The sequence below is a fragment of the Eucyclogobius newberryi genome, unplaced genomic scaffold, assembly GCF_026437365.1.
Source record: "Eucyclogobius newberryi isolate DKJ021-1_F unplaced genomic scaffold, fEucNew1.0.hap1 SCAF_15, whole genome shotgun sequence".
NCBI classification, from domain to species: Eukaryota; Metazoa; Chordata; class Actinopteri; order Gobiiformes; family Gobiidae; genus Eucyclogobius; species Eucyclogobius newberryi.
In genome coordinates this window covers 5,443,863-5,511,472 of record NW_027315779.1, presented here as the reverse complement: position 1 = coordinate 5,511,472, position 67,610 = coordinate 5,443,863, and the positions used below count along the sequence as shown (strand labels likewise).

The following is a 67,610-nucleotide window of genomic DNA, read 5'->3' as shown; positions in this document are numbered from 1 at the left end:
TGTGACAAATGAGAACACCTCAGGCTGAGGCTTCATCCAGACGTCTGCTCTACCACTGAAACCTGGAAAGCACCATTAACTTTTTTTGGCTCTTTTTCTCTCAAATCAACATCTGATGTTAAAACTATGTATATGCATTGCATTTGGGTGGATGTATTTTTAAGGCAACAGCTAAGACCCTACAGTACTATGATATTCTGGCACATTATTTAGTGACATTAGAGTCTTTGGCAACCGCGGCTTTAAGTGCAGCCAGGGAATGGGCTAGAGGATGAGGTCTAGCTCGTGTACAATTTTCTATCTATTTGGCATATTTTTTGTTAAATTGTAACATGAAATCATCATGCATTGCTCAATTCAAATAGAAATATTTGATGACCAAATGAAGAAGGAGACTACTACATGTGAGTGAAAAGCAGAAAACCATCCAAACAATAAGAGAGGTCAAAGTAAAGTGCTGCAGTGTTAGCAGTGTTCTTGACGTCAGGACATTTCAGTGTCAGTGTCAGCAAGTGTCGCCTTCATGCAGCGCTGTGTGTAGGATAAACACTTACTGAGTGTTTCTCTGAGCTGCAGTAATAGCAGCAGATATACTAGGCTGATCCTAGAGCTCTAATAAGCGGCACAGCTAATAGCTCATACAGAGGTCAAGTCATTGCAATGATAATGATGCTATTGTCCTGTTAGACATGCTACTTAAGACTACCCAATATCCACCTGTAGTTAGCAGCAATTTCGATGAAATAACAAAAAATTTAATTTATCTATTTGCAATACATAGTTCTTTCTATTTGCATGTTGCAAAGTGTCCATGGATGTGTTAAGTCAACGGATAAAGCTAAATTGCCTATAGAGAATAATTGTGTTTAGAAAGTTACAAATGATTGTTAAAAAAAATGACAAAGCTTTATCATCACCCACAAGCATAAAGATAACAATTAATGAGTCACATGAACGCAAACATGTTAAAATAACAATATTCATAGACTCAAAGTTTTTTTTTAAGTATTATGTTTTTTGGTGTATGAAATCAATCATCTTATTAGTATTTCTGAAGAGCTTCAAAGCTAATTTTATTGTCAAGTATGTAGATTTAACACACATCTTGCCTCATTCATTAAGGGTCTTGGAAAGAGCTTAAGACAAACATGTTGGCTATTGACAATCCATTATTTCATATACAATGCATTTTATTCTGCCTTGCAACCATCAAAGGCAAGTGTCAAAAACAGCCCACTACTGACTATAAATAGTATTTCCTCAATTAAGCACAATTTGTGCAGACTCCATGGTTAGTATGTTATAAGCAGATAAACTAAAACGAGTTTGCATGGCACTGGCAGGTCCAGTGGCCGGTGACCCGAGTGTGTCATTTGCTGTCATGTTGAATATGTAGACTGTGTGTATACATTAAATCATGAGGACAGCGGGGTGCAAGGAGAAAAATGTGCTGCTAATGCACTGTGGCTTGGTATATATTTAAAGACATGCTGTGCACAAAACAATGGTTCAAATCAGCGTGACGGACAGCACTGGGTCTCTTGCTATGCTCTGCATTTTTCAGCATCTGTTTGAACAGACTCTCTGCTGCTTTGACAAAAGACTAACAACACTTCACTTATGTTATACATGTGCATTTTTACATAAAACCTGCACTATACTAACACTTGTGACAGCTGGAGAAGGGAGGGAGAGACATTACTGGACTAAACTCACAATGCAGCTCCAACCATCTCTGCCTGCATGTGTGCTGGCACCTAACCACTAGGCTTAAGGAATAGGTTGCATTCATATTCTTTCTAGAATTTGATGATGTCATATAATTTCAGATAGAGGGCAACAGCCTAAAATCCTAACCCTAATCCCTGTAGCTACCGTTAAAACATATTTCACTTTTGTTGATTTATGCAGAGAGATAGGCCCAGTAATCAAAGGTATAGTGCAGGGCTATTCAACTTTAGGCCCAAGGGCCAAATCAGGCCCTCCAAGCAATTTAATCTGGCCCACGACCCATTTTTCAACATTAGTTTAAACCTGGTTTGGTCTTGGTTTAGTCCTTGTTTAATTCTGCTTAATACCTTTTTTTGAGTATGGGTTAGTCCTGGCTCAGACCTGGTGTCTGTGCTCAGGTCCCTGCACTAGCTTCCTGTTGCTCAGAGAATACACTCTCCATGGCCTAGCACCAAAGTACATTCCTGAAATGCAGTGACATGTGAGCCACCTGAGAACCAGATTCTGAGGACCTCAGAATTGGCCTCCTGCTGATGCCAGGGTCAGGACTTTACATGGGAATCAGCATTTCAGTTTTGTGCCATTAAAATTGGGAAAAGTTTTCCTGAATATGTGAGACTGGCATCTACTCTGATAATGTTCAAATCTCGGCTAAAAATATATTTCTTTAGTTGTGTATATGACAATTTTATTTTCACTCTTCTCTATTATGGTGTTTTCTCTGTTTTGTGATTTAATGCATTTTCTCCTGTTGTGTGAAGCACTTTGATTTGCCTTTTGTACAAACTGTGCTCTATAAATAAACTTGCCTTGCCTAATTACAGATATATTACCAAAAACCAGGGCAACAAATCTGCAATCTGACAGTTTAACAGCAAACTCTACCATCTACCAGAATTCTGACCTTACAAGATGTGTATCAGAGCATGTGGCACCAGGACCCCTGGGTCGAAGGTCAATGATTGACTTGACTTTGTTGGCTTGTCATCTGACCTTCCGTCGTGTGTCTTGGATACCAAAGCCAAACGAGAGGCTGAACTGTGGCAGAGGAGGAAGGCGAAGGAGGAAGATTCAACTCACTCCTCCAGAAGAGCTCTTCCGAGATCCTGGGGAGGCTGGGGACATCGAGTCACAATGGACACGTTCATCACCTCCAATGTCACTCCGAACCTGGTGGTGGCTGCTGTAAGTAAGGGGTGCCATCAGGTTTTGTTGGGATGGGACCAGAGAAGCAACTCACAGGTATCACCAGGCCAAGCACTTGGGCAGTCGCAAAGGCAAAAACTCTGGGCTGGGAAGAGTTTTATCAGGGACAGTACACATAAAACATAGACCTGCAGGAAAGATGCTTGTGCCAGGTTATAGCAAAGTTGCTCATTTACACCTTATAGCAACAACTCAGGAGGGGGAAATACTGCATCAACAACATGATTAACTGTTCGGGTAGAGAACTGTTTATCTTGACCGGGGATGTCGCAAAACAATGGGAGGAATACTTTGAGGATCTCATCAATCTCACGTCACGTCCATCATCCAAGCTGAAATCACCAAGACTGTTACCATGCTCCTTTGTGGCAAGGTTCCAGGGGTAGATGAGATCCATCCTGAGTATCTTAAGTCTCTACTGTTTACAGATGATGTTGTCTTGATGGCTTCATCAAACCAGGACCTGCCACTGGGACGGTTTGCAGAGTGTGAAGTGGCTGGGTTCAAAATCAGCATCTCCAAATCCGAGACTGTGGTTCTTGTCCGGGAAAAGGTGGCTTGCCGTCTCCAGGTGGGTGGAGAGTCCTGGCCCAAGTGGAGGAATTTTGTTCACGATTGAGGACTTGCTGCATCATGAGATTGACAGGCGGATCGGTGCAGCATCTGCCGTGATGTGGTTGCTGTATTGTAAAGACGGAGCTGAGTGGAAAGGCAAAGTTCTTGATTAGCGGTGTTCATGGTCAACCGATAAACAAATAAATTATGATCAAATACTTAACCAAGTGTTTTTTTTTTTAATCTATAGTTGTGTAGCAGAGCAGGTGTTGAATTTAACATTAGCTGAAATAAAATGAAATTACACCGCTGGGGTATCCGGAAAATACATTAAAAAGGACACACAGCTAATTTACAATGAATGTTATAAGAGATTGCTCGTTAAAACAGCATTTACAGATGCTTTTATTCACTTGTGTTGTGCACAGTTCATAGACCGGTCGCTGTTGAACTGCTCTGTGTTTATTCTCGTTATGTACTTTTGGCTATCTTGTCTCATCCAGTAAAAAAAACAACAACAAAAAAGTTGGTTTGCTGACTATTGACCGCAAAGTGCTTTAACTAACGGTTTAATTTTTTTTTAAAGTAATACGTGCATTCTCTCAATTTTCTAGTTAATCTTCCTACTCTCAGCGATGACGATATGAGATTTGGGTGATGATGGACAAGATTGCAAATATAAGCGATTGAAATGAGTTTCTTTAAAAGGAATTCGGCCGATGAGCTCAGTCACACGGAGGTGTGGAGTAGAGCCGCTGCTCCTCCATGTGGAGAGGGAATTTGTCATGTTATGTTATAATGTCATGTGAATGCAACCTTACATGGGCATAGAGTATGTTCAACAATGAAAATAATTGCTGAAAAATTACCATCACGTACTCTCTTGAAACTAGCTGTTTTGGGACGGTATAATGTCTGTATCTTCGTGTTTTTTTTACTCTTTTTTAAAGTAGCCTGCGTTAGCCGCTTTAGCTCGTTCCAAACTTCTTTGTTTCACTTTTCAGAAGAGGCGCTCACAGCTGGAGTTTATCAAAAACTATGCAGAAGTCCATTGCATTACAGCTTCAACTTTGCACAGCAGGTACTATTTATTACACATCATTTACTTAACTTCACTTTATTAAACGTACAATAAAGTGCAAATGCAGAATAGCAATTATACAGTATGAATAGACACAAATGTCTTTATCACATGCAATAATGTCACATTCAGGTGCATATAACTGATGTAAATAGTGTTTATTTTACCATTATTATTATTAGTATTATTTTGTCTTACGCTAGCTGTTTTTATTTTATCTTTAATTTTCCCCTCCATTCCTTATTGAGAAATGAGAGGTTCTGTCTATAGGAGATTTTGTTGATAAGAGTTCTTCTATTAAGAGTGTTTTTTAAACTCTCCTTCTGTCGTCTACGACACTACTACTACTCTCTGAGCAAGGAGGCGAAGCGCGCGCTCTGAGCGAGGAGGCGAAGCGCGCGCTCTGAGCGAGGAGGCGAAAGCGCGCGCTCTGAGCGAGGAGGCGAAAGCGCGCGCTCTGAGCGAGGAGGCGGAGCGCGCGCTCTGAGCGAGGAGGCGGAGCGCGCGCTCTGAGCGAGGAGGCGAAGCGCGCGCTCTGAGCGAGGAGGCGAAGCGCGCGCTCTGAGCGAGGAGGCGAAGCGCGCGCTTTGAGCGAGGAGGCGAAGTGCGCTCTTAGCGCGGAGGTGAAGCGTGCGGAGGCGAAGCGCGCTCTCTGAGCGAGGAGGCGAAGCGCGCGCTCTGAGCGAGGAGGCGAAAGCGCGCGCTCTGAGCGAGGAGGCGAAAGCGCGCGCTCTGAGCGAGTAGGCGAAGCGCGCGCTCTGAGCGAGGAGGCGAAGCGCGCGCTCTGAGCGAGGAGGCGAAGCGCGCGCTCTGAGCGAGGAGGCGAAGCACGCGCTCTGAGCGAGGAGGCGAAGCGCGCGCTTTGAGCGAGGAGGCGAAGCACGCGCTCTGAGCGAGGAGGCGACGCGCGCTCTGAGCGAGGAGGCGAAGCACGCGCTCTGAGCGAGGAGGCGACGCGCGCTCTGAGCGAGGAGGCGAAGCGCGCTCTGGGCTCAGCTACTACGCAATTCAGCTGTTCTGCCTCCGGTTGACAATCTCCATGTCCTGGTCCCACCTGGACTGAACATTGACAGGCAGACCCATCTATCCTATTGCACTACATAACTTTATACCTTTATATTTTATTATGTATATTACATGCCGTTTAGTGCTCAGTGTTCAACGTTTTGTTGTTTGTGTTGCACTGAATCACCTGTGAATTCTGTTTATCGACAAATGGCAATAAACCCTATTCTGATTCTGATTCTTTGATGCTATTCAGGGCCTTTTGTAATCCAAGTATTTCCATTTTAATATAGTAACTTCTAATTCTGATTCAAGTCCAGTTCACATCAATAACAACACTCCTTGAGTCTTCAGTGACAGCTGTAGGGGGAAGGTGGTGTCAGTGTGACAGGGGGAGGGCTTATCTCAATGAGATGCAAATGAGTCCCCCTGTGACTCTGGGCTCTCAGGTGAGAATCTTTAGAGGCAGTTTTCTCAGTAAGAGGAATTCAGAGTTGTATACATTCAAATGACCACAATTTACTCAAATATGATGAAATGTGCATGAGTGAGACATCGTTGGAAAGCTTTGAATTCACACTTTCAGAATCTGTGAATAACTCAAAATGTCTCCGGGGTGACTTGTAACTGGTTTATCCACGGTCAGTCACATATACATTTTGGTCATTGGTTATAACTTTTGATTGGATTTTAAATAGAATAGTTAAATGTCTTTCTACGCCAAGATGGACATTTCCAGTGATCAACCTTTTGTGAGCGCTATTGGCCCATTTTCTCACTCCACTCCTCAAACGCCCCTTGACCTTCCTCGTCAGTCTTGTCTGTCTCGCCTGTCACTGCACGTAAATGACTGGATCCAGCCTAGTGCCTCTGTGAGGGTTTGAGCTGATCTTAGCAGAAGAAAGATAAAGAAAAAGGGAGCAAACGGAAGATTCATTAATGTGCTTTAGTCCAAACGTCCTTGGCTTTTTGCTGAAGGAGGACTCACTATCTTTCTAGTTTCAGAGACTAAACACCAGAAGAGGGTTAATTGAATTCTTTGGAAAAATGAAATAAAACACATATACCCAGAGAGAGAAACACACACATTGCAACAAAAAACAATCAAGATTTGACTGACTTTGAGATCTTGCAGTGGTAGGAGTGAGAAAAAAAATATTAAATATATGAAAATATAAAAAGACAATAATTTTTTTACAATAAATTTTTTTAAGCCAATACCAATATCCAATATTTGTATTGCAGCTAAATGATGTCAGCCAATACAAGTATTACGATTTTAAAATCCATAGCAAGACTGATTTATGTTAAGTTATTGTAAATTTCACTTACTCTTTACTTTTGTAAAAAAATACTACCAAATTGTATTTATCTGGGATATAAAATCATAGTTTAATGTTTGCATACACATGTTTAGCCTAACCACGCTTCCAGTTCCCTTGTTATTCATTAGTCTGTTTGAAAAGGCAAATCAGATACACTGACGACCAACTTGAAAAGACACATAGATGTCTCAGATCAGATCAATCAGACACACACACGCACGCACAAACACACACACACACACTCACGTGCACACACACACACACTTACGAGCACAGACACACACACACACACACACACACTTACGTGCACACACACACACACACACACACTTACGAGCACAGACACACACACACACACACACTTACGTGCACACACACACACACACACACACACTCACGTGCACACACACACACACTTACGAGCACAGACACACACACACACACACTTACGTGCACACACACACACACACACACACACACACACACACACTAGGACAGTGATATCATTACTAAATATTGGCTAAATTTCCAATATCAGATCCTAATTCAGTGATCCCTCGTTTATCGCGGGGGTTACGTACCAAGAAGAACCCGCGGGAGTCAAAACCCGCGAAGTAGAAACCTTCATTTTTTTACAGTTATTATACAATGAAACACTCCATAAAACATTGAAGCCCACGCGCGCTCTCACCGGCCTCTCACGCGCAAACTTCAATTTGGCAAGCGGTTTTACGTACGTGTACATATTAATCCATAACGTTATTGACACAGGTAGAGAAGACGCGGAGAGACTGTTTAGCCAATCAGAATGCAGAACACAATGCATGACACAAATCCGCGAAGCAGCGAGACCGCGTTATGGCGAGGGATCACTATATATTATCTTATGATAATTTATTTATATTTTAGATTCATCTTGAGGGTCTCATCCTTTTTTCTAGGCTCGGGTCATCCTATAATGATCCCATTGTCTGAGACATTCCTTAAATTTGCAGAACAATATTATTTAATTTCATTGATTATAATCTGAATCTCCTGCTTTTCTGATCTTGTTCTGTCCTTCTGTCCCCTTCTCATTTTAACCATTGCCACAGTTCTAAATAGTAAATATAGGCCTGATGTAGTCATATTGTACAGTCAAACGTGAATGAAACAATCTGAAAAGTCTGCCATTATTGATCACTAATTTGCGGAAAATCTGATGTGTTTTAACTTTTTAAGTTGAAAATGTAGACATTTGTATTTGTACAATGATCCCTGAACGGAATGAGACAAAATAAAAATTCTTAAAGACATAAAAATCTCCTCTGTTTTGGAGAGGTCAGGCTGTGTATCTCTGCCTTGGTCCACAAACTAACAAGCACTGCAGCTCTGATGCTTCTGCTCAGCTATGCAGTACACACAAAGCGCGGAGCAGAGACGGAAACTCACACAGAAGCAACTCGGAGAGTTCACTTAAAATTAGGGGTTTAATGGCAGTTTGCACATGAATAAATAGATCTGATAACACAGGGAAGACAGGAAAATTGTGCAGCAAAATGGAGGTCAGACTTTATGTTGTGACAAGCAGCTGCTGTGAAAAGTGGAGGGGACAAAATCACAGATTTTCAAAAGTGAAGGATATGTTTCCCCCCTCAATCAATGGGTCCACACCGGCCCCTCCCTCACCTGTGCCTGCCCTCTCACACCGGCCCCTCCCTCACCTGTGCCCGCCCTCACATATCGGCCCCTCCCTCAACTGTGCCTGCCCTCACACACCGGGCCCTCCCTCAACTGTGCCTGCCCTCTCACACCGGCCCCTCCCTCACCTGTGCCCGCCCTCACACACCGGCCCCTCCCTCAACTGTGCCTGCCCTCTCACACCGGCCCCTCCCTCACCTGTGCCCGCCCTCACACACCGGCCCCTCCCTCAACTGTGCCTGCCCTCACACACCGGCCCCTCCCTCACCTGTGCCCGCCCTCACACACCGGCCCCTCCCTCAACTGTGCCTGCCCTCTCACACCGGCCCCTCCCTCACCTGTGCCCGCCCTCACACACCGGCCCCTCCCTCAACTGTGCCTGCCCTCTCACACCGGCCCCTCCCTCACCTGTGCCCGCCCTCACACACCGGCCCCTCCCTCAACTGTGCCTGCCCTCACACACCGGCCCCTCCCTCACCTGTGCCTGCCCTCACACACCGGCCCCTCCCTCAACTGTGCCTGCCCTCTCACACCGGCCCCTCCCTCACCTGTGCCCGCCCTCACACACCGGCCCCTCCCTCAACTGTGCCTGCCCTCTCACACCGGCCCCTCCCTCACCTGTGCCCGCCCTCACACACCGGCCCCTCCCTCACCCCTTACCACATCCTGTGATAAATATCACAAAATAATAGTTTGCCTTCTCTAATATATCAATCCAGTTAGATTATAACAATTTAACACTCATGTGTCAGCCTTTATTATCTAATACTTAAGTTTTGTGATTGACAGGCATTTGTATAGATCTTTGTCTCACACTGTCACTGACAGTTTATTGAACCCATACATTAGACTTTGTCAGCAATAATAAAATGACAGTGAAATCAAATAGTTATATTCCGATTTTTAGGTGAAGGTTTTGTGGCCAATGAGAAAGTGACAAGGCTTGTCGGGCGACTACAGCTGAGACACGGACTCAAGTGTACAAAACAAATAAATTGACCGTACACATCTAATTATAGTCCTTTTTCTTTTACAAACAGCTCATAATTCTGGTCATGGGAACTGGTGTATTCCTCTTACCCACAATCCTGTTATGGCAAGCTCCTGGGTCAGAGTTGGAGTGTGTTAATCAGAACAGAGCAGTCCCTGGTTTCCTCTGGTGAAGTCGATGGACCCCTGACCGGAGCACAGACCTGGTCTTCAGCACTGAGCTTTCCTGGATCCATACTCTAATTAAGAGCTGACGGGTGTGTGTATGTGAGAGAGAAGACATACGAAACAAAACATGACCTTACTTTGATCTACAAGACAACCTAATTCCCTGTATTAGAACCAATGAGCAGCAAGGGCGCATAAACTGCGGTCAAAATCAATGGATTGAAGTTAAAACTGGTGGATTACTGAAGACCCACAAACCACAATATGTTTGACTGTTACAACTGTACTGCTAAGGGATTGTGTTATACCTTTATTTTTTATCTTATAGTCTATTTTTATTATTATCCTATAGCAGATTCTAACTGTTTTACCTTTTGACTTATATAGATTGTTTTAACATTGTTCATTGTTTTTATGTTGCACCAAATCACCAAAGCAAGTTCCTATGTTTGTGAATTCTGTTCATTCACAATGGCAGTAATCATTTTCTGATTCTGATTTACTGTAATTATAAGTTGGGGGAAACACTCCACAGAGAAAAAATATATTTTAAATCCCACCTAGATTTTCTTTGGTAAATATAAGGAGAGGTAAAGCTGGAGTCTGGGTGGATGGACTGTTTGACACTAGTTTGGGCATTTGTTGGGTTTTAACAATTCCTCTTTATATGCTGAAGCTAATTTCACAAAAAAAATGTAATAAGTAAGAAAAGCAAAAATCAGGTCAAATCCATGTAAAAGGACTATTAATGTTGTATTATTATTGGTTTGAAGTAGTAACAATCCCTAATTTATGCCATAATAGTTGGGTTGCCCCTGATATTATTTAACAATGACCGTCTCCTGATATGCCTTTAATTAATTCACCATTCAGACATTCATCAGACAAAGTCCTCAATTTCAGCAGAGTTGGCTCAGTTTACATTTACTTTTCTTTCAACATCTACTCTCTTTTTGAGAACTCTACAGAATTGTGAGCGAGGACAAAGGTTTTACATCGTGACAGTATTAAATGTCAATGAAACCACATGAGGGCAGTAGTTAGCTATTAAGATTATAATGTAATGAATGAAAAATGCATTCAAGTCAGATAAATATGAAAATCCTTATGAATAAGTAGTTGGATTCTTCTGTTGAAGGCACGTTTATTTGTAGCACACATTTTATACACAAGGCAATTCAAAGTGCTTCACACAACAGGAACAAAAATGCATTCAATCAATACAAAAAATCTATGTTTTGTTTGAGACTTTACAAATCTACCTGACCAAGGGATTACACATACAATATTACATTATTATACACTTATATATATTATAAATACTATATATTATACTATTATATTTATATACTACATGCTTATGCTGCAAATGTGATTTATTTACTTCGTAACATTTGTATGGTCTATTTTCAAAATTCCAAAATGTTGTGCATTATTTAATGTTTGGTTTATCCAATTACATTGATTTTAAATTATTAGATGATGATAAGATGTAGACGTAGTTTCCCCAAATAATTCTTACCACAACTTTGTACTTCTACTTGATACTATTTTGAAGTAACTGTACTCTAACTTGAGTGATATTTTTGGCAACTCAATTCACTTCTGCTTTATAGTTACAGCTTTAGATATCAGCTCGTACAGAGTAAGCGCCGTCCTCTTCTGTCACTCCATCACTCAACACTACACTGAATGTAAAGTCGTCCACTGCCATGTTGAGCCTTCAGTTCAAGACCTTTCATTAGTCTCTTGCTGGTGTTAATGAGGCGATGATGGGCAGGGTTCAGCCTGTGTACAGTGAGGATGTGATGGACAGTTTCCCATTGGAATGGCTGTGTGAAAAGTGCAGCCTCAGCAGTCTGAATATTTCATAGTGTCCTTCATAGAGCAGAGAGTACCTGCACCTGATCTGACAGCCTGTCCATCACACACTGCAGTAACTGCCCCAGCAATGGGCTTGATATGCAACTCAGTCACACAATCTTTTAGTGTAAATAGGACTGATAAATGGAGGCATTTAAGTTTTAAAAAGAAAATACTTGCTTAACCCAGAAATGCCGGACTCTAGTATCACTTTGGACCACTTTCATCTGCTGCACGCGGACAGAACAAGGGAGAGCGGTAAAGAGTGTATCACGAACTTCATAAACACTGTACCCTCCCGGATGGTGCAGCCATCCATCCATTTTCTACCGCTTGTTCCCTTTCGGGGTCGCGGGTGACTGGAGCCTATCCCAGTGACCATGGTGCAGTGTTTTCCAAATAACAAGCCGTGGACTAACCATGAATTTAGAGTTCTGCTGAGGGAGAAGAAGAGAGCTTTCAGGTCAGGGAACAAGGAAGAGCTGAGGACTGTGCAGAAGAAGCTGAGGAGGAAGATCAGGCAGGCTGAAGCCGGCTACAAGAGTAAGATGGAGAGCAACTGCAGCAGCAGAACATCCAGGGAGTGTGAAGGAGCCTGAAAACCATCTCAGGCTTCAAAGTACCCCCTGTCCAGACGGAGTGGGTAAACGATCTTAGCTCTCACTTCCTGACATTTGATCAATCTCACACCCCTTCCCTTGCACAGCTGCATGCTCTCACTTCCACAGGTGGACAATGGCCACACCCGTTTCTCTTCACACCTCTGCTTTGGCCGCTCAGCTCACCACTCCACCTGGACTCACCCATCCCCCCAGCACACAGTCCCCCTGCCAACCACTTGCTGTCACAGCAGCACAGGTGAGGAGAGAGCTGAACAAGATTAAAATAAGAAAGACAGCAGGACCAGACGGCAGCTCAATTGCTGCTTAAGCCCTATGCAGATGAACTGTGTGGAGTTTTGGAGCATGTCTTCAACATGAGCCTAAAGCTGAGGGTGGTACCACAGGTCTGGAAGACCTCCTGTGTGACCTCAGTGCAGGCGGTGCGGGACAGAAGTGTCCTGGCTAAACTCACGTCTATGCTGGACCATGAGTGTCGCCCCCTGCAGGACACTCTGTCCACTCTGGAGAGCAGCTTCAGTGAGAGACTGATCCACCCTCGCTGTGTGAAGGAGACGTTTCACAGGTCTTTCCTTCTGCTGCTGTCAGACTTTACAACAAACACTGTTAGCCCTGAACGGGTGTCAGTCAGCTTCATAATCATGTGCAATACTGTGGCATAATGTCAATAATCCCTAGTGCAATATTTTCCAGCAGCAGAAAAGCAACTTCTATTGATAAAAACATGCCTTTGTTATTAGAAAACCCATGAAAGAAAGCTATAAATGACAACGTTCCATACAGCAATAATGTTACACATGTAGTTCAGGGTAACTAATGCCACTTAGAAGCTGTTTCATGAAACACCAACAATTGTTTGTGTTTTTATTTCCTCTTAATGTAGTAATGTTTACTCTGCACTATAAGTGACAGTATCATTGAGATTTTTGATTTGCTCTTTTCATTTTATAAAGTGTTAAATGTAAATTTGGCCCATATGTATTTTCTCACAAATTGAATCTGCCTCTAAGACATTGTATTATCATTAGCAAAAGTGGAAATAAAGTGTGTTTACTTAATTAATTCAATTTTGGACATTTAAAAAAAAAAAAAAAACACAAACTATGGGGCTAAGAAGGTTTTGTGTATATAAGCTATTGACCACATGAGTTCTTTTGGTCTCTAACTCAGGGGTTTCTTAAATTTGTAAAGTCTACTCTTACTCATGCATAAAGGATTCTTATATATCTGACTTGCATGCATGTTTTGAATCATTACTTAAGTCTGAATTGCTTACTCCTGCCCTCATGTGGTTGTTTATCTCAAATACAATACATAAAATCAGCAATTATGAACTTGGTGTTTAAACTCTTTTTTTTATAGTTGAATCAAAGTTAATTTTATCATCTCAAGTGACACCCTTAAAGTTAAGTATAATTGTATGTGAGTGATCATTAATTGTCTTTACACTGGAAGACTCGGGTTATAATCTTTGTCTATTACAGAGCCAAATGAGTAATTAATAAAAGGCGGTGAAAATTAAGATTTTGAGGGCGCAGTCATAAATCAGATTTGAATTAGCATTTGCACATCAAGTTAGTCCTATGGAGTTATACGTTTACACATGTATAAAATGTATCTTGAAGTTTACCTTAAAACATAATAAATAAAGATGCACTTCCTAACTTTTTCCATGCATGGTTTTGGTATAAAATTCCAGTTTTTCCAAATTTCCATGGAAATAAATAGGGGACACCTCCAGGACAAGTTAATGTACAAATCTGTGGCAAGGCTCATGGTGGCCAGCACTCTCGCCTCACAGCAAGAAGATCATGGGTTTGACTACCGAGCCAATCCGGGCCTCTCCGTGCAGAGTTTTTCATGTTTCTCTGTCCCAGCTATGAAACATGTGTCTGCACTTGTGTCCTTAATAAAGATGACATGAAATGAATGACATAATAGATTCAATAGCCTATATTTGACAGAAAAGTGCTTATAATAAAGAATCTGTTTCATCAATGACCACATTCTGGCCGCCGCCACTTGCCTTGTTTCGATTATGGCCTTTGGAGGAAAAATAATTGCCCAACGCTGTCATAAACCATTTACTGTAGTTGAGGTTCATCTAAGGCTAATCTTTCAATAACCTTTAAAAACTACATTCACTTTTGAGTCCAGGCCAGTGTCATAAATTCCTCCCAATGCCCTACACAAGGACATTTTGTTTTTGAATCATTTGATTTTCAACATGATTTTTAAGAGCAGAAACAAGTTTGAGTAAAATCTCCTTGAGTGTTTCCTCTTCATTTCGTCGATTGAAAAAGAGAGTTCCTCCCTGGACACTTCTAGGTCTCCATCTGCATGTTTCCTTTAATGACTGAAGGTGTGAAGGGGTCGCTGGAGACTGAGGCTTAATGACCTAATATGAAAACAAACAAACTTGACACAGAAACACTAGCTCTAATTAATCTGCATGAAAACAAGTTTAAGTTTTAAGTTGAAACTATACCATGAAACAACAGTAGACCCTATTCTCTAACTTCTCAGTGTCTTTATACAAATGCAATGCAATCGTACAAAATATATTATATATAATACAGATTTACCTACTATATAATAGCCTTATTGACAATGTGTAATGTGATCAATTTTAGTCAACACTTTGTCTTTCTTTTCAAAGGCAAGACTCTGCTAGTAAATAGGTCTTAGAGATGTATGTTTATAATGACTGATATATGAAAAATGTATAAGTTACCTAGAACCTAAAAATGTAAGATCCGGGCCTCTCCATGTACCAATTTTCAAACCAACAATGAATAAAAAAAAGTCTATTTTATAGATAACAACAACAACAACAACAACAACAACAACAACAACAACAACAACAACAACAACTGTAATTTATGTTCTGTTAACACTCAAGGTAATTCCTTACTGTTCATGAAAAGTCACATTTTGTCCTGTTTATGTCCTGTTTTTTCACTACTTGCACAAATAAGTACCTAGTTTACTAATTGTACTATAGATTAGTATTTTCTCATTTTATTCTTTACTTATCCTGACTTCTCTATGGTTCTGCCTAGCCATGTTTTTTTTTCCTTATTATTTTTATTTTCCCTCTTTCTTTGTATAGGTAGTTTCATGTATGTTTTTGTTGTTTTCAGTTTAGAAATGGTAGAAAAAAATATTAGAATCAGATATTAGATTTTTTTTTTACAACTCTATCTACAACCAACAAACGGCTCAAACTTTTCAAAGATCAGCGCTTCTGTATTCCCATCCCACGGCTCTATATCCTTGTGGGAGCAGGTCACTGGGCGGCGATTATGATGTGCAAACATGAAGTGAAATGGTCCAACTGCACAAACGCTGATGGCTCGTTAGCCTCGCTGCGCTCCCTCGTCCCATTAGCTCCAGTCTAAGTCCTGATAATGGAGGCAGATGAGATTAATTAAGCTCAAGTCTCAACTCTTTGTTTATTACGAGACCAAGGTCATTACCCAGAACCGGCGCCTGATGACATCACAAATAGGCCTCATTAGCGGGGCCCACGGGAGTCCGCCTTTCTGTCTGGGGGGTCACCTTGCGCTCCGTAACACTATTTACTCCTAATGTCATTGTTTTTGAAGCTTCAATTGCCCCCATGCTCCGCGTATGAAGGTTTGAGAGAGGCCCGGGAGACCAATCTGACTGCAGTCGAGTGTAATGAAGAAGCAGAGAGTCGGAGAAAACAAACTATTGCAGCACTGATGTAGAAACGTAATGTAATGTAATATTCTGTTATGGTTACATTATTGACTGAGACTGAGTAGAAATCTAATGAAAGATTTGAATAAAATAAAAAGTAGTGATGCCAAAGTTAGGGGAAGCGTGACATTCACTTGAACTTGTACAACCAAAACACGTACAAATCTAGACAACACACATTTTCATGACTAATTTACTAATTTAATACAATTTCATATATTAGATCAGGTAACTATTTTCCGATGTTTCGGGTTGGTGTATAAGGCTGAACAATTTTGGAAAATTGAAATATAATAATATCTTCAAAATCAAATCAAGTGCTTCACAACATTTGAATGCCTCATATGCACAATTTGAAAATGCAATAATTACAACATGTATTACAATTGTTTTATTTGATGTACAATTCTGTTCAGAGTCATTGACATTTGTGAGAAACTGAAATTTAAACTACCAAATTAATACATTTCAGAACACTAACTAACTACAGGTTTTACAGAATAAAACTAATTTGTAGTTTGCAGAGGAAATTATTTTTGCAGCCATTAATTGCATTGCAGTCATTAAAATAGGACTTACAATTGTATTGTGATATACCATGTAGTCCTACTTGTACTAGTAGAAAACACTGTTAATGGACAAAACCTAGATGGGGATTTCATGTAAACTACACATAAAGGCCTAACCTGGCCCTAACCTCCACCCAACAAGGTGTTTATAGATGGAAGCGCGACATCAGAGAGAGGCTGGCCAAGCAGAGGGCCTGTATTTTATCATATTCAGACGGTAACTCTAAAGATATGAATGATATATAAGCCTAAAATGAGACACTGATGCCCTTTCAATATACTTTCATTTAACATTCACTAAACAATTCAAAACATACAGCAATCAGTAATGAATACATGAAAAAATGGGGCCTCTGTGCCTCTCACACGTGTTTGCTGAAGGTTTCTATCGAGTCACGGCTTTGGCCTCTTGCTCTGTCCCTCCTCTGACCCTCCTGTCCCTCTTCTGTCCCTCCAGTCTCTCCTCTGTCCCTCCTCTGACCTTCCTGTCTCTCCTCTGTCCATCTTGACCCTCCTAACCCTCCTGTCCCTCCTATGTCCCTCTTCTGACCCTCCTGTCTCTCCTCTGTCCCTCTTCTGACCCTCCTGTCTCTCCTCTGTCCCTCTTCTGACCCTCCTCTGACCCTCCTCTCACCCTCCTGTCCCTCCTCTGTCCCTCCACTATCCCTCTTCTGACCCTCCTGTCTCTCCTCTGTCCCTCCTCTGACCCCCTTCTGACCCTCCTGCCCCTCCTTTATCCCTCCTCTGTCTCTCCTCTGTCCCTGTTCTGACCCTCCTGTCCCTCCTCTGTCCCTCTTCTGACACTCCTGTCCCTCCTCTGACCCCCCTGTCCCTCTTCTGACCCTCCTGTCTCTCCTCTGACCCTCCTGTCCCTCCTCTGTTCCTCTTCTGACCCTCCACTATCCCTCTTCTGACTCTCCTGTATCTCCTCTGTCCCTCCTCTGACCCCCCTCTGACCCTCCTGCCCCTCCTTTATTCCTCCTGTCTCTCCTCTGTCCCCCTTCTGACCCTCCTGTCCCTCCTCTGTCCCTCTTCTGACCCTCCTGTCTCTCCTCGGTCCCTCCTCTGACCGTCCTGTCCCTCTTCTGACCCTCCTGTCCCTCCTCTGTCCCTCTTCTGACCCTCATGTCCCTCTTCTGACCCTCCTGTCCTTCCTCTGACCCTCCTCTGTCCCTCTTCTGACCCTCCTCTGTCGCTCTTCTGACCCTCCTGTCTCTCCTCTGTCCCTCTTCTGACCCTCCTCTGTCCCTCCTCTGTCCCTCTTCTGACCCTCCTCTGACCCTCCTGTCCCTCTTCTGTCCCTCCTCTGTCTCTCCTCTGTCCCTCCTCTGACCCTTCTCTGTGCCGTTCTCTGTCTCTCCTTAATTTGTTACAATGGGCCAAATGTACCTGTTTGGGACATTTAAATCTGAAAAATGGACAGAGCCAGGTTTGAGTTTCTTCATTCATTTAGTTGACATATTATTAAAACAAGATTTACAGAGTGGATTTTGGATCTTATTTAGTTTTTTTGTCGATCTGACCAAAAATTTGCTTACAATTTTAAATTTCACCTAATGTTTTAGATATAAGACTTGAATAAATCAGGCTTGGAATTGGAATCAACAAATCCTTCGGCCCTCTCCTTGAACCGACACTTTAACGTGGTGGAGGGGTTTGAGTGCCCGAATGATCCCGGGAGCTATGTTGTCGGGGGCTTCAAGCCCCTGGTAGGGTCTCCCAAGGCAAACAGGTCCTAGGTGACGGGTCAGACAAAGATCGGTTCAGAAGCCTCTTATGATGACTAAAAGAACAAGGCAGTTTACATCGCGTGGATCGGCGTCACCGGGGCCCCAAGCCTGGGATGGGTGCTCCATGGCGAGCGCCTGGTGGCCGGGTCTTACACCACGGGGCCCGGCCGGGCACAGCCCGAAAGAGCAACGTGGGGCCGCCCTCCCGTGGGCCCACCACCCGCAGGAGGATCCATAAGGGGCCGGTGCAGAGAGATCTGGGCGGCAGTCGACGGCAGGGGCCTCGGCGACCAGATCTCCAGACACAGAGACTAACTCTGGAGACATGGAATGTCACCTCGCTGGGGGGGAAAGAGCCTGAGCTTGTGCGGGAGGTTGAGCGATACGACTAGATATAGTTGGCCTCACCTCCACGCACAGTTTGGGCTCTGGAACCCATCTCCTCGAGAGGGGCTGGACGCTCCACTTCTCTGGTGTTGCCAGCGGGGAGAGGCGGAGGGCTGGTGTGGGCTTGCTTATAGCCCCTCAGCTCAGCCGCCACGTGTTGGAGTTTACCCCAGTAAACGAGAGGGTCGCGTCCCTCCGCCTTCGGGTGGGGGACAGGTCTCTCACTGTTGTGGCGGCCTACGGGCCGAACAGCAGTGCAGAGTACCCGGCCTTCTTGGAGTCCTTGGGAGGGATACTGGACAGTGCACCGACCGGGGACTCCGTTGTTCTACTGGGGGACTTCAACGCCCACGTGGGCAATGACGGTGACACCTGGAGAGGGGTGATCGGGAAGAACGGCTTCCCCGATCTGAACCCGAGCGGTGTTCAGTTATTGGACTTCTGTGCTAGCCACGGATTGTCCATAACGAACACCATGTTCTAGCACAAGGGTGTCCATCAGTGCACATGGCACCAGGACACCCTAGGCCGGAGGTCAATGATCGACTTTGTTGTCGTGTCATCTGACCTCCGGCCGCGTGTCTTGGACACTCGGGTGAAGAGAGGGGCAAAGTTGGATCCGCTGGCGGAGGAGGAAGCCGGACAGACTTGGCAGACCCAAGCGCATTGTGAGGGTCTGTTGGGAACGTCTAGTGGAGCCCTCTGTCAGTAGGGTATTCAACTCGCACCTCCGGGAGAGCTTCTCCCTTGTCCCGGGGGAGGTTGGGAACATTGAGTCCGAGTGGACCATGTTCTCCGCCTCCATTGTTGATGCGGCTGCTCGGAGCTGTGGTCGCAAGGTCTCCGGTGCCTCTCGTGGCAGCAACCCCCGAACCCGGTGGTGGACACCGGAAGTAAGGGATGCCGTCAGACTCAAGAAGGAGGCCTATCAGGCCACTCTGGCTTGTAGGTCTCCGGAGGTCATCGACGGGTATCGGCAGGCCAAGCGAGCCGCAGCTCGTGCTGTCGCAGAGGCAAAAACCCGGGCCTGGGAGGAGTTCGGGGAGGCCAAGGAGGAGGACTATCGGTCGGCACCAAAGAAATTCTGGCAAACCGTCCGGCGCCTCAGGAAGGGGAAGCAGTGTCTCACCAACACCGTTTACGGTGCGGGTGGAGGCCTGCTGACCTCGACTGGGGATGTCGTCGGATGGTGGAAGGAATACTTTGAGGATCTCCTTAATCCCTCAGTCACGTCTTCCGAAGAGGAAGTAAAGACAGGGGACTCGGAGGCTGGCTCGTCCATCACCCAAGCTGAAGTCACTCAGGTTGTTCGCAAACTCCTTGGTGGCAGGGCTCCGGGGGTGGATGAGATCCGCCCTGAGTACCAAAAGTATCTGGATGTTGTAGGACTGTCTTGGTTGACACGTCTCTGCAACATCGCGTGGCGGTCGGGGACCGTGCCTCTGGACTGGTGGTCCCTCTGTTCAAGAAGGGGGGCCGGAGGGTGTGTTCCAACTACAGAGGGATCACACTCCTCAGCCTCCCGGGTAAGGTCTATTCCAAGGTACTGGAGAGGAGAATCCGACCGATAGTCGAACCTCGGATTCAGGAGGAGCAGAGTGGTTTTCGTCCCGGTCGTGGAACACTGGACCAGCTCTATACTCTCCATCGGGTGCTCGAGGGTTCATGGGAGTTTGCCCAACCAGTCCACATGTGCTTTGTGGATCTGGAGAAGGCTTTCGACCGTGTCCCTCGGGGTGTCCTTTGGGGGGTGCTCCGGGAGTACGGGGTCCGGAGCCCTTTGCTCAGGGCTGTCCGGTCCCTGTATGACCGGAGCAGGAGCCGTGTTCGCATTGCCGGCAGTAAGTCAGACCTGTTCCCAGTGCATGTTGGACTCCGCCAGGGCTGCCCTTTGTCACGGTTCTGTTCATAGTTTTTATGGACCGAATTTCTAGGCGCAGTCAGGGGTCGGAGGGTGTCCGGTTTGGGGACCACAGGATTCCATCTCTGCTGTTTGTAGACGATGTTGTCCTGATGACTCCATCAAACCCGGACCTGCAACATGCACTGGGACGGTTTGCAGCCGAGTGTGAAGCGACTGGGATGAGAATCAGCACCTCCAAATCTGAGGCCATGGTTCTCGACCGGAAAAAGGTGGCTTGCCCTCTTCAGGTGGGTGGGGAGTCCTTGCCCCAAGTGGAGGAGTTCAAGTATCTCGGGGTCTTGTTCAAGAGTGAGGGAAGGATGGAGCGTGAGATCGACAGGCAGATCGGTGCAGCGGCTGCAGTGATGCAGTCACTGCATCGGACTGTTGTGGTGAAGAGGGAGCTGAGCCGAAAGGCAAAGCTCTCTATTTACCGGTCGGTCTACGTTCCTACCCTCACCTATGGGCATGAGCTTTGGGTAGTGACCGAAAGAACAAGATCGCAGATACAAAATCCGCGAAATGAGTTTCCTCCGCCGTGTGGCTGGGCGCTCCCTTAGAGATAAGGTGAGGAGCTCGGCCACGCGGGGGGAGCTCGGAGTAGAGCCGCTGCTCCTCCACGTCGAGAGGAGCCAGCTGAGGTGGCTCGGGCATCTGTTCCGGATGCCTCCTGGGCGCCTCCCTCGGGAGGTGTTTCAGGCATGTCCCACCGGGAAGAGGCCCCGGGGAAGACCCAGGACACGCTGGAGAGACTATGTCTCTCGGTTGGCCTGGGAACGCCTCGGGATCCCCCCGGAGGAGTTAGAGGAAGTGTCTGGGGAGAGGGAGGAAGTCTGGGAGTCCCTACAGTATTGCACATAGGTATGACAGTATTGCACATGGGTATGACAGTATTGCACATAGGTATGACAGTATTGCACATGGGTATGACAGTATTGCACATAGGTATGACAGTATTGCATATGGGTATGACAGCATTGCACATGGGTATGACAGCATTGCACATGGGTATGACAGTATTGCACATAGGTATGACAGTATTGCACATGGGTATGACAGTATTGCACATAGGTATGACAGTATTGCATATGGGTATGACAGCATTGCACATGGGTATGACAGTATACACATGTTCAGGGCTAACAATGTTTGTTGTAGAGTCTGACAGCAGCAGAAGGAAAGATCTGTGAAACGTCTTCTTCAAACAGCGAGGGTGGATCAGTCTCTCACTGAAGCTGCTCTCCAGAGCGGACAGAGTGTCCAGCAGGGGGCGACACTCATGGTCCAGGATAGACATGAGTTTAGCCAGGAACCTTCTGTCCCCCACCTCCTGCACAAATGGATGGATGGAGCTGGACTTCTTGATGACTTTGTCCAGCCTCTTCCTCTCCCTCTCTGTGATGCTGCTGCTCCAGCAGGCCACACCGTACAGGAGCTGATGCCACCACAGAGTCGTAGAAGGTCTTCAGAAGTGGCCCTGTCACTCCAAAAGACCTGAGTCTCCTCAGGAGGTAGAGCTCTGGCTCTTCCTGTACAGTGCGTCTGTGTTATGAGTCCAGTCCAGTTTGTGGTTCAGATGAACACCCAGGTACTTGTATGAGTCCACTCTCTCAATGTCCCTCAATGTTCACTGGTGAGGGGGCAGTGGGGTGGTGTCTGCTGAAGTCCACCACCATCTCCTTGGTCTTCCCCGCGTTGATGAGGAGGTGGTTCTGATGACACCAGTCCACAAAGTCGCCAGTCCTCAATACTCCACATTGTCATCGCCCTTGATGAGTCTGATGATGGCAGAGTCGTCAGAGAACTGCAGGACACAGCTGTCATGTCTGAGGTCTGCAGTGTAAAGGGTGAAGAGAAAGAGCGCGAGGACGGTGCCCTGGGGCGCCCCCACACTGCAGGTCCGAGTGTCAGACACACTGTCCCGGGCTCTCACAAACTGGGGTCGGTCTGTGAGGTACTCCAGGATCCACTCTGCCAGGTCATACTCCACACCAGCCGTCTCCAGCTTGTCCCTCAGGAGCAGCGGCTGGATGGTGTTGAAGGCGCTGGAGAGATCAAAGAACAGAATCCTCACAGAGCTGCCGGGCTTCTCCAGGTGAGAGAGAGAGAGAGAGCGGTGCAGCAGGGAGACGATGTGTCCACTCCAATGCCAGGCCGGTATGCAAACAGCAGCGGATCTATGGCTGAGCTCATGGTGGAGCGGAGGTGTCTTCATCAGATGGGACGTGAGAGCCACCGGCCTGAAGCCTGAATATGTTGAGAGAGCAAACATGACCAAAAAACAAAGAATTTAAAAAAAACAAGTTTTCCCTGCAGTGTCTTGCCTTAAAAAGCTGTTGATATAATCAGTCGATTCTGGTTCCACCACAGAAAGTGACTGTATTGGTGTTATAAAGGCTTTTTAAAAATCTGGGCAAAGTGTATCATAAAAACATAATGCAAAGTTTGTTTCTCAAGTAAAAACAAACTTTTGCTCAATTTGAGCTCTTTGTTGTTAATTAGAGTGATTTACTCATGGGAACAATGTGGAGGCTTTATCTCCAAGAGCAGGACCATGAATTCAGACTGTGGCTCCATGGACACACTCTGGAACACAGGACGAGATCAGGTGAGCATGATGAGAGATGGAGAGGTAAACGTTTTTGTTCATGTTAATGTACACATCTGCTGCTTGTAAAATGTAAGCCAATCTTGTAATGTTCCTAAGGTTATAATTATATGTTAAATGTTGAGTGAATTTTGATATCTTTGGACATATGCAATAATTCCACTTTCAACTCTAGGTCATCATAGCAAAGTTGTTAGACTTAATAGTCGGCTTGTAAGAGATATTACTATCAATATTTCTTTGCAAATAACAAAATAACCTGTCTTATTATGTACAAAACTTGCTTACTTTTTAGTTGTTTAGACCCCTACACACAGGTTCTGAAATGCATGTGATTATTGTTTAAGTTTATCAGTTCATATCTCTCAAAGGTTTTGTCTATGGGAGTTTTTGTTTATAGGAGATCTTCTACTGAGAGTGTTTTTCAAACTTCCTATAAGTGATCTGTTCTTTTCTTCTGTATCTGCCTCTGTATCTACCTGCGTTGCATCAATGAAATTTCCCCATGTGGGACAATAAAGGAATATCTTATCTTATCTTATGTTAAATATTACTGCTCCTTGGCATGTTTAAAATGTGCACAGAATCCAACTAATCCAAACGCAACATTCGTCACAGAAAATGCCATTAGATGTTCTGTTCAGCCGTCAAGTTTGCTCCATAAATTATGCCATCTCTCTGCCACCCACTGTTACTCGAAATACCACTACTACATACGTGCTTTGTGAATAAGTAATGTTTTGAAATATTATCCCGTATTTTCCTTTCAGATCTTGTGAAATCTTGTGTCACTATGTCCGCCTCAAACTCCTCCAGCATCATTCACCCGCCCGGCTTCTACATCGTGGCGTTCGAAACATTTCCTTACATCGAAGTCTACTATATTTTTTTATCTTTTGTCTACCTGCTCACAGTGATATTTAACATTTTTCTCATTTCCATAGTAATCATTGACCCATGTTTGCACACCCCCAAGTTTTTAGTCGTGGTTAATCTTGCTATAGTTGATCTGATCCTTAGCACTAGCATTATACCGAGCATGATCAAAGTCTTTTTACTTAAGGACAGATTTATCTCATATAACCTTTGTATGGTTCAAATGTACGTCTATTATGCATTCATTTCAATGGAGTCCTACATACTGGCTATCCTTTCCTATGACAGATTCATTGCTATTTGCTTTCCTTTACGACAAGCATCCATCAATACAATGAAAGTCATGTTTTGTATTACAGCTTGCACTTGGGGTTTCAACTTGGGGAGACTCATGTATAGTGTTACAATAATGACACGTTTGTCTTTTTGCGGTTCTGTGAAAGTTTCAAGCTACTTCTGCGACTACGCTCCGGTGTTTAGACTCGCTTGTAACGACTATTCCCTGCAGTGGTCCATGGCATCGACGTCCAGCATGTTAAATTTGATACTCCCGTTATCTTTCATTGTCTTGACCTACGCTGTCATTTTGGTCATAGTGTTTCGGATTAAAAATGGAAGCAAATTAAAAGCTTTAGCAACATGCATAGAGCACGTTATAATCGTTGCAGTGTTTTTTGTCCCAATAATCACCATCTTTATGTTTGGCCTCTACATCAGGTTGATAGATGCAGAAAAGCGAGTTTTGACCCTCTCCATGGCCTCCTGCTTCCCGCCGTGCATCAATCCCATAGTGTATTCTCTGAAAACCAAAGAGATAAAGACCAGATGGTTAGCAATGGTTAGAAAAATTAAAGTTAGTGCATGATCCATAATGAATGCAAATTTAAATCTGTAGTCAGGCCTAAAAAGGCAAAACTATAGACGCATTGTGAGCATTATAAATACTGATAATACATGCAACAAATAACATGAAATTAAAAATGGATTTTTTAAATAACACTCACCCAATGTCATAGTCAGTCAGACTAATCATTAATTATATGCTTATTAGGTTTGGAGAAAATTTGAGAAGACTTCCTCTGTGTTACATGACATTGATTAAAAGTTTGTGTTGTCTGAGTTTAGGGAATTCATATTGAAAGCCTATTTTATTTTTGATATTTATTATTGTTTTTATATGATGGAAAACTAAAAATGTATTATTATTTGTTTTGTTATCACTCATTTGTATATTTCCCAGTCCTGATCCATCAATGTTGTGATGTGACTGGTTTAAAACACATTTTTGGATGGAAGTAATGTCTAATTTTGACTTTTTACATATGCACTGTGTTCCAACTCCCAATTTGTGATATTGGGTAATAAAAAACTAAATGGAATTGAATTAAGATTCTTTTAAACTTTATTTTTTATGCAATTCACTCAAAGGGTCTTATACTTGCAACAGAACATAATTAGTTGCACTGTCCAGTTTACAAAAATAAATAGTTCAACAATATACATTTATTTTCTACCGCTTGTTCCCATTGGGTGACTGGAGCATAGCCCAGTGACATTGGGCCTTAGGCGGGGTACACCCTGGAAAGGGGCCAGCTCGTCACAGGGTTTACAGTTCAACAATAATATACCATAAAAGAATGAAATTTACTAAAATGAGTTAAATCAAAATCAGAAAGGGGTTTATTGCCATTGTCAGTGAACAGAATTCACAGATTAGGACATAAAACAACAATGAATAATAATAGTAGCAAAATATACCAAAAAGAGTGTGCATACAATTTTTAATTTACAAATAAAATGAATTGGCTTGGTATGAACATAATATGTTAATATCCACAATTTACAGTTGGTCAGAATAGTGCAAATCATAGTTAAATCAACGGCTCTGTAAGAGTCTGTAAGAATGCATAGACTTTTTCTTTTCTTAGGTTTAAGATGCATCTTTCCAAGTAATATTTCTAAATAACCAAGTAATCTATAATCTATAACTTTAGTTGGTGCCAGATACTTACAACGTAACGTAGCCCCGTGCGAAGCCCTTGAATCAAGATTGACACTTGGCTCAAGATCAATTCCGTGTAAATGAAATATAGTTTGATGAGCATATGTTGATATTTTGATAATTCCTGGACAGAAAAATAGCGTACTTACGATATGAGTATTTCCTGAAAGCGGAACTATTGTTTGTGCAAGCGAAACTATTTGGCGGTTGCGCTCAGGTCCTGCTTTCAAATGTGTCCCCCGTAACTCTGTTTTGCTCTGTGTTACGTGCATGGATGTAGGTTACGTGGTGTTTGGAAGGGCATTTTGGACATTTTGCGTCTGTGTCGCTCAAACAAGTTTAAGGTATTTTATGAACCCAGTGTTTGTCTTATTACTGATGCTTTTGCTCTTGATTAATGCAGTAACCTAAATTAGGTGGTCGAGGAAGAGAAAATCTCATAAAAATAATCAAATACCGTTCCTCCTTTTGTAACCACTGCCCTAGAAATTCAATAATGAAATCATACATAGCCTTTAAAATCAAATAGACCATACATATTACTATTAAGAGTCACATGATAGAGGAAGGAAACCGTTATTTATCTTGATATTTAATCTTGTTACTAATTTATTAGGACAACAGTAGTAGTAGTAGTAGTAGTAGTAGTAGTAGTAGTAGTAGTAGTAGTAGTAGTAGTAGTAGTAGTAGTAGTAGTAGTAGTAGTAGTAGTAGTAGTTGTCGTCGTCTATACATTGTTTTAACAACATCAGAATCAGAAAACATTGTATTCCCATTGTCAGTGAACTGTGATACGGTGCAACAAAAAACAAATGATAACATTTTGAATTGACAAAATGAGTGAAACATATAAAAAGTGATCACTGAAAATAAATACCACATATAACGACCAGGGACAACGACAAGCAAATACTATAGTTACACAACAGTGCCAATATAACAATATGGATATACATTCACCCATGTAACATCATTGTCGTTTTTAGACATCCTGAGTTGGTCCTCGATGGCCTCTCCTCCCACTCACAGCCGCAGCGGCCGACCGGAGGATGAAGAGGACGACCCAGTGGACCGCATGATCACCCGCACCGGCTGTGGAGAGCAGCACTACGCCGTGCAGGAGTGTATGGCCGAGCACCAGGACTGGCGACTGTGTCAGAAACCAGTCCAGACTTTTAAAGACTGTATGTCAAGTTTCCAGCTGGCTCGGAAAGAACAACTGAGGAAACAGCTTTCAAAGGACACACAGACTTCTACCGGCTAAGGCTTTTGGACCCTGAATTGAACAGTTGGAGGAGGAGATGGGAGATGTTTAAAAAAAATTGCTAATATTGCCTGCTGTTTTGGAGATTTGTTAAATTAAAATATTGAGTATATTGTTTATAATTAAAACTATTAAAAGTGACTGCAAAAAGAGCTGATTAAAAAAACAAAATGAACCGAAACGTCTTGTGTATTCTTCCAAAAAAGTGTTCAACATTATATTTCTGCAATTAGTTTTATGGTTTTGGGCTAGACTTGTACCTCGACTGATACATTTACTCGTAAGTTTTAGCACATTCCTTTTTTAATTTTGTCTGCATATTGTTAGTTAATGCAAATAAAGAGGAGATAATCCTTTCAATATCGCCCACCCCTACTCTGACGATACATGACCTTAGATTTTCCCCATTCTGATCATCACATTTAAGAACTTTGCACTGTGGTACTGTATGTCTTTATCAATACATATTAATGTTATTATAGTTATGATTTTTTTCACAATGTAAAGATGATCTGAAATTCATGGTCATACATACACCTTTTTTAAAATTAATCAAACACCATCTATTGTGAAGACTGCGTGAGCCCTTTAAATGTAATGAAGATACTAAAATATGTAAAACCTCAATATGAAACTTTTTTGCCAAAAAATAGTATGTTTTTTAATTGCACTAAAAATATGGAAAAACCCTGTCCTTATTGTAAAATTTACTTTAAACACATCTGTTTATTGGACCTGAAAATCAGTAATTAAGAGTTTCACAAAGACTCTCCTGTAATGAGCTGACATTCTTGTCCCTGAAGGTTTGTGGGAAAGTATAACTCCAGCTTCAACCGTTCAGACGCAGCTTTACGCTCAGGTATGGTCTGCTCTGCTCAAATCATCAGTTTTTCTTACTTTGTTTATTTCGTTGTAATGTCTCTCCTTGTATGTTGTATTGTATAATGGAAACATCTAAAAGTTTAGATTTTTATGGAATAGTGAATTTGTTTCAGTTGGTCAATCCGAAAGGGAAAGACGTCCTTTAGTTATATTAGTTATTAGTTATGTTTGCTGTTGTTTCCTTGTGTAAAATGTACTAATTTGTTGTAGCACTTAATAATTTCCTTTTTATATTCCTCAGGCTTTACATGAAACCAGTGGACTCCAGCTATGTCTTACCTCCAAACTATTTGGAACAACTCCATCTTAATCCACCCGCCTGGTTTTTACATTATTGGATTTCAGACTTTACCTTTTATCAGCGTCTATTTTATCTTTTTAGCTTTTGTTTATGCTGTCACTGTACTTTTTAATTGTCTGGTGATTTATGTCATCGCCTTCAACAACGCTTTGCACAGTCCTAAATTCTTAGCCGTGTTTAACCTTGCTGTCATTGACTTAATCATAAATACATGCCTTATCCCCTGTATGATCAAAATATTCCTAGCTAAAGACAATTTTATACCATTTAACCTTTGCTTAGTGCAAACGTTCACCTATTTCACCTTTGGCTCTTTGGAATCCTTTGCTTTGGTTATTCTTGCCTATGACAGGTTGGTTGCCATTTGCTTTCCTATGCAACAAAACTCAGTGAACACACTGAAGTGCATGTCCTGTATTGTGGCAGTAACTTGGTCTATAGCCATTGGAATTAACTGCTTTGCTGTTGGTATAATGACTTGGCTGTCTTTTTGCAAAACTGTCACAGTTTTTAGCTACTTTTGTGACTATAGCCCTGTGTATAGGCTCTCTTGTAACAATTATACAGTACACTTTTATACAGCATCTGTATCAACAATTCTTGTGCTCGTAATACCATTTATATTCATCGTTGTGACTTACATTTCCATAATAATAACTGTGTTTAATATGAAGTCTGTTAATAGAAGAATCAAAGCCTTAAGTACATGTGTGGAGCATGTCATACTAGTGGCTGTATTTTACCTCCCTCTTTTCATTATTTATATCTTTGGCTTTTATTTTGGAGGGATTAACCCAGACCAGCGGGTTTTGTATTTGTCACTTGCTTCTTGTATCCCGCCTTGTTTGAATCCGATTGTTTACTCCCTGAAAACTAAAGAAATCAAAGTGAGGATTAAGGCTATTGTGAGGAAACAGAAAATTTGGACAAGAGGAGCATCAAGTTAGAATAATTCATGTTATGAGAATATGTATGTATTTTGGAAGCATTGGCCCTTTTAAATATGTGTTATCCTGGTGCATATAGTTTACAACTTTACAACTCAATGTCACCTGAACTCATTGGATTTTACTTTATTTATTTGTGTGTGTACATTTATGTATTTTGTTTTTATTCAAGCAGGAATGTTCCGTTGAGACTTGGCAGTCCTGGTTCGGACACACAAATTGTAGTCCCTCTCAGACTACATTTTGAATGGATTCACTGGAAAACGAGCTTACCGGTAATTATTTTGCCATAAAATGAAAGTTATTTTACTTTTCCTTCTAAATACAACAGTTACTAAAAATCTACGTTTGATGATGAGATTTATCTTGTGCATGAAAACAAACAAATCAGATCTAATTAATGGGGCATCTGATTATTCTAATTATCTGATTTTTACTGGCGATGTAAATGTATCCAATAATGATAAATGGTAAACGGAAACAGATTTATAAGGCTACTGCAAATCATAATGTTTTCAATTCGACATTTTTATTTCATGCATGGCACAGTAAATGTATATATATATATATATATATATATATATATATATATATATATATATATATATATATATATATATATATATATATATATATATTAAATACACAGGTAATTGTTGTAAAGATATATTTGATCAGGGTATTTATTGTGACCAAATAACATTGTTTGTTTACTACTGAGCCCACGTACGGTGACCACAAAGTTCCATTAGCATATTTTTAGGGGCTCCTTCTTGTGTTCCCATGTTTGTAAGTTGTGTTCCCACGTTTGTACCTTTGTACATGGACCTTTATGTGCAGCATGCTGGATCTGTCTCTTCAAACCCTCCAAGAGCGCACAAGACGCAGTGCCAGGAGCCACTTCTCCCGTGACCCCCGGCTCCTGTGTCAATGCCACTATAATGACTCTAATGTACCCATTCAATAAACTGTAATGTCTCACACTCGCTGCTCTCTCTGCTCAGTGTTGACCAATAGCCAAGTCTATCGCTAATGTGGGCATGTTCAGGGCAGATGTGTGCATAAAATATTGTGGGCGAATCACTGCATGTGCGCAAAGCAGGGAATCAAAAACGATGTAAACTACTACAGTAATTTAAAAACTATTAATAAAAAAACCTGTGACGATTTTACTGCGTGTGTCGGCCAATCAGAGGGTGCCAACGGTGCTTACTAACTATACATGGTGTGCGCTGGATCTGTCTATTTAACCCGCAAACGCAGTGGGTCAGCCTGTGTGTGAGGAGAACAAGAAGCGACACATGTTTGTGGCATTGCAGAAGAAAACCCCAGATGAGCTATTTGACTTTCTCCTCAAATTCAGCAAGTGCCGTATGATGCAAAGAATTGAAGAGTGGCCTCAATTCCACTGCTAAAATTGACGCAGAGTGCATTCCGCTCAATTAATGAATGACGCAACCAAATCTTCAATATTTTTTACCCTGGAGAGACTGTTTGGCAAGCTTTATTACGTGGGTTATTTGGCGCTCAGACCCCAGCGGAAGACATTGCGATCATGGGCACTCCATAATCTTATTTGTATTAGATGTCTCCCCCCAGGGCCTGGAGACTTGTGGTGGTAGATATGGAGAAAGGGTAGATGATTAGGATGAGAGGGATGCAGAGGAGGAGGAGGGGAGGTGGTGGGTCGCAGTACGTCTGGAGCGGCCGAGCCAACTGAGTGAGGGTTAATGTCGGACCGGCTGTGCGCTGATTGGGAGCAGAGGTGCGACGTGCCACGGGGAGGAGTGACTTGGGTGCGTTGATTGAAGATGGGGAGCAAGGTGCGAGGGGCGATGTCTGTCCTTAGACCCTCCCTCTCGGCCAGGAAAAACTACAAAAACTTCCATGGGAAAAAGTAGTAACCTGGAGGAGTTCCGTGGTAAAGAAGGGATCTGAACTCTCACAGACGGACAGGCCAGACTGGGTGCGATGGTTGAGCTGGGGAGCAGGTCGCCTTGATGTAGATGGGTGGAGTTAGGTCTTCCAGGCTGAATTTAAGCAGGCTTCATATCTGCCTGAGAGCGCGCTGGTTGACACACACATCACTGCAGATTTTCAAGAGCAAAGCAGCTACTCTCATAGCGACACAGAGAAGGGCATTGCCAACACTGAAGGGGAAAAGTCACTGAAGCCATGTTGACCCAGTTCGACCTAAAGGTGACAGCCAGAGGAGCCGAGAGGCTTGGGTAAACGTGCCTCACCTGTGGCAGAGGGAGCTCACAGCTTCACACGGTGTGTCGTGGAGAAGATGCCGTCAATCCTTCAGTGCGTGTCACCATGGGACATTTGACTATCGTTTATCCATCCATCCATCTTCTGCCGCTTTATCTGGGGCCGGATCGCGGGGGCAGCAGTCTGAGTAAGGACTCCCATACTTCCTTCTCCCCAGACACTTCCTCTAACTCTTCTGGGGGGATCCCTAGGCGTTCCCAGGCCAGCCTAGAGACATAGTCTCTCCAGCGTGTCCTGGGTCTTCCCTGGGGCCTCTTCCCGGTGGGAGGCGCCCAGGAGGCATCCGGACCAGATGCCCGAGCCACCTCAGCTGGCTCCTCTCGACGTGGAGGAGCAGCAGCTCTACTCCGAGCTCCCCCCGTGTGACCGAGCTCCTCACCTTATCTCTAAGGGAGCGCCCAGCCACACGGCGGAGGAAACTCATTTCGACCGCTTGTATCCGCGATCTTGTTCTTTCGGTCACTACCCAAAGCTCATGACCATAGGTGAGGGTAGGAACGTAGACCGACCGGTAAATAGAGAGCTTTGCCTTTCGGCTCAGCTCCCTCTTCACCACAACTGTCCGATGCAGCGACTGCATCACTGCAGCCGCTGCACCGATACGCCTGTCGATCTCACGCTCCATCCTTCCCTCACTCGTGAATAAGACCCCGAGAGACTTGAACTCCTCCACTTGGGGCAAGGACTCCCCACCCACCTGAAGAGGGCAAGCCACCTTTTTCCGGTCGTGAACCATGGCCTCGGATTTGGAGGTGCTGATTCTCATCCCAGCCGCTTCACACTCGGCTGCAAACCGTCCCAGTGCATGTTGCAGGTCCGGGTTTGATGGAGCCATCAGGACAACATCGTCTGCAAACAGCAGAGATGAGATCCTGTGGTCCCCAAACCGGACACCCTCCGACCCCTGACTGCGCCTAGAAATTCTGTCCATAAAAATTATGAACAGAACCGGTGACAAAGGGCAGCCCTGGCGGAGTCCAACATGCACTGGGAACTGGTCTGACTTACTGCCGGCAATGCGAACACAGCTCCTGCTCCGGTCATACAGGGACCGGACAGCCCTGAGCAAAGGGCCCTGGACCCTGTACTCCCGGAGCACCCCCCAAAGGACACCCCGAGGGACACGGTCGAAAGCCTTCTCCAGATCCACAAAGCACATGTGGACTGGTTGGGCAAACTCCCATGAACCCTCGAGCACCCGATGGAGAGTATAGAGCTGGTCCAGTGTTCCACGACCGGGACGAAAACCACTCTGCTCCTCCTGAATCCGAGGTTCGACTATCGGTCGGATTCTCCTCTCCATACCCGGGAGGCTGAGGAGTGTGATCCCTCTGTAGTTGGAACACACCCTCCGGTCCCCCTTCTTGAATATAGGGACCACCACCCCGGTCTGCTAGTCCAGAGGCACGGTCCCCGACCGCCACGCGATGTTGCAGAGACGTGTCAACCTAGACAGTCCTACAACATCCAGATACTTTAGGTACTCAAGGCGGATCTCATCCACCCCCGGAGCCCTGCCACCGAGGAGTTTGCGAACAACCTCAGTGACTTCAGCTTCAGGTGATGGATGAGCCAGCCTCCGAGTCCCCGGTCTCTACTTCCTCTTTGGAAGACGTTTTTAATGAGATTAATGAGATCCTCAAAGTATTCCTTCCACCGTCCGACGACATCCCCAGTCGAGGTCAGCAGGCCTCCACCCGCACCGTAAACGGTGTTGGTGAGACACTGCTTCCCCCTCCTGAGGCGCCGGACGGTTTGCCAGAATTTCTTTGGTGCCGACCGATAGTCCTCCTCCATGGCCTCCCCGAACTCCTCCCAGGCCCGGGTTTTTGCCTCTGCGACAGCACGAGCCACGGCTCGCTTGGCCTGCCGATACCTGTCGATGACCTCCGGAGACCTACAAGCCAGAGTGGCCTGATAGGCCTCCTTCTTCAGTCTGACGGCATCCCTTACTTCCGGTGTCCACCACCGGGTTCGGGTGTTGCCGCCACGACAGGCACCAGAGACCTTGCGACCACAGCTCCGAGCAGCCGCATCAACAATGGAGGCGGAGAACATGGTCCACTCGGACTCAATGTCCCCAGCCTCCCCCGGGACATGGGAGAAGCTCTCCCGGAGGTGCGAGTTGAATACCCTACTGACAGAGGGCTCCACTAGACGTTGCCAACAGACCCTCACAATGCGCTTGGGTCTGCCAAGTCTGTCCGGCTTCCTCCTCCGCCAGCGGATCCAACTCACCACCAGGTGGTGATCGGTTGACAACTCTGCCCCTCTCTTCACCCGAGTGTCCAAGACACGCGGCCGGAGGTCAGATGACACAAAAACAAAGTCGATCATAGACCTCCGGCCTAGGGTGTCCTGGTGCCATGTGCACTGATGGACACCCTTGTGCTTGAACATGGTGTTCGTTATGGACAATCCGTGGCTAGCACAGAAGTCCAATAACTGAACACCGCTCGGGTTCAGATCGGGGAAGCCGTTCTTCCCGATCACCCCTCTCCAGGTGTCACTGTCATTGCCCACGTGGGCGTTGAAGTCCCCCAGTAGAACAACGGAGTCCCCGGTCGGTGCACTGTCCAGTACCCCTCCCAAGGACACCAAGAAGGCCGGGTACTCTGCACTGCTGTTCGGCCCGTAGGCCGCCACAACAGTGAGAGACCTGTCCCTCACCCGAAGGCGGAGGGACGCGACCCTCTCGTTTACTGGGGTAAACTCCAACACGTGGCGGTTGAGCTGAGGGGCTGTAAACGCTCTCTCTTCTTTCTCACACTTATTGTGCTTCATCTCCTATATTTTGTAAATATAGTTAGTATATTTTTTCTATTTTACTGTACGATAGGGACACGCGCTGGAATAGTTTTTTAATTCAACTGTTTTTGACTTTTTTCGGCTGGATTTGAGCGTTTTTCGTTGCGTTCGTTGTGTTGTTGTGACGTGAGCTAGCTCCGAGCGAGCCCACCAGCCCCCCCCGCCGCCGCTAAAGTACGCCGTGTCGTTGGTACACGTTTATATACACGTTTATATGAAAGAGGAACTTAACGAACGATCGGGACACGCACTGGAATCGCTTTAAATTAACTTGTTTTGACTTTATTCGGCTGGATTGAGTGTTTTCGTCGTGTCGTTGCGATGTGTCTTGGCTCTGAGTCCCCCGGCTCCGGCCCCGCCCCCCGCCCGGCGCCGTACTGCGTTTACACAAAGGAGGAACTAATGAAACTGCGGAGAACAGTCGTCTTACCCGGAGATCGTCACGTTATCCCGTCGCAATACTGACCTAACCTAATACTGATTTGCAATTCTGTCGTATGTGCAATTGCTGTTGGAATTCATGTGCAATTACTGTGAAATTCATGTGCAATCTATGTGCTGTCGTGACACATATTCATGTGCAATTACTGTCGGGATCACATGAAATGGTATTTATTTATTTATTTGTCTATGGGAGTTTTTATTTATTTATAGGAGATCTTCTACTGAAAGTGTTTTTCAGACTTCCTATAAGTGATCTGTTCTTCTGTATCTACCTCTGTATCTACCTGCGTTGCACCAATGAAATTTCCCCATGTGGGACAATAAAGGAATATCTTATCTTATCTTATAAGCAAACCCATACCAGCCCGCCGCCTCTCCCCGCTGGCAACACCAGAGAAGTGGAGCGTCCAGCCCCTCTCGAGGAGATGGGTTCCAGAGCCCAAACTGTGCGTGGAGGTGAGGCCGACTGTATCTAGTCGTATTGCTCAACCTCCTGCACAAGCTCAGGCTCTTTCCCCCCCAGCGAGGTGACATTCCATGTCCCCAGAGTTAGTCTCTGTGTCTGGAGATCTGGTCGCCGAGGCCCCTGCCGTCAACTGCCGCCCAGATCTCTCTGTCTCTCTGCACCGGCCCCTTATGGATCCTCCTGCGGGTTGTAGGCCCACGGGAGGGCGGCCCCACGTCGCTCTTTCGGGCTGTGCCCGGCCGGGCCCCGTGGGGTAAGACCCGGCCACCAGGTGCTCGCCATGGAGCACCCATCCCAGGCCTGGCTCCAGGATGGGGCCCCGGTGACGCCGATCCGGGCGATGTAAACGGCCTTGCTTTTGTCGTCATCATAAGAGGCTTCTGAACCGATCTTTGTCTGACCCGTCACCTAGGACCTGTTTGCCTTGGGAGACCCTACCAGGGGCTTGAAGCCCCCGACAACATAGCTCCCGGGATCATTCGGGCACTCAAACCCCTCCACCACGTTAAGGTGTCGGTTCAAGGAGAGGGACTATCGTTTATCTGTATAGCAAAATAAATAATGCTATTGTGCCCTATACATGTATGTTGCTGTGATCCAGTGTGCTCCATATAAAGGTCCAGCACACACAAGTGTTAGAAACAGATAATAACATCGTTTGCAGCCCTGAACTGCTAAAGAGCAACATGTAGATAAACGGTTTGGCCAGTGGTCACTGTGGTGCCGCTCCATGCCCTTTGGAGACCCATTTGGATACATCGAGAAAATGACGCAGAATGTATTGCTCCTTTTTTTCTAATATTTTAACAAACAGAGTTACAAACAGTTGGACATATACAGGCTACAGTGATGACAGTTTGAGATCTCAATCATTTTAACTTATGTAGCCTAAATAAAATGATTCACATTAACCATACTTCAGATCAGATGCTCCAGGCGCTCTTCTGCGTTAGCTCAGATGATGCGCATGCATGTAGACTTTCACGATTCACGATCCTGACTGACGGGAAAGCGGAAGCGCGACTTACATACTTGGGAGCTTATTTTTTTAAATGTGCCAACAGTACTTGGTGGGCTCCGTACAATGCTGCTCGGGGTTTCCCAAAATAAATCATGTGTCTGTATAAGGCTGTCGTACCCAAAATTCTTTGACACATCCTGAACAATAGAGGGTGAAGTAAGTGAGATAGTTTTAGTATAATTTAATACCAATATACATAAAACGTACTCACTTACTTACCATGCACAGTTTGGGCTCTGGAACCCATCTCCTCGAGAGGGGCTGGACGCTCCACTTCTCTGGTGTTGCCCGCGGGGAGAGGCAGCGGGCTGGTGTGGGCTTGCTTATAGGCCCTCAGCTCAGTCGCCACGTGTTGGCGTTCACCCAGTGAACGAGAGGGTCGCGTCCCTAAACCTTCGGGTGGGGGACAGGTCTCTCACTGTTGTGTACGGGCCGAACAGCAGTGCAGAGTACCCGACCTTCTTGGAGTTCTTGGGAGAGGTACTGGACAGTGCACCGACCAGGAACTCCGTTGTTCTACTCGCACCTCCTAGTGCGAGTCCTCCTCCTAGTGCAAACTGTCTGAACTGCTCTGACGAAAACTGCGGCCCATTATCTGAAAACACAGTCTCTGAAACTCCCTGTCTTGCAAAAGTCTCTTTGACAGCTTTAATAGTAACTTCTGCTGTTGTGTGTTTGAGTTCAACTATTTCAATGTATCTGGAGAAAAAGTCAACAAGAAGAAGATACTGCTTCTTTGACCATTCAAACAGATCCATGCCAACCTTCTGCCATGGGCGGTCGGGAACAGGTGTTGGCAAGATTCTGTAACCTGTGTTTCTGACATGTTTCACAATTTTCCACCATTTGGCCTATTTGTGCTGAGATGCCAGGCCACCAAACGGCCTGTTTTGCTCTGGCCCTGCACTTTGAAATGTCCTGGTGTCCTTCATGCAGACGTTGAATAATGTCCGCTCCCATTGAAGGTGGTATCACAAGTCTCTCCCCTTTCATGAGAAGACCCTGAGCTACATGAAAGTCCATTCTGTGTTGCCAGACCCCTTTTACTTCTGGATCTAGTTTACATTTTTCTGGCCACTCTGTCAAACAATAATCAGTTACTTTTTTACACAGTTTGTCTACTTCCTGTGCTGCCTTTAGCTCAACCAGCCTTTTTTCTGTGGCTGGGATTTGAGACACTACATAGTCCACAAAAACCTCTACCTCTTTCTCCAACTGGAGGTCACTTAATGACGGCGGACCCGCCAGAGGAGCTCGTGACAGGGCATCAGCGGTGATGAGGTTTTTTCCAGGCACATGACAGACAATGTTGAATGAGAATCGTAGCAGCCTGAGGCGGAATCTCAGGATGCGTGGAGGTAGGTCATCCAGGCCTCTTGTGCTCAGAAGAGGGACCAAAGGCTTGTGGTCCGTAATCAGTGTGAACCGTAGTCCCAAGAGGTAAGAAGAAAGTCTTTCAGATGCCCATGTTGCAGCGAGTGCCTCCTTTTCTATTTGGGCATAGCGTCTCTCTGTGTCGGTTAGTCCTCTTGAAATGTAGGTCACCGGCCGCCACAAACCGTCCGACTGTTTCTGAGAGAGTACGGCTCCAATACCGTATGGCGATGCATCCACAGCAACTCTTGTGTCTGCATTATTGGAGTGCTGAGCGAGCACTTCCGGGGAACTTAAGATTTCTTTTATTCTCTAAAACGCTGTTTCCTGCGGCTGTGCCCAAATCCACTCGTTTCTCTCTTTCTGCAGCTCCTTAAGCGGTGTGGTGACTGTGGCTAACTGCGGCATGAACTTGGCAAGATAGTTAGTCATGCCCAAGAGACGGCGCACGTCCTCCACACTTTGGGGCTGTGGCAGCTGCTGGATTGCTTTTACCTTGTCTGGATCCGCCTCGATGCCTTTTGCAGAAACTTTGTGTCCCACAAAAATGATTTCACTTTTTGCAAACTCACATTTCTCGTTAAGTGTGAGATCTTCTTTTTGAAATTTTTAAGCACACAATGCAGTCTCTGGTCGTGCTCCTGTCTGTCCCTGCCGTACACCATCACATAGTCGGCATGACAGATCACACCATCGAAGTCCTCCAGCATCTGTGACATTCTCCTTTGGAAATGTTCAGGTGCTGATGCTATGCCGAAGGGAAGTCTATTGAAATGAAACCTCCCAAAAGGTGTAATGAAAGTTGTGAGAGGCCTTGACTCTGGCGTGAGAGGGATTTGCCAAAATCCGGAACGAGCATCGAGCTTTGTAAACACTTTAGCGTCTTTCATCATAGTTAATGTTTGATCCACTGCTGGGAGAATGTGACGTTCCCTTTTTACTACTGTGTTCAGGGGTGTGAGGTCCACACATATTCTGGGGGGCTTCTTTGCCGGTCTAGGAATCACCACAATGCCTGAACACCACTCAGTTGGCTCAGTTACTTTTGAAATAACTCCCATTTCTTCCATTCTGAGCAGCTCTGTTCTAACTGCATCTCTGAGGGGAAGGGGGACACGTCGCGGGGCAGACAGGGCCACAGGTATGGCACCCTGCTCTAGCTCTATGCGATACGGCTCTTTCAGCTTGCCTAAACCCTTAAACACATCGGGGTAAGCTGATCTGAAATCTGTCTCAGTTTCACTGACTATGTCTACTCTGTACACCAGTCCTAAAGCCTCACACGCTGGTCTACTTAACAATGGCTGTACTAGACCTGACACCAGATAGACATCTTGTGACGTAGTGCGCCCTTTTACTACCAACTGTGCCCCAAAGCAGCCTCTAACTTTAAGAGGGTAACTGCCTGGCCCTAGTAGTTTCTTTGTAGGCTTCTGCAGCTTTCCGTCCCTGTCTGGCCTGTACAGTCTCTCTGGAATAGATGTAACATCTGCCCCTGTGTCAAGTTTAAACTCAACATTTTCCCCATTTAACTTGACCTTTTGAACCCAGGGTTCTGACCTGTTTGTTCCTATTTCCCCTAAGAACACAAGCTCTTCACTATCTGTATTACTTAGATTTTCAGTTACTTCACGTAAACCTGCCGCTTCACTACGACAAGCTACCGCAAAATGTCCTTTTTTCTGTCATTTACGACACTGTGCCTCTTTAGCTGGGCAATCTTTCCATGAGTGCTTATTCTTTCGTCCACAGCGACTACACTCTTTTTCATTTGGCTGGGTTATATTTTGTTCCTTCTTCTGCCATGTCTGAGACTTGCCTCTTTTATTATTTGTTTGTATAATGTCCATGTTCAGTGCTTTTTCTTCTACAACGCTGCTGTATAAAATTGTCTGTTGTTTCTTTACAGTTTCACTCTGCCTGACCTTCTGAATCGCTTTGGCAAGTGTTAATTCTGTGTCCATTTGTAGTTGCTCTGACAATCTTTTATCTCTTATGCCAACTACAACTCTGTCCCTTATAAGTTCCTCTTTAAGCATTTCAAATCCACAATTTTCTGAAAGTTTGTGTACATGTGTGATGAAAGACTCTGCACTCTCACCATCTTGTTGACGCTCTTTCAGAAATGACGTTGTGTTTTCCCACATAATGTTGATCAAAAGCTGCTTTGACCGCACCATAGTTCTTTTTGTTATCATCACTCAGTGGTAAAACAGCCAAAACGTCGTCAGCTGCATCTCCCATTGCATACAGGAATGAATTCACCTGATATTCCTCTGGTTTGCTGTCGAGGGCTGTTGCAATACGAAACCTTTCAAAACGTCTGATCCACTTTGGCCAATCTGTAGGCCGCGAAAAATCAAATGTCTCTGGGGGAGTTATTTGTACAGTGATCGCCATCTCTCTTTGTGAATCCCTGGCGTCGTCGCGTTCAGGATCTGAGTTTTCTGATGCACTGTACTGACGCTCTGCACTTCTTCCTCCGCCGACATGTGGATGGGGCTGCGCGCGCACACACCTGTTAGTTCGCACTGGTGACTGCTTTCGCCCGCACAACGGTCATTTTTCGCTCTAAAAACTGCCGAAAACTTCTTCTGCAAGTTATCCGCACAGTGCTGCTCCGAAAACGCCGCGGAGACTGAAAGTTCGCCACTTCTGACACCATGTATGAAGAAGACTCGGGACACGAGCGTCTTACGTCTTGAAGCACGTTTATTCCAATACCAGGAAGTCCCAACAACCTAGATGCAATGCATTCTGGGAACAGTAGTCTCCCGCTACAGGACTCCTGAGGCCGTTGACAGGTATCGGCGGGCCAGGCGGGCCGCAGATTGTGCTGTCGCAGAGGCAAAAACCCTGTGCTGGGATGAGTTCGGGGAGGCCATGGTGGAGGACTATCGGTCAGCTCCAAAGAACTGTCCGGCGCCTCAAGAGGGGGCAGTGCTTCACCAACACCGTTTATGGTGCAGGTGGAGACCACCTAACCTCGACTGAGGATGTTGTTGGATGGTGGAAAGACCTTAATCCCACTGTCACGTCTTCCGAAGAGGAAACATAGAGTGAGGACTCGGAGGCTGACTCGTCCATCACCCAAGCTGAAGTTATTGAGGCTGTTCGCAAACTCCTCAGTGGCAGGGATCCGGGGGTGGATGAGATCCGCCCTGAATACCTAATGTCTCTGGATGTTGTAGGACTGTCTTGGTTGACACGTCTCTCCAACATCGCGTGGCGGTTGGGGACAGTGCCTCTGGACTGGCAGACCGGGGTGGTGACCCACAACCGATACAGTGACCACATCACTGTAGACGCTGCACGGGTCTGCACTGTCAATCTCATATTCTATCTTTATGCATGTTGCATTTCTGGAGATGAGATCTAATTTTTGTCAGTATTGCCCACCCCTTGTTAGATGATGCATGACCTTAAATATTCCCCATTCTGATCATCACATTTAAGAACTTTGTACTGCTGTAGTGTATACTTTACCATATTCATAAATAATACATAATAATAATATAATGATATAAATATTCATGTACTTATAATTATGAGTTATTTTACATTATATGAATTTGATCTGAAATTCATTGTCATACATCTCTTTTTATTCATCAAACACCATCTACTGAGAAGTTTTCCAGAGCCCTTTAAATATAATGAAGGTAAAACCCTGTCCTTACTCTAAAATATACTTGTCTGTTTAGGGATCTTCTCAAAATGGGTTGGAAGCTGAAAATACGTAATTTTTTTCGTCTCTCTCTGGACCCCCTCCCCCCCTCAAAAGACGAAAGACTGGCTTCACATAAAATGTTAACGCGTTGATAGAACGATAGTAGCTTGATAAACCCTGCTCACCTTTAGTCCCTGAATATCCTTTGGTATGTTTATCAGTAGAAGTTATGAATTCTCCAAATAATGTCACCTGTCGCACATGTTTGTTTACTCAATCCACATGGTCCACGGCGCGCCGTGGCCAGCGCGGGGAGCGGGGCGGGTTCTCCCTCGCACAGGCCACTGCCCGCCGTGATCACAACGCACCGTGCGCACGGGCCGCGGTCGTTGCTGAGAGAGTTTTTTAGCATTTCAAAACAATTGCTGCCACAACGATGTATTGAAGCTTCAAAGCAACAAAAAGACAAAATGTAGGTTCAACCCCCCCCCAAGATGAAAAATATTATGTCTTTTCAGCTTCAACCCATTTTGAGATGATCCCTTATTGGACCTGAAAATCAGTAATTAAGCGCTTCACAAAGACTTTCCTGTAAGGGAGTGTCTACAGCAGGGGTGGGCAATTATTTTCCTCCGAGGGCCATATTTGAATCCAGGCCAGTAGCGGAGGGCCGGCTCGCGATCATTGGTGTGAAAACAAAAAAATCCCAAAAATTAAATATCAAATAAAATATCACTTTTCTGTCAAATATAGGCTATTGAATCTATTATTTAATTCATTTCACGTCATATTTATTAAGGATACAAGTGCAGACAGATGCCTGAGGGCAAAAAAAGGAAATAAAAAAAATATATATATTTTTTAAATATTACTTGGAAAAGCTTGGGGGGCCGGATTGAAAGGCTCTGCAGGCCGGATGTGGCCCGCGGGCCGTAGTTTGCCCACCCCTGGTCTACAGAGCCGCCAAACTGCCATGTTATGTTGTGCCGCGGCTGCTGAAACTGCTGGGCTATTTGACCGCGCTGGGTTAGGTCTTGGGGTTAGGGTTAAATCAAATCAATTCAAATCAATTTATTTTTGTAAGGCCCAAAATCACAACAACAGTTGCCTCTGGGGGCCACAGGGAGAAATGAATCAACAATGTCTGTGGTGGCGATGAAGTCAGACAATGTCTGTGGTGGCGAGGGAGTCAGACAATGTCTGTGGTGGCGAGGGAGTCAGACAATGTCTGTGGTGGCGAGGGACGATGTCCCAGGGTCCTCTGTCCTTAGACTCTCCTTCTCGGCCAGGAAAAACTACAAAAAAAAACTCTTTGGGAAAAAAGCGTAGAAACCTGGAGGAGTTCCAGTGAAGGAGAGATCCGACTCTCACAGACGGACAGACGGACACGAGGGAGACTGGAGCTGGACCCACTCTTCAGGCAGATAAGGGACCGACTGAGGCGAACTGGACCCACTCTTCAGGCAGATGAGGGACCGACTGAGGCGAACTGGACCCACTCTTCAGGCAGATGAGGGACCGACTGAGGCGAACTGGACCCACTCTTCAGGCAGATGAGGGACCGACTGAGGCGAACTGGACCCACTCTTCAGGCAGATGAGGGACCGTCTGAGTCGAACTGGACCCACTCCTCAGGCAGATGAGGGACCGTCCACACAGGGCAGGGACAACTTCACCAGGAGAGGGACATCTGGGTCCACAGGTCCTCAGGAGTGAGAGAAAGAAAAAGAAGGCGGTGAACAGTTTGCAAGTGGAATTAAAAAATAAATATTGTTTGATAGCATAAGTAAGGTAAGGTTAGGGTTAGCCATGAGGCCATATGGCCGTGCCGCGGCTCCTGAAACTGCTTGGCTATTTGACCGTGCCGCGGCTATACAGCCACGGCCTTCCTGTAATGAGCTGAAATTCTTGTCCCTGAAGGTTTGTGGGAAAGTATAACTCCAGCTTCGACCGTTCAGACACGCAGCAGTTCAGACGCTGCTTTACGCTCAGGTACGGTCCATACTCTTTGCTCCATTCATCAGTTTTTCATTACTTTGTTTTTGTACACTGTAATGTCTCTCCTTGTATGTTGTATTGTGTAATGGAAACATCTAAAAGTTTAGATTGTTGTGGAATTGTGATTTTTTTCAATTACAAAAGGTAAACACACCTACTGTTTATTTAAATGTGATGTCTGTTTTAATTTAACCTTGTCACTTTTAGCAGATACTTCCGATACTGTGCATTCATGAACTGTAAACCATGAAGTACTAAGGATGACAACAGCTACTAATTTTTACTACTTTCTTTTTTATTGTGAAAATTGGTTTCACTTTAAATACTTTAGATTTTCAATTTAGGATCTGACTGTCCAACTGTTATGATGATTTTTAGACATTCTTTAGTTAGAAATGTTTGTCAGCCTTGTGTAAAATGTATTTATTTGTTGTAGCACTTAACAATTTCCTTTTTACATTCCTCAGGCTTTACATGAAACCAGTGGACTCCAGCTATGTCTTACCTCCAAACTATTTGGAACAACTCCATCTTAATTCACCCGCCTGGTTTTTACATCATTGGATTTCAGACTTTACCTTTTATCAGCGTCTATTTTATCTTTTTAGCTTTTGTTTATGCTGTCACTGTACTTTTTAATTGTCTGGTGATTTATGTCATCGCCTTCAACAACGCTTTGCACAGTCCTAAATTCTTAGCCGTGTTTAACCTTGCTATAATTGACTTAATCATAAATACATGCCTTATCCCCTGTATAATTAAAATATTCCTAGCTAAAGACAATTTTATACCATTTAACCTTTGCTTAGTCCAAATGTTCACCTATTACGCCTTTATCACTTTGGAATCCTTTGCTTTGGTTATTCTTGCCTATGACAGGTTGGTTGCCATTTGCTTTCCTATGCAACAAAACTCAGTGAACACACTGAAGTGCATGTCCTGTATTGTGGCAGTAACTTGGTCTATAGCCATTGGAATTAACTGCTTTGCTGTTGGTATAATGACTTGGCTGTCTTTTTGCAAATCTGTCACAGTTTTTAGCTACTTTTGTGACTATAGCCCTGTGTATAGGCTCTCTTGTAACAATTATACAGTACACTTTTATACAGCATCTGTATCAACAATTCTTGTGCTCGTAATACCATTTATATTCATCGTTGTGACTTACATTTCCATAATAATAACTGTGTTTAATATGAAGTCTGTTAATAGAAGAATCAAAGCCTTAAGTACATGTGTGGAGCATGTCATACTAGTGGCTGTATTTTACCTCCCTCTTTTCATTATTTATATCTTTGGCTTTTATTTTGGAGGGATTAACCCAGACCAGCGGGTTTTGTATTTGTCACTTGCTTCTTGTATCCCGCCTTGTTTGAATCCGATTGTTTACTCCCTGAAAACTAAAGAAATCAAAGTGAGGATTAAGGCTATTGTGAGGAAACAGAAAATTTGGACAAGAGGAGCATCAAGTTAGAATAATTCATGTTATGAGAATATGTATGTATTTTGGAAGCATTGGCCCTTTTAAATATGTGTTATCCTGGTGCATATAGTTTACAACTTTACAACTCAATGTCACCTGAACTCATTGGATTTTACTTTATTTATTTGTGTGTGTACATTTATGTATTTTGTTTTTATTCAAGCAGGAATGTTCCGTTGAGACTTGGCAGTCCTGGTTCGGACACACAAATTGTAGTCCCTCTCAAACTACATTTTGAATGGATTCACTGGAAAACGAGCTTACCGGTAATTATTTTATCTGATTTTTACTGGCGATGTAAATGTATCCAATGATGATAAATGGTAAATGGAAACAGGTTTATAAGGCTACTGCAAATCATAATGTTTTCAATTCAACATTTTTATTTCATGCATGGCACAGTAAATATTATATATATATATATATATATATATATAATACACAGGTAATTGTTGTAAAGATATATTTGATCAGCGTATTTATTGTGACCAAATAACATTGTTTGTTTACTACCGAGCTCCTTCTCGTGTTCCCATGTTTGTAAGTTGTGTTCCCACGTTTGTACCTTTGTACATGGACCTTTATGTGCAGCATGCTGGATCTGTCTCTTCAAACCCTCCAAGAGCGCACAAGACGCAGTGCCAGGAGCCACTTCTCCCGTGACCCCCGGCTCCTGTGTCAATGCCACTATAATGACTCTAATGTACCCATTCAATAAACTGTAATGTCTCACACTCGCTGCTCTCTCTGCTCAGTGTTGCCAATAGCCAAGTCTATCGCTAATGTGGGCATGTTTAGGGAAGATTTGTGCATAAAATATTGTGGGCGACAGTGCCTCTGGACTGGCCGACCGGGGTGATGAGCCCACAACCGATACAGTGACCACATGTCTGAAGTGTTCAGATTCAAGACGGATAGAGACTGTGCATGTCCCTCGTGTTCCTCGTACAAATAATGCCAAAAAGTCACATCTCAGAAAAACTATTTCAGGCGTCAGACCAAATAACTTAAGGAAAATAACAATCACAAATGACACAAATATACAAATGAATAAACACGTAAAATGTGGACTGCTTAACATTAGAGCAATTTCCTCCAAATCGCTCTTAGTTAATGAATGAATTAGTGACTATAACATAGATTTTCTAGCTCTAACTGAAACGTGGCTTCAACAAGACGACTACGTCAGACTAAATGTTTGAATGAGTCCACCCCACCCACCCATGTTAACTTTCAGACTGCCAGGAGCACAGGCCGAGGTGGTGGTGTGGCAGTGATCTCACACTCAAGCCTACTCATGAGCCCTAAAACTAACAATGCATTTCACTCATTTGAAAGCCTTATGCTGTCAATCACATGTCCAAATATGAAAAACCAAAAAGGAGTTTTGTTCATAGTTATCTACCGACCTCCTGGTCCCTACTCAGAGTTTTTAACAGAGTTTTCTGACTTTATATCAAACTTAGTGTTAGCCTGGGATAAAATAGTTATAGCTGGAGACTTTAATATCCACGTGAACGTGAGTGATGACACTCTCAGTAATGCCTTCAGCGCCTTGTTAGACAGCATTGGTTTCACTCAGAATGTAAATAAACCGACTCACAGTCATAAGCACACTCTGGATCTTGTCCTAACGTATGGAACAGAGAGTAGTGACCTCATTGTCCCCCCTCAAACCCCTATATTGTCAGATCATTTCCTAATTACCTTTCAGTTTATTCTTAAAGATCATCCATCCCCACAGAATAAAGTTATAATGAAAAGGACAATATCTGAAAAATCTATCTCAAAATTCAAAGAAATAATAGAGCCAATATTCAGTGACATGTCATGTGATCCTGCTGAGAACAGCTTTAGTCCCAGTTTAAGTGATCAATGTGTCGACTTGACCATGAATTCTCTGAAGTCTGCTCTTGACGTTGTCGCGCCGTTAAAACAGAAGGTCATTAGGCCAAAGCGCGCCTCCCCATGGTACAACCAAGAACTGCGTTCACATAAACAAAGAGTTAGAAAGTTAGAGGGATTATTTCGTCGCTCTCACACAGAAGAATCCCTAAAAGCATGGAAAAGTTGCCTGCTGTCCTATAAGCAGGCTCTGCGTAAGGCCCAAACCAGATACTATTCAAATCTAATAGAAGTCAACAAAAGTAACACTAAATTCCTTTTCAGCACTGTAGCTAGGCTAACAAACTGTCACAGTGCAGTAGAGCCCTCAATCCCAGCTACACTCAGCTCTGATGATTTCCTCCTATTTTTTAACAATAAAATAAAAACAATCAGAGATAAATTAGATGAAATTACCCCCGCTATTAGCCCTGAACTAGCCCAAGCTGTAAATCTAACGTCCCATATAAATCCACCTGTAAACTTAGAAAGGTTCACAGCTGTTGATCAAGCAGAGATAACTTCAGCCATTATGTCCTCTAAAAGCTCAACTTGTGTCCTAGACCCCATTCCAAGCAGACTCCTCAAAGACATTCTCCCCCTAATTATAGACCCTATTCTTAATGTAATAAATACTTCACTCCAAAGTGGCTATGTTCCACAGTCCTTCAAACATGCAGTCATTAAACCTCTTTTGAAAAGGCCTAATCTAGATCCCGACCTATTGGTAAACTACAGACCTATTTCAAATCTTCCCTTTATCTCTAAAATCCTTGAAAAAGTTGTAGTAAAACAGCTTTGTCGCCACCTGCAGGACAATAACTTATTTGAAATTTTCCAGTCAAGGTTCAGAGCTCACCACAGCACTGAAACTGCACTAGTTAAAGTCACAAATGATTTGTTATTAGCCGCTGACGATGGACTGGTCTCAATCCTGGTTCTGTTGGACCTCAGCGCAGCGTTTGACACCATTGACCACAACATTCTACTGCAGAGGTTAGAATGTGATGTAGGTGTTGGAGGAACAGCCCTCAGCTGGTTTAAATCCTATTTATCTGATAGGTACCAATTTGTTAATGTAAACCAGAGCTCCTCACCTTGCTCTAAAGTAATTTACGGTGTGCCACAGGGTTCGGTACTCGGTCCAATTCTGTTTACTCTTTACATGCTGCCATTAGGCAACATTATCAGAAAGCATGGCATTAACTTCCACTGCTATGCAGACGACACTCAGCTGTATTTATCAATGAAACCTGATCAGAGCGATCAAGTAGACAGACTTAGTGCTTGTGTGAAGGATATAAAAACCTGGATGACACTTAACTACCTGCTTCTTAACCCTGAAAAAAACGAGGTCATTGTGCTTGGCCCTAAGCATCTACAAGACTCTCTATCTGAGCAGATAGCCACACTGGACAATGTTTGTGTAGCCTCCAGTTCTACTGTAAGAAACCTTGGAGTCTTATTTGACCAGGAGCTCTCATTTAAAGCGCATATAAATCAAGCTTGTAAAACAGCCTATTTCCATCTGCGCAGCATAGCCAAAATCAGAAGAATCCTGCCTAAAAGTGATGCCGAAAAACTTATCCATGCATTTGTAACGACTAGATTAGACTACTGTAACTCCCTGCTCGCAGAGTGTCCTAAAAGCTCCATAAAAAGCTTTCAACTGGTTCAAAATGCAGCAGCAAGATTACTAACAGGAACAAAAAGAAGAGAGCACATTACGCCAGTGCTGAAGTCTCTTCACTGGCTCCTCGTCGAGTCTAGAATCAAATTCAAAATTCTACTCTTGACCTACAAAGCCATAAATGACATGGCCCCATCCTACCTCAAAGATGCTATAGAACCATATCATCCAAACAGAGCTCTTCGCTCTCAGAATGCCGGCCTTCTGGTGGTGCCAAGAGTCTCTAAAAGTACTGTAGGAGGTAGAGCGTTTAGCTACCAAGCTCCAGTGTTATGGAATCAGCTCCCGACCCATGTTAAATATGCTGACACAGTCTCTTCATTTAAGTCCACTTAAAACGTTCCTCTTCGAAATCGCTTATGGTCAGACTAGTTAGGAACAGAAACATAAACCCACAGCTTTAGCTACGCTGCCCTAGGAGCAACTGTGCTGGGGGAAGTATGGTAGCTTGAGCACTATCCTCTTCTTCTGACTACTTATGCTATCAAACAATATTTAGTGTTTAATTCCACTTGCAAACTGTTCACCGCCTTCTTTTTCTTTCTCTCACTCCTGAGGACCTGTGGACCCAGATGCCCCTCCCCTGGTGAAGTGGTCCCTGCCCCATATGGACGGTCCCTCATCTGCCTGAAGAGTGGGTCCAGCTCGACTCAGACGGTCCCTCATCTGCCTGAAGAGTGGGTCCAGCTCCAGTCTCCCTCGTGTCCGTCTGTCCGTCTGTGAGAGTCAGATCTCTCCTTCACTGGAACTCCTCCAGGTTTCTACCTTTTCCCAAGGAGGTTTTTTGTAGTTTTTCCTGGCCGAGAAGGAGGGTCTAAGGACAGAGGACTCTGGGACATCGTCCCTCGCCATCACAGACATTGTTTGACTCCATCGCCACCACAGACATTGTTGATTCATTTCTCACTGTGGCCCACAGAGGCAACCGTTGTTGTGATTTTGGGCCTTACAAAAATAAATTGAATTGAATTGAATTGAATCACTGCAGACGCTGCACGGATCTGCACTGTCAATCTCATATTTATGCATGTTGCATTTCTGCAGGATCTCATTTTCTTCAATATTGCCCACCCCTTGTTAGACGATGCATGACCTTAAATATTCCCCATTCTGATCATCACATATTAAGAACTGTGTACTGCTGTACTGTATATAGAGTATAATTCACCAATAAATATTCATGCACTTATAGTTATTTTACATTATATGAATTTGATCTGAAATTCATTGTCACACATCTTTTTTTATTCATCAAACTCCATCTACTGAGAAGGCTTCCAGAGCCCTTTAAATATAATAAAGATCATTTAAAAATATGTAAAATCCTGTCCTTACACTAAAATATACTTGTCTGTTTATTGCACCTGAAAATCAGTAATTAAGCGCTTCACAAAGACTTTCCTGTAATGAGCTGGAATTCTTGTCCCTGAAGGTTTGTGGGAAAGTATAACTCCAGCTTCGACCGTTCAGACACGCAGCAGTTCAGACGCTGCTTTACGCTCAGGTACGGTTCATACTCTTTGCTCCATTCATCAGTTTTTCATTACTTTGTTTTTGTACACTGTAATGTCTCTCCTTGTATGTTGTATTGTGTAATGGAAACATCTAAAAGTTTAGATTGTTGTGGAATTGTGATTTTTTTCAATTACAAAAGGTAAACACACCTACAGTTTATTTAAATGTGATGTCTTTTTTAATTTAACCTTGTCACTTTTAGCAGATACTTCCGATACTGTGCATTCATGAACTATAAACCATGAAGTACTAAAGATGACAACAGCTACTAATTTTTACTACTTTCTTTAATATTTTTTTATTGTGAGAATTGGTTTCACTTTAAATACTTTAGATTTTCAATTTAGGATCTGACTGTCCAACTGTTATGATGATTTTTAGCCATTCTTTAGTTAGAAATGTTTGTCAGCCTTGTGTAAAATGTATTTATTTGTTGTAGCACTTAATCATTTCCTTTTTATATTCCTCAGGCTTTACATGAAACCAGTGGACTCCAGCTATGTCTTACCTCCAAACTATTTGGAACAACTCCATCTTAATCCACCCGCCTGGTTTTTACATTATTGGATTTCAGACTTTACCTTTTATCAGCGTCTATTTTATCTTTTTAGCTTTTGTTTATGCTGTCACTGTACTTTTTAATTGTCTGGTGATTTATGTCATCGCCTTCAACAACGCTTTGCACAGTCCTAAATTCTTAGCCGTGTTTAACCTTGCTGTCATTGACTTAATCATAAATACATGCCTTATCCCCAGTATGATCAAAATATTCCTAGCTAAAGACAATTTTATACCATTTAACCTTTGCTTTGTCCAAATGTTCACCTATTACACCTTTGGCTCTTTGGAATCCTTTGCTTTGGTTATTCTTGCCTATGACAGGTTGGTTGCCATTTGCTTTCCTATGCAACAAAACTCAGTGAACACACTGAAGTGCATGTCCTGTATTGTGGCAGTAACTTGGTCTATAGCCATTGGAATTAACGGCTTTGCTGTTTGCATAATGACTTGGCTGTCTTTTTGCAAATCTGTCACAGTTTTTAGCTACTTTTGTGACTATAGCCCTGTGTATAGGCTCTCTTGTAACAATTATACAGTGCAATTTTATTTTGCATCTTTATTAACAATTCTTGTGCTTGTAACACCATTTATATTCATCGTTGTGACTTACATTTTCATAATAATAACTGTGTTTAATATGAAGTCTGTTAATAGAAGAATCAAAGCCTTAAGTACATGTGTGGAGCATGTCATACTAGTGGCTGTATTTTACCTCCCTCTTTTCATTATTTATATCTTTGGCTTTTATTTTGGAGGGATTAACCCAGACCAGCGGGTTTTGTATTTGTCACTTGCTTCTTGTATCCCGCCTTGTTTGAATCCGATTGTTTACTCCCTGAAAACTAAAGAAATCAAAGTGAGGATTAAGGCTATTGTGAGGAAACAGAAAATTTGGACAACAGGAGCATCAAGTTAGAATAATTCATGTTATGAGAATATGTATGTATTTTGGAAGCATTGGCCCTTTTAAATATCTGTTATCCTGGTGCATATCTTTATTAACAATAAAACTATTGTAATTGTTCCCAGATAAGAGACGGGTTTTGGGGTCACCAGTGAAAAAGGAGAGCAACCCTTGTATGTGAGAGAGGCTCATTGTGCCCTCTCTCTCAGACTACATTTTGAATGGATTCACTGGAAAATGAGGTTAATTATTTCATCATAAAATTAAAGTTATGTATCATTGTACATTTCCTTCTAAATACAACAGTTACTCTAAAAATCCACGTTTGATGATGAGATTTATCTTGTGCATGAAAACAAACACCACAAATCAGATCTCATTTTTGGGGCATCTGATTATTCTAGTTATCTGATTTGTACTGGCCATGTAAATGTATCCAATGATGATGAATGGTAAATGGAAACTGGTTTAAATGATCTTTTAATTTCAAGCATGACACAGTAAATATATATTTAATATACATGTTATTGGTGTGAAGATACATTTGAACAGGATATTTATTGTGACAAAAATAACATATCTGATTATAATGTTTGTTTACCATAGTTGCTCATGAAAATATCTTGCTGTGCTTACATTTTTGCTCCAGTGAAAGTGTTTCTGTGTTTGCTGTAATAATAATGATTGCAGTGTCTCTTTGTAATACTTTTTGCCCGTCCAATTACTCTGTTTTGGTTAATCAGCATTTGGAGTTGTGTGGCTGTTGTTGTTGAAATACTTATCTATGGAGCACCTGCTCAAACTAGAGCAAAAACTATTTTATTGTGTTGTACTTTCAGATTCAGAATGAACACCTTGCCCATTCACAACGCTGCTCGGGCGTCTCCCAAAATAAATCATGTAGTGTTTGCAAGTGTGTTTGCATAAAGCTGTCAAACCCAAAATATTTTTGAGATATCCTGAACAATAAATGGCAAATTAAGTGAGATTGTTTTTTTATTACCGGTATTTATCACCAATATACATTTTGCATTCATAAGAAACATATTACATGAAAAGGGGAGTGTGTCATTAGATTATTATTAGTTATACATTGACATTCTTTTAAAAGAGTTGTACGTTTTAGTTACATTACAGGTCTAAAACCAGTGAGAAGTTTTATACATAGTGGCCATTACTTCCACATTTGCGTTTCACAATAAAGTGTTGAAATAGCTCCCTCTAGTGGTAACTTGAGCTTAAGAGTAATCACATAGAGTAGACTTGTAAGTTGCATTAAAAAACATGCAACTCCCCTATAAAAGCACGTAATTAAAATAATATTATAAAATTAGAGAGCAAAGTTTGCAATAGAGTACTTACTATATGCTCAAGATGTTGTGTTGAGTTTTGGGACACTAGAGGGCACCAGACTCTAACTCGTTGAAAGTTCCCAGACTGAACTGTGCAAGAAATGACGTGTAATATACGCAACGAATCACATGAGAAATAACATAAGCGATAACAACAACTGAGATTACTAAATATGTTCAACTATGTAAAAATACATATTGTTTATGTGGTAGGTAATATAATTAAATATTTGATAGCATTAAGGGGATTTGCCAGTGGGACCAATATGCCAGCATCACATACATTTAATTCAGAATTATGACAAAATATCGAAGAAAAAAAAAGGTTTCTCTTTCCCAAATGGAAAGTGCGCGTAAACAAAATATTGTTATCAATGCTGAATTATTTAAACCTGTGGTGAAAATAAACAGTTTTTTTTAAATGTTTTCTATCTAAAGACACAAACTATGAATGTTTAAAGCTTACAAACTTGTGTGATGGACAAACAACAAAATAGTGTATTTTTTAATTTTATTGTATACATTAATAATTTATACTTCTTTTTTCTAGATGGTCTACTCTGTATCTTCTACAGAACTTTTTAATAACCGTTAGCACCTCTTCAGTCTTCAGAGAGAAGATAAAAGGGTTCAGTAGAGATGAAACAGTGTGGGTCAACGTAGAGTTGATCATTCGAGTATTTGGGTGAAAGTTTGGGAAATAGATAGCTATGTTTGTGGTTGTGAGAGGAATAAAAAATACAGCCACCAGCATTAAGTGGGATGTGCAGGTTTTTAGGGCTTTGAAACGCTCTCCTGCATTGGTAATCCTTTTTAGTGCAAAAGCTATACTCAAATAACTGCACCCAATCAGAGCCAGAGGAACTAAGAAAATAATGACCCCACCAAACAAGGCAAGCCTCTGATTGACTGCTGTGCTGCTGCATGCGAGACTGTACACTGGAGAATGATCACAATAAAAACTCTGAACCACCACAGAGGCACAGAAAGAGAGACGGTTTACGAGGCCAACTACAGTTCCAATAACAAAGAGAGCCAGCAACCAGACAAACAGCACCATTACCGAGACAACTGGTTTAGTCACAACACTCTGGTAGTGTAAAGGGAAACAAATGGCTATAAACCTGTCAAAGGACATTAGGGTAAGTGTCCAGGACTGCATGCCGCCGAAAAATAACACAAAAAACATGTAACTAAGGCAGGCTTCATAGGAGATGTATCTGTTTTCAAACAGAAAAGTGTCCAAGAGTTTGGGGATGAGAGCCGTGCTGCCGCACAGGTCTGTCACTGCCAAGTTGAACACAATCATGTATTTGGGCGTGTGCAGAGCTCTGACCAGGAAAATAACCAGAAGAAGAAACACATTTCCCAAAACAGTCATTATATAAATAAAACACATGAAAATGTAGAAATATCTACCATGTACAAAGTTATAAAACCCGTTAATGTAAAAAAAAGCAGGATGAACAAAAGATGAGTTTGTCTCTTCTATGTTCATAATCAATTGACTAATGCACAGCAAACAGTGTAATAAGATGACACAAACACAAAGGACATGAACTGTCATAGGCACTTCTACAGTGTTTAATATATAGACCTACTCTGCACTTCAGAATGACGACAGGTGATGTCACGTGATTGTTCTGGCAGCGAGGGGAGGGGAAAACTGTGATATAAAATATGTATTTTGACAAAATAGGATAAACAATCTACTAAATGTACCAACTTATAATTCCAGTGAGATTAATTTGAGATCTCCTTTTATAGATTTCAAGGATCCATTTGAACTAATAAAAATGAAAAGTGTGAAGAACCAGACAAATGCAGACAAATGCTGAGTGCACAAATCCTTTTAGACCATGACCTTTCCAGCGTGACCCCTGCAGAGCTGAACCCTGGAAGCGTCACCTTCAGCTGGATCACAGAGCACTTGCTGGTCATATAAACGACCACATTTCATGGTTTGGCTGATAAGATCATCTTAGTATCAACTTTAACTCTGTCAAGAAATGAGACATGCACCGATGCTATTCCGTAACACATCGAGAACACAATTCAACTTAGAATCTGTTTCAAAATCTGTTTTGCCACCATTTGTTTCAAACTCGAAATGTTTCAAACTCGAAATGTTTCAAACTCTAAAAGTCTGGTGTCCATGTGTGCGCGCGTATGTATGTGTGTGTGTGTGTGTGTGTGTGTATGTGTGTGTGTGTGTGTGTGTGTGTGTGTGTGTGCAATACAAATACATCAAACAATAATAATTATTGATTATAATTCCCCCGTTGAGCTGGCCATAAGGCTCAGTTCACAACTTAGAGTATTAACATCAAATTTCACATCTCCTCTGTTTAATTCTCTAATGTAATATGTGCTAATCTTCTATATGTGCTTCAGGTGAGTTTCAAACTCAATCTCTCACACCTGCTCATGTGGTGCTTTACAAACATTGTGTATTAGTTTGTTCTAACAAGTCTATATGTGTATTCAAATCAAAATGATCCTAAACCTTCCCCTTGGTTATAAGGCACGTCTCTTTTATCAACCTGTTTTTCCCCTTGTTGCCTACTTTCCTGTCTTCCTCTCTGTCTTCCCCTCTGTAACGGAGGAAACATCCATTTCCAAATTTCTAAACCTGCTCTTTCTTTCTCTCTTTCACTTCCTCTTACCCTCACTTGTAACCTGCTTTTACTTTCTCATTGCTGCTGATATAACTATCAGACGCTGCATCCCCTGGGATTCCACTGTTCTTCACTCCTCCTGTTTAGTTCCTGTTATCACTGGTTTCACAACTTCTATAACGTTATATATATGTATAAATTTAGATGATATTGTCTAATTTAAATCTATTCAATTCTTGATTGAATCTCAACAATCCTTCAGGTATTTACTTTAGAATGTCAAATTCTTTCCCTGTTAATGTTAACTTTTTTCCTATTACTCATCAGTCAACCCCCCCTGAGGTGTTGCTGTTGGTGTCCCTGTGATCCGTAAAGATAACAACACCTGCTCCATCCTGAGTCCTCTCCCCAAATTATTTCCCAGTCAATAGCCCCTTATCTCTGACTATCTTTTATGACTTGGTGTCCTGTTGTCACCCTGTTAGTTAATAAACACATGTATGTCCCATGTCCCCCCACTTCTGCGTCAATTGCCCTAGTTAATGACACACAGTCATGTCTTGGGACGGCATTAGCACATCACTATTTAACTTGTTCCCTCACTTACGTCTACATCGCAATACGAGGTTTCCTCATGATAATACAAATAAATAAGTTACTGATATAACTTTTACTATCACTTTACTTACTGCCCGTTCTACTCCTATGTCCAAAACATCAGTAGTCACTCATTGACCCATATTATCACTTCCAGGCCCGTGCCTGTTTTTGATCCTAAATTTAAAAACATTTCTGTCTTTTCGTCCTGTACTTTCATCTAGTCATGCATTAAGTCCAAAAAGATAATTTTTGTCAAGTCTAAAAATAAAACAAAACAAAACGTAGCTTTGTTCGGTGCACAGCTCTGTCCTGGGCTGTGCTCTGGACTCGGTGCAGGAGGTGGGGGACAGGCCCTGGCTAGATTCACATCTATGCTGGACCATGAGTGTCACCCCCTGCAGGACACTCTCTCCGCTCTGGAGAGCAGCTTCAGTGAGAGACTGATCCACCCTCGCTGTGTGAAGGAAAGGTTCCGTAGGTCTTTCCTTCCTGCTGCTGTCAGACTTTATAACAAAAACTGTTAGTACTGAACACTCGCAATACTGACCTAACCTAATACTGATGTGCAATTCTGTCATATGTGCAATTGCTGTTGGAATTCATGTGCAATTACTGTGAAATTCATGTGCAATCTATGTGCTGTCGTGACACATATTCATGTGCAATTACTGTCGTGATCACATGCAATGGTATTTATGTATTTATTTATTTGTCTATGGGAGTTTTTTTAATTTTTTTTTTATTTATTGGAGATCTTCTACTGAAAGTGTTTTTCAGACTTCCTATAAGTGATCTGTTCTTTTCTTCTGTATCTACCTGCGTTGCACCAATGAAATTTCCCCATGTGGGACAATAAAGGAATATCTTATCTTATCTTATCTTATCTTATCTTACACAAAAAACGCAACTTTTGTCTTCTATGTCGGGGACAGGAAGTGTCCTGTCTTGATCACATTCCCCAAAATCTTGGCCATCTATAAAAATCTGAATTCATCTTCAGCTCTCAGCAAGTTTAATAAAATCTTATAATTGATTGTTGTCAATCAAACAAAACCCTTAAATTTGTTCTACAGAGCTCTCAAATACTAAAATTTAAAACCCAGCTGGGTTTAGTTCCTCTAATTCATTCATTCAGAGCGTCCTCTGAACTGCTTTCCCTTTTCCTGTCTTGTTGACCCCCCTTATCTCCCCCTCTGCCACGTCATCTGAGCATACTGGAAGTCTCCCTCCAAAATCCTCTTATGACTTTTCCTTTGTCTTTTTACAGTTTGGGGTGATAATTTTGGCATTATGTGGTCTCGGTCGTCTGAGAGAAATGCTACTTGCTTTACAGTCACGATCAATGTCAAGCTTCTAGAGAAAATTCCTTATTAGATTCCTCCGGACATAAACGTGGTGTTTAAGATTCACCCATGACTGCAAATTTTAGATCTCTCAGAATAACGCCTTGTGACCCTTGTATGATTAATTGTGATTCACACTTGTTAGTTAATCACTTATTAATCCTCATTCACACATTCACACTTCTCTCTTACTTACTTCGCTTGTGCACAGCGCTTACATTCACTCATCTTTATGTCAATAACAACTCGGCATAAGGCTTCATAACTTTCTTTCGGTGAGAAACTTAACTCATGGTGAGCAATTTAACTCCTTTATGTGAGAAACTTATCTACACAAAGCCAACCAATATTTTTCCAGCAATATCAAACTCCCTGCTCATGTGAGAAACTCCTGTATTTTTTTAATGAGTAAATATTAAACTCCTGTATTTTTTTAATGAGTAAATATTAAACTCCTGTATTTTTTTTAATGAGTAAATATTAAACTCCTGTATTTTTTTTTAATGAGCAAATATTAAACTCCTGTATTTTTTGTCTGAGAAATATTAAACTCCTGTATTTTTTGTCTGTGAGAAATATTAAACTCCTCTTTATGCGAGTAACTAAACTCCTGCATAAAGCCTATGCATAAAACGTTTCATGGCTAACTCTTTTTCACACACAAAGTTTTGTCTGACCTTCTTTGTCGCCTGTGTTCTGCTGCTTCGAAACGACGCGCTCTCCTCACGGAGAATGAGGTGCGATGGGCGGCCACGGGAAAAGTGGACTTCCTTCTGCTGTGCACACAGACTTTCACCAATTCACCCGTCAATCTCAGGGCAGCTGGTCGTCCGGCTCGATAGGACCAGAAAATGTCAAGAAATGAGACATGCACCGATGCTATTCCGTAACACATCGAGAACACAATTCAACTTAGAATATGAAACGACACAGAAATATCAGACATTTGTATGGCAAGCTTGGGAGAAAAAGCCGGGCTGTGTCAGCCAGGCCGTTGTAAGCAGCCTGGCTGACCCTCCTGCGTCTCACCCCGTTTTTTCCCATGCTGGTTGGTTTTATTAGATATTCTGGAATAGGCGGGTCACATTTCTCATTGGTCAGCTTCACATCAAGGCACTTGGTATTTTTCCTAGAGATCAAGCCTTGGGTAAACATTACCCAAACTCCTCTGGGCTGTCACCCCCCCTCGGGTAAACATCCTTTGGCCCATCTTTACGACCCCTTCACAAATGCAGTTTGTCACACACCCGCTCTTCTCTTAGACTAATGATGCAGATAAAATATCACTATTATGCAGATAAAATACATCACAGAAATATAATCATATATTCACATTTTATTACAAACTCTTAACACATAAATAAAAAAGATTCAGAAAAATCCCATCTAGTGTCTCCATTTATTAATCATTTGCATATTTCATATTCATATTTATCTCTTAAATTATTTGGTAAATAAATCTTCATAAACCACAGTTGGTAAAGTGTTAAATTATTTCCAGAAAAGGGTTTGATGTCACCGTTAAATTCGCACAAACCTTCAGATTAACTGTCGGTGTAATCCCTCATTCGTCCAGGCGTGTTCCATAGTAGAAAAAGCTTCAGTTGTAGTCATCTGGACTCAGTTAGAAAAAATGGACGTTTCGACTCTCATCCAAGAGTCATTGTCAATAAAAGAATTTAGATCGAGAACTCCGATATTAATACTGTTCTGTGGTAAGACCCGCCCATTGGGCGGAGCCTTCCTGAAGTAGAAGGAGTTGTTTGTTTCAACAGAAACTCCCCCCTTGTATCTACTGAGCTAGCCTATTCAGAATTTTAATGGGCTATTAGAATCCTCTTTGTCTTTGTGAGACCCTGGCTCAACCACCCTGAGTACCTGATTAGCATCTAAATGTCCTGATCCTGGTCCTCTACCTTTCCAGGGGTTCAGTATCCCATTATAGATACCAGGAAGATTGAATCTTAGCCCTCCATTTCTGTTTAAAGAAGGTATTTCTTTTTTAACAAAAATAGCTTCCTTGACTCCTCTTTCAAACCATCTTTTCTCCCTGCTTAAAACCTTCACCTCACCGTCTTCAAACGAGTGATTAGAGGCTTCAAGATGGAGATGCACGGCACTCTGCGGTCCTGAACTTGTATTTCTTCTGTGCTGATAGAGCCTCTTGTGTAGAGGCTGTTTCGTCTCACCTATGTAACGTTCTTTACAGCTTTCTTCACTGCATTGGATCGAATAAACTACATTGCTCTGTTTTTGAGTCGGCAACTTGTCCTTGGGATGAACCAGTTTTTGTCTTAAAGTGTTTCCTGGTTTAAAATAAACAGGGACTTTGTGTTGTCTAAAAATTCTCTGCAGTTTTTCCGACAGGCCAGACACATAAGGGATAGAAACACCCTTCCTTCTCTGTACAGTTTCCCTTTTGTCCTGCTTCTTGGTTCTCTTCACTCTGTTGAGAGCCCAAGCGGGGTAACCACAGGCTGAGAGGGCATTTCGGACATGTTTTTCCTCTTTCTTCTTGCCCTCTGAGCTGGTGGGCACACCTTAAGCTCTGTGTTGTAAGGTTCTGATCACTCCCAGCTTGTGCTGTAGTGGGTGGTTGGAACCAAAGAGCAGATACTGGTCCGTGTGTGTAGGTTTCCTATATACTTCTATTTGGAGTTTCCCGTCCTCTCCTCTGATTGTGGAACAATCAAGAAAGGCCAAGCGATTCTCCTTAGCGTCTTCTCTTGTAAACCTGATATGTGGGTCCACAGCATTGATGTGATCAAGGTTTCCAGCTCTTGTTTCTTGATTGTTACAAAAGTATCATCGACATAGCGAAGCCAGAGTTTTGGGGCTATGCCTGAGAATGAGGCCAGTGCCTTCTTCTCAAAGTGCTCCATGTACAGGTTGGCCACTATGGGAGAGACGGGCGAGCCCATGGCACAGCCATGAATCTGTCTGTAAAATTGTCCCCGGAATTGAAAGTAGGTGAAACGTCTATTTTTTCTAACTGAGTCCAGATGACTACAACTGAAGCTTTTTCTACTTCAGATTAACTAACTATTAATAAAAAAATAAATGCAAAATAATTCAGAATGTTTTATTTGAGAATGGTTAATCAGGGCTGGTGCCCCACATAAGTAAATAAATAAACATACCTACAAACATGCTGTGTGACATGTTTGAATCTTGATCCAATTCAACTTTGAATCACCCTCTTCCATAAGTGGGAGGACATGAATAACACTAGAGTACTTGGACTACTAGTAATACTACAGTCGATCCCCGGGCTCCGTAAAAGAGACGTTAAGCGCCTTTGAATTAAACTGCGTCTCGTCTGAATCAACAATGTTCAACAAGAGTGTCAACTGAGGGCAAAGAAAAATCTCTTGCAGTTAAACTCTTCGGGACCCGAGAACTGCGAGTTCTGCCTAAAATCATACAGAGCTATATTATTAAAATGCTTTGATAAACATACTGGACTTGCATGATATCATGTACGAAGTATTTGTCCAGATTTAAAGTAGATCGCTACTTTCAGTGCTTTGAGGAAACGAGAGGAGGCGGAGGCCGGGCATGTTTCTGATCACTACAGAACTTAGACCAATCACCCGCCATCACGGGATCGAGAAGCTGCCACAGTTACTCCTGATGAGCTGTTGATCCCGTTCTGATCTCACAAGCTTTCCACTCATGACATCAGAGAAAGTCAGGGTGAAGTCAGACACAGATTTACACGAGTTGCACCACATTCAGATCGACGTTGATTGATGCTGATGGGATCCGTGCAGGTCTAGCTTGTCTTGAACAAGCCCCACATTCAGTTGTAGGATTAAGGAAAATGTAAAGCTTCTTGTTTACCAGTACATTTTCTCAACCATCCATCCATCCATTTTCTACCGCTTTATCCAGGGCCGGGTCGCGGGGGCAGCAGTCTAACCAGGGACTCCCAGACTTCCTCCTCCCCAGACAATTCCTCCAACTCCTCCGGGGGGATCCCGACGCGTTCCCAGGCCAGCCGAGAGACATAGTCTCTCCAGCGTGTCCTGGGTCTTCCCCGGGGCCTCTTCCCGGTGGGACATGCCTGAAACACCTCCCCAGGGAGGCGCCTAGGAGGCATCCGGAATAAATGCCGAGCCACCTCAGCTGGCTCCTCTCGACATGGAGGAGCAGCGGCTCTACGCCAAGCTCCAGGGAGCGCCCAGTCACCCGGCGGAGGAAACTCATTTCGACCGCTTGTATCCGCGATCTTGTTCTTTCGGTCACTACCCAAAGCTCATGACCATAGGTGAGGGTAGGAACGTAGACCGACCGGTAAATCGAGAGCTTTGCCTTTCGACTCAGCTCCTCCTTCACCACAACGGTCCGATGCGGCAACTGCATCACTGCAGCCGCTGCACCGATCCGCCTGTCGATCTCACGCTCCATCCTTCCCTCACTCGTGAACAAGACCCCGAGATACTTGAACTTCTCCACTTGGGGCAAGGACTCCCCACCCACCCGGAGAGGGCAAGCCACCTTTTTCCGGTCGAGAACCATGGCCTCGGATTTGGAGGTGCTGATTCTCATCCCAGCCGCTTCACACTCGGCTGCAAACCGTCCCAGTGCATGTTGCAGGTCCGGGTTTGATGGAGCCATCAGGACAACATCGTCTGCAAACAGCAGAGATGGCATCCTGTGGTCCCCAAACCGGACACCCTCCGACCCCTGACTGCGCCTAGAAATTCTGTCCATAAAAGCTATGAACAGAACCGGTGACAAAGGGCAGCCCTGGCGGAGTTCAACATGCACTGGGAACAGGTCTGACTTACTGCCGGCAATGCGAACACAGCTCCTGCTCCGGTCATACAGGGACCGGACAGCACTGAGCAAAGGGCCCCGGACCCCGTACTCCCGGAGCACCACCCAAAGGACACCCCGAGGGACACGGTCGAAAGCCTTCTCCAGATCCACAAAGCACATGTGGACTGGTTGGGCAAACTCCCATGAACCCTCAAGCACCCGATGGAGGGTATAGAGCTGGTACAGTGTTCCACGACCGGGACGAAAACCACTCTGCTCCTCCTGAATCCCAGGTTCGACTATCGGTCGGATTCTCCTCTCCAGTACCCTGGAATAGACCTTACCGGGGAGGCTGAGGAGTGTGATCCCTCTGTAGTTGGAACATACCCTCCGGTCCCCCTTCTTGAACAGAGGGACCACCACCCCGGTCTGCCAGTCCAGAGGCACGGTCCCCGACCGCCATGCAATGTTGCAGAGACGTGTCAGCCAAGACAGTCCTACAACATCCAGAGACTTTAGGTACTCAGGGCGGATCTCATCCACCCCCGGAGCCCTGCCACTGAGGAGTTTGCGAACAACCTCAGTGACCTCAGCTTGGGTGATGGATGAGCCAGCCTCTGAGTCCCCGGTCTCTACTTCTTCTTCGGAAGACGTGACTGAGGGATTAAGGAGGTCCTCAAAGTATTCCTTCCACTGTCCGACGACATCCCCAGTCGAGGTCAGCAGGCCTCCACCCGCATCGTAAACGGCCTCCCCGAACTCCTCCCAGGCCCGGGTTTTTGCCTCTGCGACAGCACGAGCTGCGGCTCGCTTGGCCTGCGTCACCTGTCGATGACCTCAGGAGACCCACAAGCCAGAGTGGCCCGATAGGCCTCCTTCTTCAGTCTGACGGCTTCAGTCTTGCCCGCGGGCAACACCAGAGAAGTGGAGCGTTCAGCCCCTCTCGAGGAGATGGGTTCCAGAGCCCAAACTGTCCGTGGAGGTGAGGCCGACTATATCTAGTCAATATCGCTCAACCTCCCGCACAAGCTCAAGGTCTTTCCCATTTGCTCATTCCATGTCCCCAGAGTTAGTCTCTGTGTCTGGAGATCTGGTGGCCGAGGCCCCTGCCGTCGACTGCCGCCCAGATCTCTCTGCACCGGCCCCACGTCGCTCTTTCTGGCTGTGCCCGGCGGGCCCCGTGGGGTAAGACCGAGCACCCATCCCAGGCCTGGCTCCAGGATGGGGCCCCGGTGACGCCGATCCGGGCGACGTAAATGGCCTTGTTTTTTTACTCATCATAGGGGGCTTCTGAAACGATCTTTGTCTGACCCGTCACCTAGGACCTGTTTGCCTTGGGAGACCCTACCAGGGGCTTGAAGCCCCCGACAACATAGCTCCTGGGATCATTCAGGCACTCAAACCCCTCCACCACGTTAAGGTGTCGGTTCAAGGAGAGGCATTTTCTCTAGCATGTACTTAATTTAGCTTTTTAATATTAGACGGCAACCATAAAACCTCATTTAAATTCTTAACGTGAAAACCAACAGTTGTTAAATTACACACAAATATTCAGATTCAGATTGTAGTGAATGACAGGTCAATTATATTTATAGTATTTGCAGTAGTTTTACAGTATCAGGCATATACAGTACACAAAATAGCACAAAACCTTAAAATGATTATTCACAGATTTGTCTTGCGCTGTATCATTTAATCAAGCGTGATCATTGTTTAGTTGACAGGAATTTAAACCACATGAACTAAATCCCAAACACAATTTAGACAAACATGTTTAACAGTTGATATTCTTTTCAAAAATATTGTACCAATTATGAACCTTTGAATGTAAAAAAGAGGTGAATAGCAGGACTCACACACAATGGACAAACATGTACACAGCAATACTTTTTTATATATGTGCTGCATGTCTCATAGTTCCAGAGTTTGCAGATCCATTAAAAACATTTAAAAAATACAGCAGGTCATTCTAAATCCTACACAAAACACTATAATATTGAGTCTTGAAACAAAAAGAATAGGTCGTGTTGTGGTGCTGCCCAGTGGTCGAGTGCAGCTCACATCCCAGGCTCTGTGCAGACAGCCTCAGCGTCATGAGCTCACTTCTTCACTCTGACAATCATTTCAAGCTTTACCGAAATCTAACAAAGCCTAAGGGCCAAATGCACATATAAAATCACCCCCACTGTTGATCTAAAGAGTTTTGAATGCTTTTATTTCATTTTTATTATTTTATTATTTGATATAACTCTTTTGTAAAGACATTTGATAGCTGTGAGCACTTCCTCTGTCTTTAGAGAATAGATAATCGGGTTTAGTAAAGAAGCTATAGTGTGTGTCATTATGGAGTTGATCATCCGAATATTTGGTTGTATGTAGTCAGAGTACAGAATAGTTATATTTGTGCAAATAATTGGAATAAAAAAGATGGCGACAAGAATCAAATGAGAGCTGCATGTTTTTAAAGCTTTGAGACGATCTTTTCCGTTTGCAATCCGTTTCAGTGCAAGGCCAATATGAACATAAGTAAGGGCTATGATAAGACAAGGAATGAATAAAACGACCAATACAGCAAATATGGCAACATAATAGTTCACTAAGTAACTGTTACATGCAAGTCTATACACAGCCCCATGGTCACAGTAAAAACTCTGAATGACCAGAGAGTTGCAAAAAGAAAGACGAGGGATGAGACCAGCCAAGCTGCCGATTAAACTCAGAGTTAGAAGCCAAACCAACAGTAGCATTATTGCCACAGCTGGTTTAGTCACAACACTCTGGTAGTGTAAAGGGAAACAAATGGCAATAAACCTGTCAAAGGACATTAGGGTAAGTGTCCAGGACTGCATGCCGCCGAAAAATAACACAAAAAACATGTAACTAAGGCAGGCTTCATAGGAGATGTATCTGTTTTCAAACAGAAAAGTGTCCAAGAGTTTGGGGATGAGAGCCGTGCTGCCGCACAGGTCTGTCACTGCCAAGTTGAACACAATCATGTATTTGGGCGTGTGCAGAGCTCTGACCAGGAAAATAACCAGAAGAAGAAACACATTTCCCAAAACAGTCATTATATAAACAAAACACATGAAAATGTAGAAATATCTACCATGTACAAAGTTATAAAACCCGTGAATGTAAAAAAAAGCAGGATGAACAAAAGATGAGTTTGTCTCTTCTATGTTCATAATCAATTGACTAATGCACAGCAAACAGTGTAATAAGATGACACAAACACAAAGGACATGAACTGTCATAGGCACTTCTACAGTGTTTAATATATAGACCTACTCTGCACTTCAGAATGACGACAGGTGATGTCACGTGATTGTTCTGGCAGCGAGGGGAGGGGAAAACTGTGATATAAAATATGTATTTTGACAAAATAGGATAAACAATCTACTAAATGTACCAATTTATAATTCCAGTGAGATGAATTTGAGATCTCCTTCTATAGAGTTCAAGGATCCATTTGAACTAATAAAAGTGTGAAGAACCAGACAAATGCAGACATTTGCTGAGAGCACAAATCTTTTTTATTGAGGAGATTTAGTGACAACAGTTAAAAACCAGAGAAACCTGGAGAAGTGGTTGGAACAGATCAGGAAGTTGGATTTGGGACGGAGGCAGAGGTCCAGGTCAAAATGCAATCTACGTCTTTTTCCTTCACTCGTTGGCAGTCTCAAAATTAACATAGAAATAGACCAGGTCAAGTTATTATGTTTTCCCAGAGGTCAACCACATCCGGTAAGTGAAATATTTACACTGTATGGGAAAGAGATCTCAATGGCATATATGTGATGTGTCCATTCATGCAGAAGCCTGGGGTAAATTTAGAACAAATTTCTTAGTAAATTTTATTAGACCCTGTCAAGGCTTCATAAAAATGGTAAATAGGAAAACTTACACAGAACAATAGGAACATTTTTGTTTGTACATATCTACAATTTTCTACCAGCGAGTGTTTACACATTTTTAGTTTAGTTTGATTTTGATTTAAAACATTGAAATATTAAATTGTATGCTAGAGACAAAGGGAAATCTATTCAGTGTCCATCAGTTGTCTTTCCTGGCATCATTCATCGGACCAGCAAAAAAATGTTAGGGAGATACATGTTTTTGGCTCATCAACGCAAGTCCCTGTACCTGTTTTTTTTTCAGACGAGACTTCTGTTCACCTTAGCTGTAATTACCAATTCTTGTCATAATTCATTTATTATTAAATATGACACTTTATTCAGTATTCAACTGTCAATTTATCAATCATCACAAAAGCAAATAGTGCTGTGCTTTTAGTCTTAAATTGTGGATTGTAGGAGTTTCGCTTACATACAAAGAACCATTGAAATACATGTCTCTACCTGTTATCACCCAGGGCAATCAGAATTAAATGAGAGTAGAATCAAAAGTCTAAGAGCAATAATATTCCCTTCTATGCACACAAAATTTACAGCTGAATTTACAGATATAGTGCAGAAAGTGAACAGTGCCGTGAGTGGTTTTTGTGGCAGGACGTTCTAGTTCGGATGGACCATAGCCTCCTGCCTGAGGGGAGTGGCCTCATGCCTGAGGGGAGTGGCCTCCTGCCTGAGGGGAGTGGCCTCCTGCCTGAGGGGAGTGGCTCAAATAGTCCGTGTCTCTGTTTGTCCCTGGCTGTGGCTCCAGTGTACCACACGGTGATGGAGGAGGTGAGGATGGACTCAATGATGGTCGTGTAGAACTGCACCATCATCTGCACTGGCAGCTTGGCTTTCCTCAGCTGCCAGAGGAAGTACATCCTCTGCTGGGCCTTCTTGATGAAGGAGCTGATGGTGGCTCCTGGGTGATGGTGGTGCCGAGGAAGCAGAAGGAGACTATGGCGGTGATGGGGGAGTTTGTGATGGTGAGGGGGGGCTGGGGGGGATCCCCTCTGTCTTCTGGGCGTTGAACTCCAGTTTGTTACCACTGCACCAGGACACCAGTCGGTCCACCTCCCTCCTGTAGACAGACTTATCCCCATCTCTGATGAGGGTGGTGTCGTTCGCAAACTTGATCAGTTTTACGGAGTTGTGGCTGGAGGTGCAGCAGTTTGTGTACAGGGAGAAGAGCAGAGGAGAAAGTACACAGACTTGTGAAGATCCTGTGCTGATAATGAGAGGGTCTGAGACATTATACCCCAGCCGTACGCAATGCCTCGATCCGTCAGGAAGTCAGTAATCCACCTGCAGGTGGAGCTGTTATATGGACAGAACATATTGCACCAGGATGATTGACATTATGTCACAGTTGGATTGTAATAACATAGCTGTCCCTAGGGTCCCCTCTGTCCTTGATGACTGTGTGAGCTGATTTGTCTTCACATCTATTTAATCTGCTCCTGAGCTTGTACTTAGCGAGTGTTACATTGTAACATGATATACACAGAAATATGGTCCACGGTAGTGAT

The 67,610-nt window shown here is 43.5% G+C and overlaps 7 protein-coding genes across 7 annotated transcripts; 5 read left to right on the top strand and 2 right to left on the bottom strand.

Annotated features, from left to right (window-relative positions):
• Window positions 1–23,886: 23,886 nt before the first annotated feature.
• LOC140360556 (olfactory receptor 2A12-like) lies at window positions 23,887–24,888 on the top strand. The gene has a single exon (XM_072445806.1). It carries the CDS (start codon window positions 23,941–23,943, stop codon window positions 24,886–24,888), a length of 948 nt encoding a protein of 315 aa, XP_072301907.1. The 5' UTR covers window positions 23,887–23,940.
• Window positions 24,889–27,031: 2,143 nt separating this feature from the next.
• On the top strand, window positions 27,032–27,470 carry coa4 (cytochrome c oxidase assembly factor 4 homolog). Its single transcript, XM_072445499.1, has one exon. It carries the CDS (start codon window positions 27,032–27,034, stop codon window positions 27,287–27,289), a length of 258 nt encoding a protein of 85 aa, XP_072301600.1. The 3' UTR covers window positions 27,290–27,470.
• Window positions 27,471–28,341: 871 nt separating this feature from the next.
• LOC140360287 (olfactory receptor 1496-like) lies at window positions 28,342–29,429 on the top strand. Its single transcript, XM_072445498.1, has one exon. The coding sequence runs from the start codon at window positions 28,442–28,444 to the stop codon at window positions 29,417–29,419; it is 978 nt and encodes a 325-aa protein (XP_072301599.1). The 5' UTR covers window positions 28,342–28,441; the 3' UTR covers window positions 29,420–29,429.
• Window positions 29,430–43,362: 13,933 nt separating this feature from the next.
• Window positions 43,363–44,958, top strand: LOC140360286 (olfactory receptor 2AT4-like). The gene is made up of 2 exons (XM_072445496.1): window positions 43,363–43,468; window positions 43,942–44,958. Exon 2 carries the CDS (start codon window positions 43,971–43,973, stop codon window positions 44,946–44,948), a length of 978 nt encoding a protein of 325 aa, XP_072301597.1. The 5' UTR covers window positions 43,363–43,468; window positions 43,942–43,970; the 3' UTR covers window positions 44,949–44,958.
• A 3,629-nt stretch (window positions 44,959–48,587) lies between these two features.
• On the bottom strand, window positions 48,588–54,401 carry LOC140360429 (olfactory receptor 1-like). Its single transcript, XM_072445637.1, has 2 exons — window positions 53,462–54,401; window positions 48,588–48,638 (listed from the first exon to the last, which is right to left on the bottom strand). The coding sequence occupies exons 1-2, from the start codon at window positions 54,359–54,361 to the stop codon at window positions 48,588–48,590; spliced, it is 951 nt and encodes a 316-aa protein (XP_072301738.1). The 5' UTR covers window positions 54,362–54,401.
• LOC140360555 (olfactory receptor 2AT4-like) lies at window positions 49,856–51,533 on the top strand. Its single transcript, XM_072445805.1, has 2 exons — window positions 49,856–50,035; window positions 50,517–51,533. The coding sequence occupies exon 2, from the start codon at window positions 50,546–50,548 to the stop codon at window positions 51,521–51,523; it is 978 nt and encodes a 325-aa protein (XP_072301906.1). The 5' UTR covers window positions 49,856–50,035; window positions 50,517–50,545; the 3' UTR covers window positions 51,524–51,533.
• Window positions 54,402–64,401: 10,000 nt separating the features above from the next.
• LOC140360428 (olfactory receptor 1-like) lies at window positions 64,402–65,392 on the bottom strand. Its single transcript, XM_072445636.1, has one exon. It carries the CDS (start codon window positions 65,371–65,373, stop codon window positions 64,402–64,404), a length of 972 nt encoding a protein of 323 aa, XP_072301737.1. The 5' UTR covers window positions 65,374–65,392.
• Window positions 65,393–67,610: the final 2,218 nt, after the last annotated feature.

Coding starts and splice junctions, on each gene's coding strand:
- LOC140360429 (XM_072445637.1), bottom strand. CDS start 54,361: ATGAACATAGAAGAGACAAACTCATCTTTTGTTCATCCTGCTTTTTTT. Junction 48,639..53,461: donor TCTCTCTGAAGACTGAAGAG/GTGCTAACGGTT, acceptor ATGGCTTTGTAG/GTCAAGAGTAGAATTTTGAA.
- LOC140360287 (XM_072445498.1), top strand. CDS start 28,442: ATGTCTTACCTCCAAACTATTTGGAACAACTCCATCTTAATCCACCCG.
- LOC140360556 (XM_072445806.1), top strand. CDS start 23,941: ATGTCCGCCTCAAACTCCTCCAGCATCATTCACCCGCCCGGCTTCTAC.
- coa4 (XM_072445499.1), top strand. CDS start 27,032: ATGGCCTCTCCTCCCACTCACAGCCGCAGCGGCCGACCGGAGGATGAA.
- LOC140360428 (XM_072445636.1), bottom strand. CDS start 65,373: ATGAACATAGAAGAGACAAACTCATCTTTTGTTCATCCTGCTTTTTTT.
- LOC140360286 (XM_072445496.1), top strand. CDS start 43,971: ATGTCTTACCTCCAAACTATTTGGAACAACTCCATCTTAATTCACCCG.
- LOC140360555 (XM_072445805.1), top strand. CDS start 50,546: ATGTCTTACCTCCAAACTATTTGGAACAACTCCATCTTAATCCACCCG.